The following is a 72,089-nucleotide window of genomic DNA, read 5'->3' on the forward strand; positions in this document are numbered from 1 at the left end:
CATGTAAGTTAACACAGGCAGCAGGGTGTTTAATGACCTTAAATTCATGGAGAGAGTAGAACTTGGGAGATCATAAATGTGTTGGAATATCAAAGGCATGAAAGTGGGGACGGCGGCAAATGCTGAGGATGATTTTGGATTATGTTTAAGGTGGGAATAGTGATTACACAAATAATGTCAGAAGCTCACCTAGGGTGTCAGCTATATCCCAGTGTTTTAGTACCATGCATTGCTAGTTTTCAATGTTTTCTGTAACACAAAAATAAAGTACAATAGACGCTGTGGGCAGTCTGAAACCAGTGTAGAAAAGGCTGGAAATACTGAGGTTGAGCAGTATCTATGGAATGAAACAAATTAGTGTTTCTGGGAAAGACTTTCTTTCTAAGAACAGAATTTTATTTATTATAACTTTGGTTTTACTCTTGCAGAATGCTAAATTTATCTGGCCATCTGGATGATCATGCAGGATATTGGTGGTGATGTTAGTTTCAATTTTTGTTTTCTATTCACTGCATTTGGTTGTTTGAGGGCTGACAATTTGATATCCTTTACTGACATCATGTTTTTCTTTTGAGACTAAAATGAATAACCTGCTTTGTCATAAAACAGGAATAATTATTTTTCCAAGTTAGATTCTGAAACATGGAGCTGTGGTTGTTTTAATTCAAGGTATGGTAGGGATCACACAACACCAGGTTATAGTCCAACAGGTTTATTTCGAAGCACTCACTTCTGGAGCACTGCTCCTTCAGGTGGTTGTGGAGTATAAGATCATAAAACACAGAATTGAGATTTTTAACTTTGCATACCCCAGTCCAACACCGGCACCTTCAAATCATAGTATTCTAGGAGTAGATATCAAGACCAGATTTGTCGTATGCTGGAGATCTAAAGAACTCTTCATGGAAGGATTCAGAGATTAACATGTATTGAGAGGGATGGAAGATTCATAGACTGAGCATTTAATGTCAAGAGAATTAATAAATTAGAGGGAAGTTGCCAGTAAAACAAGGTTGGATTGATAGAGGCAACTATTAAAATGAAGATTTATCAAAGGGAGACTGAGAGGAATGTGGGATGGATAATAGGTACTTCTCTTTAAATGTTCAGTCACTGAAGTGCAGTAAGCAAAACACCATGCTTGGATGTTTGAATCTGAGTCTACAGAGGTTATACTGCTTAAATATTAGTGTGAAGAAACATAGCTTTTTAGTCAGTCTGTAATTAAAACAGATGGTAACAAAATGTATTGCATTCTCTATAGGTAAGGTGAATGTAGAGTATCAAAGTAATCCAAAAGATTGTAATTTAATCACACAAATCATGAAATGAACAATAGCATTAAAGTTTAGTGTTTCAAGAAGAACTTCCTACCAAGTGTACTGAATTTTTAGGAAATCTGTTTGTCAAGGTAGAAAATGTATGTAGGGATTTTTGAGGAATTCTTTTAGATGCTAAATATGGAAAGCATCCAGGAACCTTAAGTAATGGCTGTAAGACCCTATAGCTTCAAAGATCAATGCCAAATGCTGTTACCTTTCCATACAAACTCTCATACATTTTTTTAAAAACTCAATTTTGCACCCAATGTAATTTCAATATAGTGAGATGTCGTACATTTTACAATGGTTTAAGATATGAATTGACATGGTGTTACCTTTCCTGTAGCATAGGAAATGTGTGAACCTTAATTTGGCTGGCGCTATTTATTCTGATGAGAACTGAAGTTGAGATATAACGTTTCCCATCAGTTATTTTGATTACTAAAGATGTGATATTTATCAGAAATGGGCTTTTATTGAGGTTATTAGTCTAATAGTCAGGGCTTTGTACCTTTTGTAGGACTTAAATGGAATATTTCGATTAGAGAGGGGGTGAAGAGCTTGAGAATACACATTATTTGCCTCTTATTTAAATTTGAGGGTTTTACTGAGTCAGCAATTTTCTCTCTAGAGACATAAAAGCTCAAATTACAGAGGAATCAGATACTTTTCCAAAAGTGTCAAGATTATTTGACGTTTGGGGAATGGTAATGTCATAGATATGGTCTGGACTAGTAATTGAAACAAACTCAGTTACGGACATTTGAGAATTGGATTGTTTTAAAAGCTGGTTTTTAATAAGAAGCAGATAATCTTAATAACCTGACTTGTTTGCTATTAATTTTTGGGGAAATAACTCCTATTTTTATGTGGTCTGGCCATTCCATGATTTTAGTCCTCAACCACATGGGTGACAAAAACAAAGTGCTGGAAAAACTCAGCAGCACCTGTGCAGAGAAAGCAGAATCAAGTTTTGAGTCCAGTGACCCTTCAGAATCACTCTGGTGAAATGGTCTAACAAATCACCTTTATTTACATGTTTCAGGTCTTTGAGGAAAGGCTCATGAAAATTATAGATAATGTCTACATTATTGGCACTTAACTATCTTTGTAATTTTAATTGTTTTAATTTTTTATTCAATACTTCTCTGATTTTTTTTGTCTGTTGTGTTGCTTCATGATTATTACATGTTCACAATTTTTAATCTTAATATTTAGTCATCACTGTTTCAATGCAGTTTGTACAGCAGCTTATACTTGGGTTTGTGAATGCAATACCATTAACGTATCTATGGGTGGAAACTAAAGGAATCTTGATCTACTATGCATTTATTGCTCTCGCTCTCTCCTCCCCCACCCCAAAACGAAGGGTCATCCCTCAACAAGGGGAGAAGGCATAAGTTACAGTTTAAGGCTAACTTGCTCAGTTGCCAGCAGGGTTTGTGGCATTGTAAATTTGCCCACAGTTTGTCCTTTTTAGTCACTGTGAACACAGGAAAATATATTAAAGAACCCGCCTGCTTAAATTGGCCACAAACAAAAAGATTAGAACACACATTCATTAAGGGGCTGTGTCATGCATGTGGATTGTAGACTTAAACCCAGAGGGTTATTGCAATGTTTGAGGTGCCACATTTTGTAGAGACATTAAATAAACACCTTGGTCTGCCTCTCATTGTGAAGTGTGCAAGTTGACGATTACTTTCATCTACTCTAAACTGGACTTGTTAAGTAATTTAACAGATGCAGTTTGCTTTGTGGTGTGCTGAGACACTTGATGAATTTTGGCTTGAATATTGTCTGTCCATTCTTTCCTAAAGAAGGACTAAATGGAGTTGAGTCTTTGAATGCATAAGATTAAGTTACCTCCAATTTTAAGTAATGTGTCAGAGCAAACCTTTAATTGGTTGCTTATCTGTCATGGGGCTGCAATAATAAACTACTTGATTAGATGCAAGTGTGATAGAAAGGGAACCAGAAGTGGTTGAGGAGCTGTGATATTTGTAATTTTTAAAAGTTTTTCATGATATTCAAAGATAATGTGTCTACTATATTAGAAATAATAATGATTGCAGTTGTAAAACTACCTCCATGAACCAAACATCTGTAGCCATGATACAACAAGATGACTCAAATGGGTTTAGTTGGAGAACATTAAAATGATTTAAAGCCATAAAGTGCAGCATAACAATTCACCTTTTATCCTCATATTAAAAATCCAGCTGCTCTTTTTTTGGCTTAATTATTTTAGACTTTTTCATATTAATGCAATCCAAGTGCAATTTGGATATTAGCAGGCTGCATACTGAATACCCTGCACAACTGGATGCTTACTTGGGTAGCAAGAGTAAATGTTTTTATTTTGGTTGGAGGAAAAGAGTAGGGATTGTATTTGATGTGGCTTGACTAGCGCAAAGAATTTTTTTTGTTGAAAGACAGGAAAGCAACCCAGCAGAGGGCAGTGAGGTAGTGCTAGTATTATAAGAGTCACTTGCAATGAGAAAGTTTAAGTTGACCCACTGGTACCACCTTCAGAACACTGGAACCACCCTGAAGAATGAATCTCGTAAACCGGTAGAAACCATCTGCATTAGCAGAATCTAGATACTACATACTTCAGTGTGACCTGTCTACTCAACAGCAGGATTCTGCTACTCATCCTGGTCTGGGAGCATTCACACAAATATGACAGATTTCCATCTCTGGGAAGCTTGGATTATTTTTGGAATATTGAGCCCACTCATTTTGACTTGCTCTGACAACTTTATGCTTTTTGCTGAGGTCTAGTGGCTGATGCTGCATTAGTATTAGTATTAGTAAAAACCCAACAGAGTCTAATCTGCATGTGACATCAGTTGATTGTGTGCTTTACCAGCGCCACACGTTTCGACTCAGAATTCCAGCATCTGCAGCCTTCACTTTCACCTGATTGTTAATGCTGTCCATGATGGTACTTGAAGAGTTGATAAATAATGTGACTTTATTTACCTATTGACCATTCTTTTTAATCAATATAATTGAGCTTTGAGCTGCATGGAATACTTAGGGTAGTAGCAATTTCGTTGTAACTACTTATAGCTGTTAGGTTCTTGACTTAATTAGGTTCTCAGTTGTCTAATTATTTTGATTTGGCATAACTGATTCTGATCAACTGCAGGAAACAGATGAATTACATGTTTTGTGGCTGGATAATGCTTTACCACATTCAGTCTTTTGACCACAATTCAGAATCTTAATAATGTGATTGCACTTGAATTTTAACTGATGGATATGGAGTTCTTCAAATCTAAGTGATATGACTCCAACTATTCCTTATGCCATGGCATGCTACGTAAACATTTAAAATCATGTATATGTTAATTTGTATATATATCAGCAAATGCAGCCCTTCTAATTTAAGCATTGATGTGGTAGCAGTTCTTTTCAAATCTCCATTGCATGTTTTAACAGGATAAATATAAATACAGCTAATGGAGAAAAAGGAAGGGAATATGTTCACCAATGTCATAACTAGATTAGAACACTCAAATCTTAACCAAAGCTACATTCTGCCCTTTAATGTGATTCCTTGGAAATTTAGTGATTAAATTTGTGGCGCTTCAGAATCTGTAAATGTTTTATATTAAGTAAATGGATCCTTTTATTAACATTTAGAGCAACTAATTGAAATGTATTTGAAGTTATAAATTCCATTAGTGGGAAAATTGTAAAATATTGAATAATTACACCACGAGTCTTTAAAGTTAGTCAATGCCAATTAGAAAGACAAATTTGACCATTTTATTCTGGGCAACTCGTGGAGTATTTTGCCTAGTAAGGTGGGGCTGATCTGGTTTATTTTTCTATTGAGTGATGTACTAATGTAATTTTGCCATTCATCTAAAAGCTGGTTAAACATGGCTGGTGATTGCATGTGAATAAGCATAGTTTAGCAATATTTTCCTACTTTTTGTTTGGAAATTTAGAGTTTCAACTATTACTAAGTATCAACTGATGTCTTTAATTTTAGTTATATCAATTATGCCATCGAAAAATGCATACAACTGTTAGTTTACAGGTGGTTGATTTTTATAGCCCCATGGACTGACTTATGGACTTATTCAAAGCATAGCAACTGGTATTACTTTCTTGCCAGAATGGAACACTGCCTTTATCTACTTTCTCAATTTCTAAACTGCTTCAGATTTGCTCAATAATTTGTATCTGTGGTATATAATTGACTTTTCTCAGGAATGGTATTGTTTTTGTGTTGATTCTGGAATTAATTTTTGGGAGTTGAGAGGTAATATAGTTGAGCTGTTTCAGATTTAGATTGGAAAGTTTATCAGGGTTTCTTCGCATGAAAACTATAGAAAGACACTAGTTTGGTGATTTTGTTCAAGCGATTATTTGGAAATGTCAATTCGTCTCGTATTTTAGGATGAATTGAAACCTTTTTGAGGTAGTTTATTCTGGCATCTTCTAATAGTAGATTTCCTGAGAATTAGTCAAGGATTTGTACCAAGACAGAAGAAAGCTGTTACTTCACAGTTCTTTAGATGTGCTGATTTCCATAGGCCCTTTTATAGTTAGTGATCGAGATGTAGAAGCTCCTTGGAAAACAGGCACGTGCATGTGGCTAGGTGACTTAAAAGACGACAAAGAAAATGACAAAGAAAAGAATGCTTTTTCAGAATCATTTAGTTTATGCTTTCCTTTATTGGTCAGAGCATGGAGTATAGGAGTTGGGAGGCCAAGTTGCGGCCTTCAAGACATTGGCTAGGCCACTTTCATGTGCAATTCTGATCTCCCTCCTAGAGGAAGGATGCTGTGAAACGTGAAAGGGTTCAGGAAAGATTTACAAGAATGTTACCAGCGTTGGAGGATTTGAGGCCGAATAGGCTGGGGCAGTTTTCCTTGGACCGTTGGAGGTTGAGGGGTGACCTTATTGGGGTTTATGAAATCATGAGGGGCCTGGATAGGATAAATAGATAAGGTCTCTTCCATATGGTGAGGGAGTCCAGAACTTGAGGGCATAGGTATAGGGTGAGGGGGGGGGTGAAAGACCTAAAAGGACCTAAGGGGCAACGTTTTCACCGCAGAAAGTGGTGTGTGAATGGAATGAACTGCCAGAGGAAGTGGTGGAAGCTGGTACAATTACAACATTTAAAAGGCATCTTGATGGGTATATGAATAGAATCTGTATAGAGGGATATGGACTAAGTGCTGGCCAATGGGACGAGATTAATTTAGGATATCTAGTCAGTGTGGACTAGTTGGACGGAACGGTCTGTTTCTGTGCTGTACATCTCTGACTCTGTGACTCTAGCTAAAGTGTGTAACAGACAACAACATCATCTTTAAAGTGTAGTTATTGCTGTAGCTTAAAAGTCCACTCCACTTCCACAACAGCAATGTCACAACCCAACCAGAAAGTAATTTCCTGTGGTTCAGAGATGAATATTGCCCTTGACACTATGCATAACTCCCCTTTTACTTTCTTTTTCTTATTGAAACGTAGCATCTCCAACAGTACAGTATTCCTCAAACTTTGATTTCTGTAGTTAAACTTTCGAATGGACATGAATCCTGAACTTTGTGATTCACATACAAATATGTTACCAACTGAGCCATGGCTGAAAATGAACTGATTCCTAAAGTATCAAATCAGTTATCCAACATGAATCTTCATATTGAATTACTTTAACTGACTTGAAAGACTAAAAATATTCGTGAGTTGGCAATCTTTGTGCTGTATCTCTGACTAATTTTAGAATTCTAAAAATATTCACACTGGTTAGCATCTCCTTGAACTATCAAATATTTGAAGGTCATGAGATGCACAATATCTTTAGAAGTGGTTGGGCTGAAGGGTCTGTTTCTGTGCTGTATGACTCGATGCAGGAATCCTCAAATTGGAGTAAAATCGATGAGGAAAGGGGAATCTGGCACTTACTACTTTCAAATGTACATAATATTGGCAATCAGCATCCATTTTTTACTTTAAAGAAACTAGTAATTGATTTGCTGGGTGGATTGAATTTATTTATATCATTCTGCAGTTGCTGGTAGGGTAACATTTTTACCTTCTATCTGTGTCTGTGGAAAAAATACATAGCTGAATATGGGAATTTATCATATGTATGATGTAGTGGAAGAGCACACCAATGTTGGGGCATAAGTTTTAAAATGAAATTGATGGTATTCACTAGTTGAGAATAAATGGTAATAGTAACCATCAGTTGACTATTCAAAATTAAAGATCAAAATGTAAATCCTCTGTATCTGCGATATTATGACTCATGAATTCACTTATCCATGCCAAAAAGTAAGTAACATCAAAAATCAGCGTTGACAGGCAAAAATCTTGTATCTGTGATTTTTATCCTATTTTTAATGTTTTAAACAAACTCCACGTTTGTGAATTTCCTCTTTCATGGGGGTTCTCTGATGGAACCCTTGCAGATACGGAGAAATGACTGATTTTGAAATTCAGAGTAAAAACTTGGAAATATAAAAAGTTGTATCTTTGATTCTTGTGCTTGAAATTAATATAGGTCATGTCTATTTTTGGAAATGCTGAGCATTGATGCTAAAGTCAGCAACTGCAATGCTTTATTTAATTGTGCAAATACCTTTTAAACTAATTTCTTCAATTTTTCTTTTTCTTTTAGGCTAAAGAAATTTTGACAAAGGAGTCAAATGTACAAGATGTGCGATGTCCTGTCACAGTCTGTGGAGATGTTCACGGGCAATTTCATGACCTTATGGAACTTTTTAGAATCGGAGGGAAATCACCAGACACAAATTATCTTTTTATGGGAGATTATGTTGACCGAGGTTATTATTCAGTTGAAACAGTTACACTCCTTGTAGCTCTTAAGGTATCTGTAACTTCTGTTTATGAAGTGTTAAAATTCTAACATGCTCTGATAGAGTCTATGAAGTTAGCTCTGCTATATGATGTTGCAGATTTGATACTGCTGATTAAGTTGCTGAATAACCTTTTTGAAGTATACAGGAGGTTCTCGATGTATGAATGCAAGCCCTTATAGAGGTGTAATTTTAAAAGACCTGATATACGAATGTTTCCAGGACTTGCGTTTTGGTTGCATTGCATTGTCCTGCATTGATGTTATAGAGTGGAATTTTACACTACAGGTTGTTCTGCCATAACACATTTCGTTAACGCAACTGATGAATTGGGGGCACTGTTTCTAACGTGCAAACTTTTAAAACGTTAATGTCATTACACTGCCAACACCTTAAGCACTGTTTCTAAAGTATGGTTTTTCTCTAACATGGGGTTGCACAAGAATGCAGCATCATGTTATAGAAGGATGCCACTTGGCTGGACTGGCTTCCATTTACAGATAAAAATCAAGGTACAGTAAGTAAAATCTCCAAAATAATGCTTTGAAGATCTGATGACTGGAAATCATAGCCTAGTGTTCTGATTTGTGGACAAATTGACTTATGCACGGACTCCAGAATGGAACTTGCTCACAGCCCGGGGACTCATTGTACAATATTTTTGATAATGGTTTGTGGTTTCTCTATTTAATTTTCTGTCATAATATTATGTTACGTTTAGAGCACTGTTTCCTTATATTGAGTTTCTGAAGTATAGTTCTTCGGTATGTGGTGATGAGAGCAAGTTTGTGTGTTCTCATTTCAATATAGCAGGGAGGAGTGGAATCTTAGATGCAGGTCATTTTACCCAAAGGTTCCACATTATTTTTATGTTCTACAGTGTATGCATTGGATGTTTTAAAGTGACTGTACATTGATAATGCACTTAATTGTTTCATGAGTGATTTCACCCTGAGAGCTATTTCTCCATTTGGTGGTTTGTCTCCTTTGGCAGGTTGCATACCTAACCCGCCAGTAGGGAAACACTGTAATGAAGCTTTTTTTTTCCCCTCAAAAAGGGGTTAGTTAGATTTCCATGTGATGTTTTAAAAGTTTTATAAATGGCTGTCACTAAGATGAAACTGTTTTCTAATCTGTGCTACCTTGTAAAAATATGGCCATTGTCTGTAGAAAGTGTTAAAACAACATCAAAGTAATTTTCTAGGTTGGAATCAAATGTCAAGCCTTGGGTGGAAATGTAGAAGTTTAGGGTGGCTGAATGCTGACAGCATGAGTTTCTTAGTGAAATTAATCTATCCTTTTGTAGGTTTGAAAAAAAATCTTCATTTTTAGTATACGAAGAGTGTTTCAAAAAGTACACAAACTCACTGTTTGCCTATCTTTATTAACTCAAGGAATTACAGCACTTGTTTCTACTGTCACATTAGATGTTAATGTCTGTGGTTTTACTGATATAAAGATGATTTTGTTTTAGGTACGTTATCGTGAACGTATCACAATACTTAGAGGGAATCATGAAAGCAGACAAATTACACAAGTATATGGTTTCTACGATGAATGTCTAAGGAAATATGGAAATGCCAATGTGTGGAAATATTTTACAGATCTCTTTGATTATCTTCCGCTCACTGCCTTGGTTGATGGCCAGGTGAATAGCTTTTCAATATGTGGATTTAAGGCCAGACACTGAAATCTATTTGTGTAATAGTAGTGTTTTATGTAGCCTGAAAATTTAAAATTGGTTTAATTAGTTGTGCAGTAAAGGAAAAATATATCAAATCAGCTTATTTAATATGATTCACATGTCAACATTGTACATTTATTTACACTAGTTGCTAAAAGATTGCTTGCAACAGTGCACTGGCCCCATCCTTACCTGCTATTAACAAAATGTAACAATCTTTTGCTTTGATTTTGAAAGCATGCAAAGTTATTTATATAAGTTCAGGCTGTTGCATGTCTTAAAAATAAATGCTGCTCCTTTTCATCCCCAATAGATTTTCTGTCTCCATGGAGGCCTTTCGCCTTCTATAGATACACTGGATCACATTCGAGCACTTGATCGCCTTCAGGAAGTTCCACATGAGGTATGCTTTCAAAATTGTTAGTATTTGCTGTCAGGGTGGCTAATGAAAATTCTGGTTCTAATTTTTTTTACCTCTTGTTTTCAGGGTCCAATGTGTGACTTGTTATGGTCCGATCCAGATGATCGTGGAGGTTGGGGTATTTCTCCCAGGGGTGCTGGCTACACCTTTGGTCAGGATATTTCTGAGACATTTAACCATGCTAATGGCCTTACATTGGTCTCACGAGCTCATCAGCTGGTAATGGAGGTACGAGGCACACGTTAATATTTTATATGTACGAAGAATAAATCTTGCATAAAGACATACAACATTATATTATACCCATCATCTAAGGAAGTGAAACCAGATTCTTCAGTGCTAACGAATGATCCATCAAGTCTTTATGATCCCTTTTTGGAGGATGGAGTCTTTTCTATTGTGGGCTTGCAGGACAAGGGCCTCAAATAGTAGGGTAAAGTGTATGTAGGAAAAGAAGGAACTGGATCTGTTTAGGCGACTGAATTACTGCTGGTCGAAACTAATAACCACAGATGAATGAAGACAGTCTAGATAGCTCAGAATTGCCCTGAGATTGAGGATCACTGATATGTTGAAGATGCCATGCATGGCTTGGACAGCAATGTGATTTATGGAAATGGCTCTACCCTTGTTATGACTCATGAGGGTAGTGCACTGGAAATCAAGTCCTGCCATTTCTGGAGTTATCACAGAAGTGAAAAGAAATTTACAAGTATCCAAGATTTTCAAAATTACCTGACTTTCAAACCCAGACTACTGGAAAGCACAGAGCAGGTTTCTGTGCTACACAGCAATCAGTACATATTACAAGTAAATGGATTAGCTGCAAGTAAGCTGTTGGTTTGTAATACTAGCAGTTAAACTGTAACAACCTTATTTCTGCCAGTTCCACATACATGTGTGCACAGGCAAACAAATGGGATAAATAGTTTGCAGGCAGGGGGGAAAAACTGGAAAGGTATTTCAGTGATCTTTGTTCCCACACACTGTTATTGAGTTGATCCTTAAGTCTTTTGTTTGCCAGTGGGTTGCCTCAGTTGTCTGTCTGGATGCTTCCACTGGTTGTTAAGAGATACAAGGTTAGGTGGTGCTGGAAAAGCACAGCAGGTCATGCAGCATCCGAGGAGCAGGAAAATCAACGTTTCGGACAAAAGCCCTTCATAAGGATTAGAGGCAGGGTGCCTGCAGAGTGGAGAGATAAATGAGAAGGGGTGGGGAGAAAGTAGCATAGAGAACAATAGGTGAATGGGGGTGAGATGGAGGTGATAAGTCAGAGAGGAGGGTGGAGTGGATAGGTAGAAAGGAAGACAGGCAGGTAGGATAGGTCATGAGGGTGGTGCTGAGCTGGAAGTTTGTAGCTGGGGTGAGTTGGGGGATGGGGAAACGAGGAAACTAGTGAAATCCACATTGATGCCATGGGGTTGAAGTGTTCCGAGGCGGAAGATGAGGCGTTCTTCCACCAGGTGTCGGGTGGTGAGGTAGCGGCGGTGGAGGAGGCCCAGGACATGCATGACCTCGGCCGAATTGCCACTGCAGAAATTGCAAGACCTGCGCCCATACCACCTCCTTCACCTCCATCCAAGGCCCCAAAGGAGCCTTCCACATCCATCAAAGTTTTGCCTGCGCATCCACCAATATCATTTATTGCATCCGTTGCTCCCGATGCAGTCTCCTGTATATAGGGGAGACTAGATGTCCCTAGCAGAGTGCTTCAGGGAACATCTCCGGGACACCTGCACCATCAACTCCACCGCCCTGTGGCCCAACATTTCAACTCCCCCTTCCCACTCTGCCGAGGACATGCATGTCCTGGGCCGCCTTCACCACCGCTCCCTCACCACCCAAAGCCTGGAGGAAGAACGCCTCATCTTCTGCCTCAGAACACTTCAACCCCATGGCATTGGCATCAATGTGAATTTCACCAGTTTCCTCGTTTCCCCATTCCCCACCTCACCCCAGCTCCAACCTTCCAGCTCAGCACTGCCCTCATGACCTGTCCTACCTACCTATCTTCCTTTTCTACCTATCCACTCCACCCTCCTCTCTGACCTATCACCTCCATCCCCACCCCTATTCACCCATTGTATTCTATGATACTTTCTCTCCACCTCCCCTCATATATATCTCTCCACTCTGCAGGCACCCTGCCTCTGTTTCTGATGAAGGGCTTTTGCCCGAAACATCGATTTTCCTGCTCCTCTGATGCTGCCTGACCTGTGCTTTTCCAGCACCACTCTGATCTAGACTCTAGTTTCCAACATCTGCAGTCCCTGTTTTTACCTAAGAGACACCAACGTGACTAGTTTACATGTAAAGTTTTTCTCTTATCGGTTAAAAGTCACAGCTTACAACAGCTGTTGCAGGAAAGATAAACTTGTTTTAACCAGATTTAGAGAGTTTTCTCTGCAGTGAGCAGAGACATCATTCCCAAGTTGGGGAAGAACTAAACACCTCTCTCTAAGTAACCTGTTTAAAGCTCCAAGCTGTTCAGTTACAGCTTGTTAAAAGTTATATTTGATGCTTGGCATTGGTATCAAGTAACTTTTCAAAATTGCAGACACCCTTTCAAACACTGGCTTCAAAATAACTTTCTCATTTGTTTTCAGATTTTAAACATGGAAAATAAAAGGGCATGGTCCTTACTCCACAAATGCATCCAATCTAACAACAAGAGTGCTATAATCACATTGGCTGTTGATGTTTATTTGGAGTGTCAAACAGTGGCCCTCCACTGAGGAGTTTGAATCATTGAATAGGAGTGTCTGTGTTCAATGTTTTTTCTTGCATTGCAGTAGGTTCTCTGAATCAATGTTAATAACAGAATTTTTGTTAATAGGGTTATAACTGGTGTCATGATCGTAATGTAGTAACCATCTTCAGTGCTCCAAACTACTGTTATCGTTGTGGCAATCAAGCTGCAATAATGGAACTTGATGATACCCTTAAATACTCTTTGTAAGTATATGAAAGATTAAATATTGTTCATTGTTCTTTGTCAGAGTTGTATAAAGACTAATTCATCATTAAATTTTTTAATCTTATCAATTTTTGGAATTTACTTGTAAACTAAGGCTTCATTTTAAGTTGTGTAAGAGAGTTGCTGATTCGTGGGTGAGAGCTGAGTGGATTTTGAATACTATTTTGAATTGAGAATCTTGCTGACTTGCCAACAGTTGTAATACTGTTAATTTAGTTCCATGATTTTTTTCGTGTTCCCCAAATCACTGCAAGGTATGTGTGATTCTTACATTGTGAAATACTTCAATGTATTTTTTCCCTGAGAGTTGTGACATGCCCTTGTTCCTAATTTGCTCACTGGCAGGGAAATAAAATCACCATTTGTTCACATTAAAGATAGAGATTTCAGTTTTCCCTCCTCCTTCACTGGCTGCTCCTTTTCTAGGCACTGCACCCACTACCCATTTGGTGTGCGCACCTCCATGTCCACCCAATTCTTTTCCCCCTCATTTCCTGCTCTTCCTTGGCCCAAGTCAACTGAATTAAGTGGTGCTTTTTTCAGGCTTTAGATCAGTGGAATTTTCGCCTAACCATCTATATGGCTTCACATTGTTTGTTAGTTTTAAGAGTACATCTGTTTCCATGTATATTTAGCTCTTGCTTTTAGGATGGAAGGAGTGAAGTTGCTTTTTTCCCCTGTTTGCTTGTTTCTCAATCTAATGTCATAATGCTACATGGTCAGATTTGTGGCTTGTACTGTGACCAGTCACAATATTTGCATTAGTCTCCTTGAGCAGTATTTGATGCAACTAGTTTTAAGTTTTTACTTATGGACTGTATATTTGAATGATAAAATGTTTGTTTTTCCCATTTCAATAGCCTGCAGTTTGATCCAGCGCCTCGCAGAGGTGAACCACATGTTACCCGTCGCACCCCAGATTACTTCCTGTAAAATCTTATGTACAGTATTGCCATGAATTAAAAGTATGCCTGACAAAATTGGAAGAGCAACAGTAACTTCAAATTACAAGAAAGAGTCTCAAACATTCAGAAACCTGTCTTCACGGACCAAAAGACGTGCCATAATAAGTACAAACTCTGCAAATATCACATTGTTCCTTTTGAGCACCAGTTCATCAATGCATGCTGATGTGTGAAAGTTATGGGTTAAGAGCCATGGTTTGAGCCTAGACCTGTTTGTAGACAAGTTACTTTTGCTTTTTTTTCCCCCAGAGATTGCAGAGATAAAGATGTAAACATTAAAAACTGCACCTCGTGATAATTTTTCTTTTAGCTATAGCGTTACTAAGCATGACTTGTAGATAAATAAAAATAGCAGTAAACAATCAATGGAGCTTAAAAGAACATTCAAAAGTATAAAGGCCTCTTTATTTGTGAGAGTACTGAAATCTTGTTTCAGGGAATACTGTTTAATTTAATTTCTGTCTCTACTATTTTTCCCTTATTTTGTCATAATATCCATATGTTTAATTGTACGAATCAAATCATTCATTCTTTCCTCTTTATGGAATCATGACTGAGGTCTGCTACTTGTTTTTCATAATAAACTTGTGACCTAAGAATTGAAATATTTCAAATTTTAATTGTATTTGAGATTGAAGAGCAAATGCCTTTATGTAAAATGCTACACCAACACATCTGAGTTTATACATTTATATGTATTAAAGGCTCCATGTTAAAATAATAAAGGCTGAAAATACAGGTTATGTTTGTGCATTTAAGAGCAGGCCTATCAGGCTTATTCACATCTATCCGATATCTTGATGGAACCTTATTGAAATCTGAGGAAAATACATAACATATCCATAAATAACCAAAGTTATGAGTAAAATCACTTTCCATTGACTGTTGTAATTGCTTTTGGCATGTGTTGCAATTAGTTTTGAATCACTAAGACCATAGTCAGTATTATAGTTTCTCATACTTTTCTTAAGTCAACTCTCCTTAAAGTTTTCTCTAGTAATTGATGCCCTGAGTTCCAAAGACAGCATATTTAGTTGTTACTTTTGATTAGCCCAGCGCAATCCAATCTGAACAAAAATAGCCAATTTGCCTTGAATAAAATATTTGCCTCTGGCTGTTTTGGTAGTTGCGGTAGTCATTTTAGGCTCTGTTCATGGCTATTTAAAGCAAGACTTTTTTATTTGCTTGCTTTAACACTTCATTCATTGATGGGACCGGCTGGCCCAATATTTGGTTTTATTTATCGTGTCTGCCTCTCATTCTCTGTGAGCACCCACTCTTGTATCGCAATGTGTGTTTCTTTTCCTATGGGAAATGGAGTAAAGATGTCAGGGAAAGCTAGAACACATCAGAAAGCTATAAAAGGGTATGCTAATAGAGGAGTAGCAGGAAGATTATGTGCAGCATGGGCCAATTTTTTATACATGCTGTGAAAATTGCTGTTTTTCTGAATTGCAGGATCGTAATCGATAGCAGCTTTGTGCTGTTAACATTCAACTAGAACAATAGGCACTGAAGATGACATCTGGCTTCTGTAGGCCAGCATACATCACTAGAATTGCATTTTTGTTGCCAGATGTTACTGCTACTTTCTAATTGAGTAACAATTCTACATTAATACATAAACAATGATTTATTTATTGACACTTGCTAATTAATTTTCTAAATATTATAAGAGAAGACAATTAATGTGCGAGGTGTTGATTGCATGATTGAATAGTGAAGCTAGTTAACAGCAAGTTGAAAGAAGCTTGTTTTGATACATTTGTCAGTTCATGTAACTGAATGGTGTGTCTTTGATCTACTCTAGACGTCTGACTATTTTGAGCAGTTGTTATTGGAAGCTTGACTTGTTATTTACTGAACTGTCATGGCTTTGTTTCATATAACAGCGACAGAAGTTTCCCATGTTTGATGGGATCTGGGGGCATGTAATTGGGATTTAATTATTAATGCCACTCTATTCCCCAGGGTAAACATGCAAGTAAACCCCCCCCCAAAAGAAAGTAATGGCACTGGATATTGTATGGTCGACCAGCTGAGGGAATACTATTTGACCATTCTGCCAGTACAAGGTTTTTGAATCCAGACCAGCTTTGACCTGAATGTAAGGGATGGAAGCGTGTTATGAGTTTTTATATGCTCAGTGGGAACAAGGTAGTTTGTACTAAATTATTAGGCACAAAGACCAGAACATCAAACTCAAATGAATGCTGAAAATAAAGTGATGTTCCCAGGTTAGACTAGGAGATTAAATTTTAATAGTCATGTGAGCTGTATTCTCTAATTATGTGAACTTTATTTACATTAGCTATCTTAGAATTCTGGACTTGGCTTATTTTTCTCTCAAGTTTGAACATAAGCTGAAACTGACCTGATCTGATCTGTGATCAGGCTATGTCATTTGTACAATCTTCTTGTAACCGAATAGTGTGCCTACAAAACTCTTTTCTGGAAGCTTAGCCAACTCCATAACATTCCAGTTATAATGTAGTTGTGTATTAAAACTAGGTGAACTCCTCTGTGTACTTTCATTAAACAAGTCAATTCACTTAACCAATCCTCTTAGTGGAGTTGTCATTACAGAAAATTTTCATTACAAAGTTTGACCAGATTTCAAGGTGTATGTGAGTTGCTTTTCAACATTCTGGCCATCCCTTTTACAGCGTTTCATCAGTGATCATTTGCGTTTTTCATTTTCGTGGAACCATATAACTGAAATTTGTTGAACAAATAAAAAAAGTAGACAAAGATCATGTGTGTGTATTGTAATCTGGTAGGTTAAATATCACGAGTGCTACTGAGCTGATGAAAAATTACCTCGAATGAATATCTTTGACCTTGCATATTACCCAAGCATGAATGCAACTTCAGGTGAATTGAAAGCTGGAGGAACATTACTAAATCCATTTTTATTTGTCAAGATGAATTGAGCAGAAAAAAATGCAACCTGAAAGGTTTCTCACCACTCACCATTTTCATTACAACAAAATCTGGTTTCACTGAGTGGAAACTAGAAACTTTGATCAATCTGTTCAGACATGCTATGTCATAACTCTGCTGTTGGTGGGACTTGAATCTGGATCTGCTGGGTCAGAGAACTACCATTGCGCCACAAGATCCCATCAAGTCATCTTCTATGTTGGTATTTAGAAGTGGTAATTAAGGACAAAAGCAAGTCACTTGGACAAGTGTGGAATATTAGAGGAAAGTCAGCAATGCTAAAGTCAAATTGAATTTAAGTAACTTGACTGAGTATATTTGGTGAGGTAACAAGGATTGATGATGTAGTTGATGTGATGTCAATGGATTTTAATAAAGTTCTACTTAATAGGTTTCCCAGTAAAGCTGAATGCCTCTTTCATTCCAAGGCTATGTGGATGTGAAGTTGGTTGAGTGACCGAGCAATGTTGATGAGCAGTTTTTCAGAGTAGAGCAAAGTATATAATAAGATGCCCAGGGTTAGTACTGGCCCATTGCTTTTTGTGATATGTTAATGACCTACACTTGGTGGTAATAGTCATTTTAATTTTAGAATTGCAGGAATACATCCTTTTGTGAACTGGGAAGGATAATGATGGACTTCAAGTGGGAATAATCTGGAATGATCAGATACATGACAGGTGAAATTTCTTGTAGCGAAGAGTGAACTGACCACATTTTGATAGAAAGAATGAGGGTTAATGTATAATTGTAAAAGCTGCAGGAGCAGCAAGATCTGAGAGTTTATACTGAAACAAGGTGGCACAGCAGTTGCGATCATTGTTAAAGCATATGGGATCCTGGAGTATATAAATAGTGACTTTTTAAGTACAGAGGCCAATAATTCATGATGGGCCTTTTACTTATAAAACATTGGTTAGGCCGTCTCTGAAGTATTGTCCAATTCTGGTCACTGCATTCTCAGGACCACGTAAAGGCTTTAGAGAAGATAACAAATGATATGAAATTTGGCTTCATGGATGATGGATTTCAGTTATGTGGATCAATTGAGAAACTGGGCTTTCTTAAGGAGATTTGATGCTCAACATCTTGGAGGGATCTCTCTGCAAATTAAGAAGAGAGTTGAGAACCTGAGGTCACCATTCCGTGCTAGCTGTCGTAAGGAAGAAATTATTTCATGTAGCAAGATATCAGGATCTGGTAGATGGAATATAAAGTGGGAAAATGTTAAGTTATCCACTTTAGGAAGAATCGGGAAAAAAGGAGAGATTGATTCTGTGGTTCAAAGGGTTCTGGTTGTCTTAACATGAATCTAAATGCAATATGCAGTACAGGAAGTAATTGACTAGTTAACTTGCATGTGCCTTTATTACAAGAAGGTTGGGTGTGAAAAGTTGGGGTTGGACTGTGAAGGTCTTAGTACAAATATTGAGGGTCAGATCACATCTTGAGGACTGAGACGTTTTGGACTGAAACAATGAAATCAGCTGGGGGATTTTAGTAGAAAATGCTTTTAATCATGACTCAAAAGGGGGCTGAACAAGCACGTGAAGGCAAAAGAAATGTTGCAGGACTAAGGGGAAAAGGGGAGGAGTGGAATTAGTTGAGTTGCTTTGCTGGAAGTCAGCAGAGGCAAATTCCTGTTCCATAATGATTATATGAATCTTGAATAAAAATCATAAATGTTATGTTTACATACTGTTGGGATGTGCATGTGCTAGTTGTATCGAGAAATGTAACCGCTCAACCAATGGGTAAAAAGTTTATCGATCAATCTATCAAGAACTCACTATATCCTTCAAGTAGGTAACCTAACTTTTGGTTAGGTTCTCTTTTTCTTTCTCCATATCTGATCTAAAGGTAAGACAAGAATAAGTCAACTGTTTGGCTCTATGTGAATACATACCCGACAAGATTATTTAACAGCAATACTAACAAAATAAAATCAGTTGAGCAAATGTTTCTTTAAAGATCTTTAGCATATTATTGGCATTACAACGAAGTATTTAAATAAGATTCAAGATTCTTACATTGATGCTTCCAGTTTACTGCAAGCTATTGTAGTCTCATTTCCAATTAGCTGCCAAGACTCTGGATTTCAGATGGTTATTATGTATAAATTGAAAGTATTTGATCTTTGTGGTTTTATTAAGGAGTGAGGACCTAATGTAGTTCTTGGATGAAGGGAATTAGAAGATGAATAATAGGATGTGTATATAACTTTATGTTCACATGTAAAGTAGAAACCCTGTGTAAATTCATGCTGTAATTATATGCTTCTGTCAGTTGTTTTTCATGGAACATAAGTGTCACTGGCAAGACCAGCATTTGTGTTCCATCCTTAAAAGTCCATGGTGTAATTAGACTCTTCTGTCAACTATTTTTATTTCATGGGATGTTGGCATCACTGGCGACATGAGCATTTGTGTTGCATGCCTAAATGTCCACAAAGTGAGGGTTGGCATTTCCGAATCATCAACATTTCTGTGGGTCTAAAGTCATGCGTGTGCCAGATGAGGGAAGGACAGCCGATTTCCTTCCTATAGGGCATTAATGAACCAGATGGGTTTGTACAACCATCAAATGAGTTGTCATTAAAGAGACTAGCTTTCAATTTCAGATTTATTGAATTAAATTCCACCAGTTGCCACGGTGGGATTTGAACCCACTTCCCAGAATGTTAGCCAGGAGTCTCTAGATTACTTGTCCAGTGTCATTACCCTGTGGCAGGTTGATTAGTTCAGTCTGCTGGATGGATATTTTGCAATGCAGAGTGATGCCAACAGTACAGATTGAATTTCTGTACCAGCTGAGGTTACTGTGAAGGTCCCACCTTAATTTCACCCATCGAATGAGACATGGTGACCTTCAGGTTAAGTCGCCACCAATGACGTTCAGGAACATTGTCAACTGATCCTGTGGCAGAATCTCAATTGCCAAGAGTATAAGTGAAGTAAACTGTTGCATTATAAACATGTATGGGAACCTGTACTGAATACCATTTTTCTGTGTGGATATAATTTTTTGTTTGAGCCTGTTAGCCTCAAATTGTAATCTATGGATGATGCCATGATATTGTTAACTGGTAAGATTATAACCTTCGAGAAATCAGAAGCAACTTGTATCAGTCAGATAATATATTCAGATCCTCATATCTCCAAAATATCCTTAGTTTCAGAATTGATTGGAGATGAAGTTAGGTATTTTGTCTAGTTTTGATTTAATGGCTGCCTTTTCGAGTCAGTACAAAAGGAGTTGAAATAACTGTGACTCAGCCTCTGAAAATGGGACTCTGAGTCAAAGCAATTGTAGCTTGTGAAAAGAAATACTCAAATAAACAACCTATCATGGATATAACTGAAAACCGGGGACTGGAATACGTGTTTCACCATTTAACAACATACCTTTTGGAAAAACAAATTCAAATTATGAAAAGGCAAGGTACGTTGGGCCAGAGTTCCAATACAGAATTGGAAATCTGATACTTGAATGATTTGACTTTTCTCCAAAGCTGCATTTGATGAAATTTCAAAGTGTAAGTAGTCTAACTTGCTAGGTGGTGAGCTTGATACTCCATTAAATGCACCCAAAGCAACAAGGCAGTGTGGACTGCTTGTGATTCATCAGTGGTTAAGATGGCAGCCAGGTTGGGGCTGCCTTGCCACTTTGAGCAAGCAATAACTTGGTCATAATATTCACTATTTAGTTAACTGAACAAGACCTTTTAAGCTTGCCTTCTGGCCTTATTTAAAGAAAAGTTGCAACAGAGAAGAAGACAACTATTTAATTGGTGTCAGTGTTGGCATTCTGCAAAATTCAACACAACTAGTCTCACTCCCTTTTTGACGTAGTGCAGTATTCTCTTCCTCTTCAGATAAATTCTTCAATTATTTTGATTACCATTGAACAAAGTAAGTTTGGTCCTGATTTATTTATAAATAAAAAGTACCAGCACACTTTACTCTTTACTCTTTTTTTCTCTGTAATATAACAATCTACCTAAGTTCATCTTTGACTTGTCAATAAACATTTTTAGATCCATGTAAACAGTTAACAACTATTTATTTTACATTAATACCATCCAAGTACAAAATCCTGGATTCCAAGTAAACAATTGAGGATACAATCATTCATCAGAAAACCATGCCTTCAGGCGCAGGAGGAACATTGGCTGCCAAAAATGTTTTAGTTCCTCTATTCTTAACTTGAAATGCAGATAAGTTTGGTTCTTCAAATTTTGTGACCTGTTTGTGTAATATTATTATCATAGAAAATAACATCAAACCTTTGATCAATTGATACTGTTCATTCTGTAGCAAGGTGGCATGCAGGGCTGCTTTTTTTATTCTGATGTGGAATCTGTAGTTTGTTGTCCAGCATTCTCATTGGGCAATTATTAATTGCTTAAATTTGAGGAAAGCTGCTGGAAAATAGTGTCCCAAAAGTCATGGCAATTGCATAGGTAGACTAACTGTTTGTAAACATTTCTATTCTCTTTGTGACAATAATATTGACTGCATTTCTTGTATCAAAGAATATATTTGTATTTGCAGCTACAAGTATGCAATCGGACATTGCTTAAGGACAAAATAAATATTTAAAATGAATTCAATGTTTAAATAAAATATCAATGTTCCTTATCCAATTCCATCATATAATTAAAGACATCAATGCCCTTCATCTGACTCTTGCATTAATCAATAAAGAAAGAAATCTGTACTGACTATGGCTCAATGTTACTTGTATCCTGTGTCAGATAGTGTTACAACTGAGTTTAGAGGAGTGCACTGATTCCCTTCTAGTCCCACTCTACTGATCAAAATTTTAAATTTAGCTACAGTGGTGACTCTATAAATTGTGTAAGTTTTGGACTGTTGTCTGATATTAGAAATAATTTAGCCTTTTTAATTCAAAGAATATGATCGACAAAATTCTGATGGGTAGGTAGGAAAGCATTTCCATTTAATAGAGGGAATTTATAACCAGGGCCACAGTTTTATTACAAGAATGGTAGGGGGTTTGAGGTGAATGGTACCTATAACTCATTGTTCTCACTAAACTCTTGTGAAACTTGAAAGGGTTCAGAAAAGATTTGCAAGGGTGTGGCCAGGTTTGGAGAATTTGAGCTACAGGGAGAAGTTGAATAGGCTGGGCTGTTTTCCCTTGAGTGTCAAAGGCTTGAGGAGTGACCTCAGAGGTTTCTAAAATCATGAGGGGCATGGATAGGATAAATAGACTAAGTCTTTTACCTGGAGTGGGGGTGTCCAGTACTAGATGGCCTCGGTTTGGGGTGAGGGGGGAAAGATATAAAAGAAACTTATGGGGCAACTTTTTCACACAAGGTGGTACGTGTATGGAATGAGCTGCCAGAGGAAGTGGTGGAGGCTGGTATATATGCAACATTTAAATGGGTATATGAATAGGAAGGGTTTGGAGGGATATGGCCCAGTGGTAGCAAGTGGGACTAGATTAGTTTGGGATATCTGGTCGGCTTAGATGAGTTGATCGAAGGGTCTGTTTCCATGCTGTGCATCTCTGACTCTAAATAAGGGTAATAGAAGCTGATATCCTCAAGATATTTAAGGTCTTGAAACACCGTAGCATTTCAGTGTTATAACCCACTGGGGTATTGTGCCATAAATAGTGCCCCATTATTTCTGGAGTCATACCGAATGTTACAGATTTTTTTGCAAAGGTATGCACAGTACCTCAATTTACCTCCTTTTCGGAACAAGGAGATAGATTGATAGCATGAATAAGGTTTCTGTGTTAAATAAGTTATTTTGAGAGAATTACTAAACTTGTTAAAACAAATGAGGAAATGGATTATTGGCAAAGATGGGAAAAATAAAGTAGAAAATCAGTTCAGTGGTGTTTGTTTTCTGATTCTAATGTTATGATCCCACTTCAGCTAGTCAGGCCCTTGGTATTCATTTGTCTTTTTCTGGAAACTTCCACTGGTTTGTAAGAAATAGACAGAGACTGATTTACTTGGAAAATGTATATGATTTATCAATTCGAAAATCACAGCAACTGTTATAGAAATGGTTTTCTTCAAGGTTAAAGTTTTTTTTAAACTACAGAGAACAGTCAGCTTCTGCTGGAGAAAACAATAGTACGTTCTCTAAATTGAGTTTCCACTACAACCAGTTCAGCAGCAGAAAACCAATCAGTTTCACTTGTAAGCAACTTCTCATATCCTGATCGTTTCACACAGCCTCCAAAACAGTTCACAATAGGTATCAAATTCATTACTGTGAAATTACGTAGCCGTCATGGTAAATCCATGTTTTTTTTAAAAAATTGTTTTGTCATTGTTCTCCACATTTTATAAGGATACAAAAATAAAAACATAAACTGCTAATATCCTGGAAAACATTTATTTAAAACCCTGATCTGACTTTATTCTCAATTGGTAGTTCAAACTATTTTACTTGCCTACTACTATCCGAACTGTACTTGTCCCGAAAGGAATAGATTATGGGTATCAAGTTGTCAGATCCATCATTGTGGGGATACACTGATGCCTTGCTTTTGTTTTTGTTAATGGTCCTACACAATCCACTAACATGGGACTAAAATGATTCTTAAAAACTTAGGATAGGTATCAAAGGTGCTGATCTGATTACATGTTGAGATTTTTCTACCAGCTGACATATGATATTTTACAGAGTTACACTACATCTTTATGAACCCACTGTCATGTAAAGTATCTACTTATTGATGCCTGTGTTTTCTATATTCCTGTGTACCCACTTGTAAACAATTCCTCAGCTCCAGACTATCTGCATATTGCAGCAACTCAGTTGCAAAGTTCACAGTAGCTATCAAATTCCTGGCTCTGAAATTATGTAGCCACATTTTTAAACCACTTTATAAAAATGACTCTTTCCCATTGCAGGCAATGGTTTAATGGTGCAAAAATAATAACTCTTTACTCAAGGCAATGGGTCAAGAGCTGGAAAATGGGATTAGAATGGATAGGTGTTTGATGATTATTGTGCACATGATGAGACCTCTTTGTTATGTAAAAGCTCTAATAACAAATTTGTTACAATAAAATTTAAAACTGCATAGATTATAGTGTAAAAAGGGTTGGACTGTGCAAAGACAAATAACAATTTCTAATGTGTCAAACTTAATATAAGGCAATCATAGATAAAAGAAACATGAATTCTTAACACAACACATCAAATAGCAAATGCAATGAAGTCAGATCCAGTGAGTTCTCAGAAATTCATACCCACAGAAAAACAATCTCATTGATACTCTGGATCTTTCAATATCATTAAAACTTCAAAAAGTATTACAATGCTTCATTTCTAGACAACTGTCCAAAAAAAAACCCTCTCAAAAGGCTTATTGGACTGTCTCAACGACTGATCATATTCTGGTGGAATATCTTCCTTTTCCTGGGACTATGCCAGTCTGTTCCTTGGAAACTGAGCTCCAGCACTTAAAAGACATGATGCCAGCTTTTTACAAACCACAAAGTTCACCAGGCCATACTCTCTGGGTTTGTTTCTTGAGCACTATCCTAGCTCAGTTGTTAAAAGAAAATATTACTTGTGATTTTCCTTAACTGTTCCTCAAATCTGCACTGAATTATTGGTGGGCATTTGACTTCTTTAGATCTCTTTTCCCTGCCCCCAAAATGAACAGCTCCCAGGACTTCTTCACAGCCCTCATTCTAACACTTTGCTACCTACTAAGTTGTACAACTTTTGTTCAAGTTCTAAATGTGCAGAGCGATCCAACTGTTCTTGATTTCTCTGAATCCCCAACTGCATAAACTCAATGTAGTTCAGCAGTCTGTTCACCAGAACAGCTTTTTTTTACCCTGCATGGAACATCTGTCTTCCATCTCTTCACCCACTAACTGTAACCTGGGAACTAATCTCAATGTGATGCTTCAACTTTTATTGACTAATCTAAGATTTTGCAAAAGGCCCTGTCCTTTATAGGAGGCTGTATTGAATGTAATTAATATTTTGGAACAGTCAAATGTAGCCACTGCTTTAAACTATCCCATGAATATTACTATTGCATTAAGGTGTTGGTTTCTGCAACACAGTGATGCAACAAAAGGGCATTGTTACCTTTGAGTCCAAAGCTGAGCTGCCTCTCTATTTTGGTTTTTGCAAATTATACTTATATTCATGATTGCAGTTATATTTGCATAAATGCATTTTTATGTATGTGTATCAATCTAAATACACACCCTGTATTTGAGGTTACATGTTGATTACATATACGATAGACTTTAATTCCTTTCAAGACCCAAATGGGACACTTTCGAAACAGGGTCCTCTTGTGATGCAGTGGAAGTGTCCCTACCCCTGGATGGAAGACCCAGGTTCAAGGCCTACCTGTTTCAGAGGTGTGTAATAATATTGAACAGGCTGGTTAGGAAAACTAAAACTGTTCTGTCAGGGCAGTGCTGCACTCAGTTAAATGTGGCCTTGATCATAAAAGCAGTCACTCCTCACCTCTGACAATTTGTCATACAACTTCATGGCATGATAAATATTCTATTTCGGTTTCAAGGACAAAAGTGTGCCTGCATTTCAGCATAATGGAAGAGAGATAATCATTACTCTGTGCATCATTCCCAATCACCATTATCCTTTATTAGGTGGAGAAACTTGTATGGCTTGGAATATTTTTTGCTATTGCTGCAGAATTCCAAGTTGATGCAATATGTTGTGAATTAGACTTCAATGAAGTAATTTCACCCCAGGACCATTGTAGATTTTTTTTTCAAGCCTTTACTCAAAAAGAGGATATTCCAGACCCTAATTTGTTCCCCAATTGTTGGTAGAGCATGATCATAAAAATGCTACGTGTTGATGATTTGAGGAAGAGATTTTGAGCTTGCCTTTAAAGACAATGTCTTTGCTGAGAGGGATTAGCATAGTTTCACAAAGATGACAAGTGTTTAATTTCATTATGCTGTAGACACATATGGTGTATAACAACAATTTGATGCAACTTTTCCACATAAAGTACGAAAACTGTTAAATGCTGGGCGATCTGAATTGACTGGTCTTTTGCAGAATTAAGGGATATGAGGTGTGGATGGGCATAGAATTGAAACTGAAGATCAGCTCATATTGAATGAGCTCAAAAGGCTGTATGGTCTATTCCTGCGATAACTATATTCTTCACCCTTTAGAGTCATACAGCAAAGAAACAGACCCTTTGGCCCAAATCATCCATGCCGCCCTGAGTTTGGCCGTATCCTTCTAAACCTTACATCCAAAGTGCAGTGAAATCGACGTTTCTGGATGCTGCCTGAACTGCTGTGCTCTTCCAGCATCTGCAGTCATTGTTTTTACCTCCTTCAAAACCTTTCCTGTCCATGTTCATTACTACAAATGATGTAGAGGTGCTGGCTTTGGACAGGGGTGGACAAAGTTAAAAATCACACAACACCAGGTTATAGTCCAACAGGTTTAAACGGGACGGCGATTCGGGCATAAGCCCTTCCTCAGGAATGGACTATACCTGCTGGTGTGTAATTTTTAACATTAATACAAAGGTTGACGGGGAGCTTCGTATCGGCTGATTATAGAATGTAAAATGCAAATGGCAGACGCCAGTGAATTTATTTCATTTCCTTTGTTAAAGGAGAGGACAATGATGTTCGGTCAAAACGACAAAAGTGGCGGATCATTGAACTTTGTTCATCCTGGATCATCCGTCTCCACCAGGACTCAGGGCGATAAGCTTCTTGAAGGCGTAGTGTCTGCAAAAAACAAAATAAAAAACGGAACCATTGGGTTATTTGTATCGGTATTAGACCCAACACAGCTGTTGTGCTGCAACGTTTCGGTGTGAGTTACATCTTCTATGTGCTGTAGCTGAGTAGACAAATGCATCTTTAACACACTCAGCGGGGGTGAAGAGCTGTCTAGAATTTTACAGGATAGCGGTGCCATTGATTACAGAATTTTTTGGTCGCAAAGAAATGTTAACCTTGAGGGCGTAGGGGACTGGGATTTAAAAATGAATGGGGTATCAATTTGGAAAGAAGTAGCTGGTTTTTTTTCCTTCCTTTTTGGCGGCGCTGAGTAGACAGCTATAGAGTGGGGTCCTGCCGTGTCCGTGTCGCTCGCGGTTCGTGCGGACATCAGCGACTGGAGCTGGAGGCGGCCTCTGACGGTGAGTGTGTGCGAGCCCCTGGAGCTGGAGGCGGCCTCTGACAGTGAGTGTGCGCGAGCCCCTGGAGCTGGAGGCGGCCCCTCACGGTGAGTGTGCGCGAGCCCCTGGAGCTGGAGGCGGCCTCTGACAGTGAGTGTGCGCGAGCCCCTGGAGCTGGAGGCGGCCTCTGACAGTGAGTGTGCGCGAGCCCCTGGAGCTGGAGGCGGCCTCTGACAGTGAGTGTGCGCGAGCCCCTGGAGCTGGAACTGGAGGCGGCCTCTGACAGTGAGTGTGCGCGAGCCCCTCCGCCTGGGGCAGAGCAGTGTCAGGGCGGTCGGAACGGCGCCAGGAAACTGTTGTGAATACCGGGAGTGACCTGTGTACACCGGTAAAGGGTGAGGTCGGCCTTCTCGTTGTTTTAAAGTGGTTGTGGTTTTCCATCTTCGGCGCTGCGTTCACAACAAGAACACCTTGTGGTCCCCTGTTTTTGTTTTGTTCACACTGCACCTTGTCCAGCTCTAGCCGTTAACGGTCTCTCTCTTCAACGATCTCTGGGCCATTTTCTGTTTTCTCTGGGGAAAAGAGCCACAGCTGTTTCAGTCTTTAGTGGAAATGACATTTCATGGAACCTTCCAGCTCAAAGGGCAAACCTACATCCAGAACCTCAGCCTGAGCTACAAATCTTCTCAAAACTCGCTAATGACATTTCATTTCTGGTATCACTCCACATATTTTAATCCATGGTCTCCATCGCCTCTTTATCCACTCTGTAATGGATTGATGAATTGTTTATAATATTCCGTGTGGTCTAACCAAAATTCTATGCAGATTTAACAACTGTACGTTTTCATTCTTTAAAATAAATGCTCTGATTTGTATATCTATAGCCCCAGATGCATTTGCTGCTCTGCCTTATTTAGGCACTTACTTTCAAGTTTTTTTCTGGTCTTTAATATTCTTACCAAAATGTGCCACCCTACATCAGGCAATATTGAAGTTCTTTTGAGTGCATAATTGTCATTCTGTTTCTTTATTGGTGGCTTTGTGTTTTTGTAAGCTTTCTATATTAATGGGCCATTGCAAATTTTGAAATTGCACATCAGATTTCTGAGTTGTGAATGTTGAACAACAATGATGATTCTTCAGGATCATCCGTTCACACTTTTCACCAGTCTAGCTACGTTCAATTCCTTTTGTATTTTACAGACAGCTTGCTATTGCTATCCATACCACTGCTTTGGTTATTGACTGCACGTGTTCTGACACTAGTCATGAATCTGCTCAGTGATACCCTTATGAAAGCCGTTTTAGAAAATTCATATCCTACTTTTTTACTATGTTAATCTTATCTATTTTTACTTTATCTCTGTGAATTCAACAATGGTAGTTTTATATAATATTCCCTTTTCAAGTCTATTTCTAGCTATGTTTCTATCACTTTTCATTAGGGCACTTCCACCTTTATCACTGATGTTAATATTCCCTAGGCTTGTTCTGTCTGCCTTTTTAATACAGTATAGGAATGCCATTAACTGTCTGCAAGTCATTAATAGCACTATTAATTAAGGACTGAAAATGTGTTGCTGGAAAAACGCAGCAGGCCAGGCAGCATCCAAGGAGCAGGAGATTTGACGTTTTGGGCATGAGCCCTTCTTCAGGACTGATCTCCAGCATCTGCAGTCCTCACTTTCTCCTGTTAATTAAGGAGTCAGTTAGTGCAGTAAAGAGAGGAGATATCTTGGTAGGGTCCTCAATGAGGCTTTGTGGGTAGAACTTAGGAATGTTAAGGGGGTAACTACTTTACTACAGAACAGATGTTCTCTTTGGCTGAAAGATCAGTCACAAGGAGGTATAGTTTAGGGTAAAGGGCAGGAGATTTGGGGGAAAAAATACTTTTTCACTCAGCTGATGTTGGGAATCTGGAATGCATCGTCTGGGAAGGTAGTGGAGACTGGAAACTCTACAACCTTTAAAAAACATTTGGATGAACATCTTAAAACTTAACACGGGTGGCACGGTGGTACTGTGGTTAGCACTGCTACCTCACAGCACCAGAGACCTGGATTCAATTCCTGACTCTGTGGAGTTTGCACATTCTCCCCGTGTCTGCGTGGGTTTCCTCCGGGTGCTCCGGTTTCCTCCCACAGTCCAAAGATGTGTGGGTCAGGTGAATTGGCCATGCTAAATTGCCCGTAGTGTTAGGTAAGGGGTAAATGTAGGGATCTGGGTGGGTTGCGCTTCGGCGGGTCGGTGTGGACTTGTTGGGCCAAAGGGCCTGTTTCCACGCTGTAAGTAATTAATTCAAGGAAATCGGATAAGTGTAGGAAATTGGGATTAGCACACTTTTAGTGGTAGTTATGTCAACGTAGACTGTGTTGAAGAACCATTTCTGCTCTGTATGTATCTGTAAGTCCTCTCTGACATGAATCCCTTTTCTAATGATTTTTGTTCAGATATACTTACTGGTGTTTCTACTATCCTTTCCTGAATGTGTCAACTTGTGACCATGCTGTCTCTCCAGGTGTTTTTATTCTCTAGGCTTGATCAATTTCTCATTTCTCATCTTTCTATCTTAGGAGAGATCAAAAAATGATATCTATTAGTATCATGTACACCATATTAAACTCCTTGGGTAATTACAGAGACAAATAAGCTATAATGAAATGTAATCTTTGAATTAACTCTAGGGCCATGCATTAGTGCAAAACAAAACAAAGAACTGTGGACTCAGCAGGTCTGACATTATTGGACAAAGGGTCACTGGACTCAGTGTTAAATCTGTCTTTCTCTTCACAGATGCTGCCAGACTTGCTGAGTTTCCCCAGCCCTTTGTTTTTGTTCTATGTATTTGGGAAGTAGTGTGTGGGGAAATGATGCAGGAGGGGAGATGTTCATCTTCCTGGTTAGAAGGGAGCTGTTGCCACATGTGATGATAATGTAATGGCTGTAACATAGATGTCTCAAAGGACAGAGTTAAGAACTTTATACTCCTGACATCAAGGATTGATTGGAAAAGGGAAATGGTTTAGTGACAGTATTGACCAAAAAGCTATTAAAAATATGCAGTTTTGAAGGTGTCTAATTAAGTTGAGAATGTTTCATTTAAAAAATACGCAATGTAGTTGGTGTATCCTAATATTTAAGGGAAAAGATTGAAATCAGTCCATGTGTTTTATTCCTAGTGAGTTTGTTCTTACTTTGGAGTGGGATATATTTTTCCAGATTCCATCAATCATTTCATTGAATTTCTATTTCTTTGTTGGAAATTTTCCATTTACTTGCCTGTGTTCCTACCCATTTAAGATCTACTTGTTCTACTATATTATTTTGCTTCATTCCTTTAATAATGATATGTTTATATGAGGATGATCACTAGAGTTAGAGTCCTCCAGCACAGAAACAAGCCTTTTGGCCCAACTGAACTAGTTCTATTGCCTGTGTTTAGCCCATATCCCCCTCTTCCTATCCTTCCTATTCATTTACTGTCCAAATGTCTTTTTAAATGAAGTAATTCTACCTGCTTCTATCACTTCCTCTGGCAGCTCAGACCATACAGGCACCACCCTCTGTATGAAAAAATTGCCCCACCGCTCCCTTTTCCCTCTCACCTCAAAGCTACGATCTCTAGTTTTGGACTTGACTACACCTGGAGAATGCACTTTGACTGTTCACTTTATCTGTGGCCCCCCATGATTTTCTAAACCTCTATAAAGTCACCCCTCAGCCTCTGATGCTCCAGGGAATAAATTCTGAGCCTATCCAGCCTCTTCTTGTAACTGAAACCACCCAGTACTTGCAATATCACCTGTACCCTCTCTAGCTTAACAATATCCTTCCTATAGCAGGGTGACCAAAATTGTATGTAGTGTTCTAAAAGTGGCTTCACCGATGTCTTCTACAGCTGCAACATGATGTTTCAACTCCTGTACTCAATGCTGTGACCAGTGGATGCAAGTATGCCAAATGCGTTATCACCTTGTCCACCTGTGATACCACTTTTAAGGAATTATGAACCTACACCCCAGTTCCCTCTGTTCAACAACATTTCCTAGGGCCCTACGATTAACTGGAAATGTCTTGTCCTGGTTTACCTTGCCAAAATGCAACCTCTCTCATTTATCTGAATTGAACTCCATCTGCCATTTCTTGACTCATTGGCCTCCATGATCAAGATCTCATTGATAACCACCTTCACAGTCCACTTGAGTCTGTTAGCTGCTGAAAGTATCTTTGCATTTCCTCTTTCATTCCCCTTCCTTGTCAAGGTGGTTATCAGTATGAAGACAGTCACACATCTCACTATACTAAATTATATCTGCCTATTCGAAGTTTGGAAGAAGATTTGTAGCTCGGGTGCTCGTTGTTGTGGTTCTGTTCGCCAAGCTGGAAATTTGTGTTGCAGACGTTTCGTCCCCTGTCTAGGTGACAGGAGCCTCCTGTGAAGTGCTCCTATGATGTTTTCTCCGGCATTTATAGTGATTTGTACCTGCCGCTTCTGGTTGTCAGTTCCAGCTGTGTTTGTCTATTTCAACATTCTCAGTCGTGTTAAAATCTGTTACTCTGGTCATTATTTATGACCTTATCAAGTTTTATATAATTGGTAGACTTTTAAACTATACTGCCTAAACAATTCAATCATTTATAAACAACAATCAGTGGTCCTAAAATCAAACCCTTGGGGGACCCCATTCAGGTTATTCAAAAATTATTTTCCTTTAACAAATTAATACTTGGCTCATGTGAAAGCTGTCAGGAAAAGTATTTCAAAAATCTGGAATAGCAAGAAAACAACAATGCTTCCTGTGCATAGGCATTGAAGAGGCAGTTTCAATTCAGATTTAAATCACAAATATTCATGGGAAACAAATGCAGAACATATCAAAATATGTTCTCCAAATGAAAACACTATAATTTCTCTGTTAAAGCAAACAATAATCCACTGCCACATATGTACATATTAAATTTAACTTCAGATATAGTTCAAATATCTCACATTAATGACAAAAATAGTCCTAATTTTTTTTTTTTAAGTTTCATAATCAGTGTTTTTAATTGGAATGTGTAGTTGCTGACAAACTGACATTTTAAATTTAACTTCCCAAATAAAGCAATCAGAATTACAGTGGTTACAGACCAATAACCGTACAACTTTGGTAGAGAAAAACATTCTTTGAATTTGCAATATGCCAATGAAGTCTTAATAATAATTGACAGAACTTAAATAGCTCAGCCTCAAATTCCAATATTCTTTAAATCATAACAAAACATCAACATTAAAATGCACTCTTCTTTTTGTGAGCACTCTGCATTTTAAAAAAAGAACAGCAGAGATATTTTAATACAATACTTTCCTCTGGCTAAAGCATGACCACTGACACAGTTGTTTATTGAAACAGGAATTGTAGAATTTCAAACAAATCAGGGGCTCAAGGTCTTCAATCAATTTGTTTTAGAACTTGGGATTGGTGCCTGGGAGTATGATGTTATTGCAATCACAGAGACTTGGTTGAAGGAAGGGCATATATGGCAACTAAATGGATATAAATACTTCGGACAAGGAGGGAGGTAAAAGCAGGAGAAGGATTGCATTGCTGGTCAGGGATGATATCACGGCTGTGCTAAAGGAGGACCCTATGGGGGGCTTGAGTAGAGAGGCATTATGGGTGGAGCTGAGAAATAAGAAGGATGTAGTTACATTGTTGGGGCTATATTACAGGCCTCCCAACAGTGAGAGTGAGATAGAAGAACAAATAGGTAAACAAATTATGGAAAGATGTAGAGGCAACAAGTTAGCAGTGATAGATTTCAATTGTCCCAACATTGACTGGGGTACATTTAGTGTCAGAGGTCTGGATGGGGCAGAATTTGTGAGAAGCTCCAGGAGAGCTTTCTAGAGCAGTATGCTAATAATCCGACAAGGGAAGGGGCCATATAGGACCTGCTGTTGGGGAAGGAGCCAGGCCAGGTGATAGAAGTTGCAGTGGGGGATTTCTTTGGGAACAGTGACCACAATTCTGTAAGTTTAAGAATACTCATAGACAAAGATGAGTGGTCCTAAGGGATGAGTACTAAACTGGGCCAAGGTCAAATATATCAAAATTAGGCAGGAGCTGGGAAATGTGGATTGGGCACATCTATTTGAAGGCAAGTCCACATTTGATATTTAGGAGGCTTTCAAAGATAGTGTAGGATAGGCATGTCCCATTGAAAGCAAAGGATAGGAAAAGCAAGATTCATGAACTGTGGATGACAGGATAAATTGTACGACTAGCCAAGAGGAGAAGGGAAGCATACATAAGGTCCAGGCAGCTAAGAACAGAATGGGCCCTGGAGGAATATCGGGACAGTATGACCAGTTTTAAACGAGGAATCAAGCGGGCTAAAAGAGGTCATGAAATAGCTTTAGCGAACAGAATTAAGGAGAATCCCAAGGCCTGTTATTCTTATAAGAAGCAAGCGGGTAACTATAGAAAGGATGGGTCCACTTAAGGATAAGAAAGAAAGGCTGTGTGTCAAACCTGAGAGAATGGGTGAGATTCTGAATGATTACTTTGCATCAGTGTTCACTGAGGAGAGGGACATGATGAATGTTGAGATTAGAGATAGAAGTTTGATTACTCTGGATCACGTTGACATACTTAGGAAAGATATGTTGGGTAGGCTAGAGTTTATTAAGGTGGGCAAATAACCAGGAGCGGATGGGATCTATCCCAAGTTGCTGAGGTAGGCGAGAGAGAAAATAGCTGGGGTCCTGACATATCTTTGTAGCATCCTTAAACACAGATGAGGTGTCGGAGGACTGGAGGGTTGCTCATGTTGTTCCCCTGTATCAGAAGGGTAGTAGGGATATTCCAGGTAACTACAAACCAGTGAGCCTGACGTCAGTGGTGGGAAAGTTGCTGGAGAAGGTACTGAGGGATAAAGTCTATTTATATTTGGAAAAGAATGGACATACCAGTGATAGACAACATGGTTTTGTGTGGGGAGATCGTGCCTTACCAACTTAATGGAGTTCTTTGAGGAAGTGACCAAGTCAATAGATGAAGGAAGGGCTGTAGATGTCATATACATAGACTTAAGTGAGGTATTTGATAAGGTTCCCCATGGAAAACTAATAGAGAAAGTGAGTCACATGGTGTGCAGGGTGTTCTAGCTAGGTGGATAAAGAACTGGTTGAGCAACAGGACACGAAGAGTAGTAGTTGAAGGGAGTTTCTCGAAATGGACAAAAGTGACCAGTGGTGTTCCACAGGGATCAGTGCTGGGGTCTCTGTGATATACATAAATGATCTGGAAGAGGGCACTGTAGGTATGATCAGCAAGTTTGCAGATGAAATGAAGATTGGTGGAGTAGCAAAAAGCATAGGGGACTGTCAAAGAATACAGGAGAATATAGGTAGACTAAAGAGTTGGGCGGAGAAGTGGTAGATGGAGTTCAATCCAGGCAAAAGTGAGGTGATGCATTTTGGAAAGTTAATTCTAGAGTGAATTATATAGTAAATGGAAGAGCCTTGCGAAAATTGATGAGCAGAGAGCTCTGGGAGTTCAGGTCCATTGTATCCTGAAGGTAACTGCACCAATGGATAGAGTGGTCAAGAAAGCAGATGGTATGCTTGCCTTCATCAGATGGGGTATTGAGTATAAGAGCTGGCAGGTCATGTTAAAATTGTACAAGACATTGGTTTGGCAGCATTTAGAATACTGTGTACAGTTCTGGTTGCTACATTACCAAAAGGATGTGGACGCTTTGGAGAGAGTGTCGAGAAGGTTTACGAGGATGTTGCCTGGTATGGAAGGTGCTAGCTGTGAAGAGAAATTGAGCAGGTTAGGATTGTTTTTATTAGAAAAAAGGAAATTGTGGTGGTGGGGACCTGATTGAGGTCCACAAAATCATGAGCGGTATAGACAGGGTTGATAGAGATAAGCTTTTTTTCCAGGGTGAAGGATTCAATAACGAGAGGTCTTGCTTTCAAGGTGAGGTGAAAAGTTTAAGGGGGATACACGCGGCAAGTAGTTTACACATAATGGTAGGTGCCTGGAACGCATTGCAGCAGAGGCAGGCACAGTAGGTTTGTTTAAGATGTGTCTGGACAGATGCATGACTAGGTGGGGAGCAGAGGAATACAGATGCTTAACAATTGGGCGACAGGCTTAGACAGTGGATTTGGATCAGCTCAGGCTTGGAGGGCCGAAGAGCCTGTCCCTGGGCTGTAAATTTTCTTTGTTTATTCTTCTTTGTTTTTAAGGTTACATGGAGACTGATTAGCAAGGTTAGATCTCATGGAATACAGGGACAATTAGTCATTTGGATACAGAACTGGCTGAAAGATAGAAGACAGAGGATGGTGGTGAAGGGTTGTTTTTCGGACTGGAGGCCTGTGACCAGTGGAGTGCCACAAGGATCGGTGCTGGGTCCTCTACTTTTTGTCATTTACATAAATGATTTGAATGCCAGCCTAAGAGGTACAGTTAGTAAGTTTGCAGATGGCACCAAAATTGGAGGTGTAGTGGACAGCGAAGAGGGTTACCTCCGATTACAACAGGATCTGGACCAGATGGGCCAATGGGCTGAGAAGTGGCAGATGGAGTTTAATTCGGGTAAATGTGAGTTGCTGCATTTTGGGAAAGCAAATCTTAGCAGGACTTATACACTTAATGGAATGGTCCCAGGGAGCGTTACAGAACAAAGAGACTTGGAGTGCAGGTTCATAGCTCATTGAAAGTGGAGTCGCAGGTGGATAGGATAGTGAAGAAGGTGTTTGGTATGCTTTCCTTTATTGGTCAGAGTATTGAGTACAGGAGTTGGGAGGTCATGTTGTGGTTGTACAGGATGTTGGTTAGGCTACTGTTGGAATATTGTGTGCAATTCTGGTCTCCTTCCTATTGGAAAGATGTTATGAAACTTGAAAAGGTTCTGAAAAGATTTCAAAGGATATTGCCAGGGTTGGAGGACTTGAGCTATAGGGAGAAGCTGAACAGGCTGGGGCTGTTTTCCCTGGAACATCAGAGGCTGAGGGGTGCCCTTATGGAGGGTTACAAAATTGAGTCATGGATAGGGTAAATAGGCAAAGTCTTTTCCCTGGGGTCAGGGAGCCCAGAACTAGAGGGCATAGGTTTAGGGTGAGACGGGAAAGTTCTCAGAGACTGAGGAGCAACTTTTTCACGCAGAGGGTGGTATGTGTAAGGAATGAGCTGCCAGAGGAAGTGGTGGAGGCTGGTATAATTGCAACATTTAAGAGGCAGTTGGATGGGTATATGAATAGGAGGGGTTTGGAGGGATTCTGGGCCGGGTGCTGGCAGTTGGGACTAGATTGGGTTGGGATATCTGGTCGGCATGGATGGGTTGGACTGAAGGGTCTGTTTCCATGCAGTATGCAAAAGGACTGAATGTTGTATAATGTTACTGTAAAAACAAATCTGCCCTATCTCACAGCCCATAAAACACATTGAATCGAGATCCTAATTCAAATAAGGCAAAACAGTTACTTCAATATTTTCTGAACCAGTATTTTAACAAACTAAAATATTTAAATATCACTTTCATAATTTATATTGAAACTTCCTTTTTCGACCCAATTATTAGAACAACCTTAATTTCAGCATTTCTCATTGCTTTTTTCACAACCTCTTAATGAAATTACACTGAAAGAGAAAACCCTCGCAGCGGACCACATTGTGCCGCGGTCTAAGCAACTCCCCATAATGTTTGATTGCAAGTCTTCTCCTTTCCTAATCGTTGAAGCAAGGCTTTACCAGCAGTATTCACATGTAGATTTTTCCTTGAAGTTTTTTTTTGCTGTATCTACTAATCAATCTTTAAACAGCCCTGGCAGCTGCCAATCTTTCAAATGGAACCGATAGCCCATTGCTCGACTGACTGCATTGTGTCCTGTCTGAAGTTACAGTAAGCACTATACAAGTTAAGTTCTTGTCATCTCTCAAACAACGATCTCTAATTCTAAAATGTTGGAAATCATTGATAGAAATAAATGTTTTATATTGAACATGACATCAAAACACAAATTTCATTTTTTTTAATCAAGTTCTAATAGCTAATAGTGTTGTGTATATTTAGAAAATGGGAATATTTTCTAAACAGCTGCAATTTAAATTGACGTTTATGAACTGAAGTTTAAAATGACAATAAAAACAGAATAAAATTAAATATTCCAGGTATTATTAGCATTGGTAACAAAGCATCAGGTGTACACACTTGGCCAACTGGAATGATCCAGAGGCCTTTTGATGGAGAGTGTGAACACCTATGCATCTTGCATATTTGTTTTTGAGTGAGGGCTGTCCTCCTGCAAACGCTGCAAAGTGACAATATCTGGTATGCTTGCTTTTAAAGCAGGTGATCGATTTAGTGTGCCTGTCAGTTCACAGATGGCAGCACATTTGATTATGGTCAATGGTTTAGGGAGGAGGATGGCTTTGAGAAGTTTTTGGACGTATAATGAATTCTGAATATAGAACATAGAACAATACAGCACAGAACAGGCCCTTCGGCCCATGATGTTGTGCCGAACATCTATCCTAGATTTAAGCACCTATCCATGTACCTATCCAATTGCCGCTTAAAGGTCGCCAATGATTCTGACTCTACCACTCCCACAGACAGCGCATTCCATGCCCCTACCACTCTCTGGGTAAAGAACCCACCCCTGACATCTCCCCTATACCTTCCACCCTTCACCTTAAATTTATGTCCCCTTGTAACACTCTGTTGTACCCTGGGAAAAAGTTTCTGACTGTCTACTCTATCTATTCCTCTGACCATCTTATAAACCTCTATCAAGTCACCCCTCATCCTTCGCCGTTCCAACGAGAAAAGGCCGAGAACTCTCAACCTATCCTCGTACGACCTATTCTCCATTCCAGGCAACATCCTGGTAAATCATCTCTGCACCCTCTCCAAAGCTTCCACATCTTTCCTAAAGTGAGGCGACCAGAACTGCACACAGTACTCCAAATGTGGCCCAACCAAAGTCCTGTACAGCTGCAACATCACTTCATGACTCTTGAATTCAATCCCTCTGCTAATGAACGCTAATACATCATAGGCCTTCTTACAAGCTCTATCCACCTGAGTGGCAACTTTCAAAGATCTATGTACATAGACCCCAAGATCCCTCTGTTCCTCCACCTGACTAAGAACCCTACCCTACCTCCGCATTCTTATTTGTTCTTCCAAAATGGACAACCTCACACTTGGCAGGGTTGAATAGGTGCCCCTGGGGTGGTCAGAAATCCGCATTGTGATGATAGCTGGTCACGTTGGTGTCATTATTTTGAAATGTTATTGGCAGACCATACATGTCAGGAGGTACCTCCATTTTATTCCCGCTTGGCATTTCAACCCTGATTCCTTATTTTACCTATCCTTTCTCGGTTTTTCCTGTTTTCCTCTACTTATATCATATTCCTCTCACTGACTCTTCAGCACTTCCCAAGACTTAGAGTTTCCCTCATTATCTCACACTGTAATCCCTCTTTGTGCATTGTTCTCCTAGCTAGTCAGTTTAGATTTGTTTGTAATTTCCTCAGCAGTCTTTCTCTATGCAAATATTAAAGTTTTCCATTTAGTCCCAGTATCTCGTTTCAGATTGCCTCCTCCACCTTTAACATTTATCAATGTCCCAAGTTCCTCCTAGCGGCCAAATGTAATTTTCCAACTTTTTATTTAAGCATCCTGATAAGCGCCTGAACTTTTCCTCATTTGGGGGTCATCCTGGCATAATCGATGCAATGGAGTCCTGAACAATATTTGTCCCTTTTTTTGTTTTAAGAATGAACTTCCCCTTTATTCCTATATACTAGTGTCTTTAGTCTCCACACCCATTTCAGGATTCATGTGGATATCTCCCTTCTTAACAAGAGGCCTAAGGCAGGGTAGTTGAGACAAACACAATAATTATATTTTTTTTGCACTATCCTTTGGAGACTCTGACCTCCTTTTCCCACGGGGACTTGAACCTCCTTTTCCCAGAGACTTTAACTTTCAAATTCCGGGGGACTTTAACCTCCTTTCCAGTAACATGATTCTGAAAGTGAACTCTTGGCATGCAAGTGCATAGATTAGATTACTTAGTGTGGAAACAGGCCCTTCGGCCCAACAAGTCCACACCGACCCGCCGAAGCGCAACCCACCCATACCCCTACCCCTACATATACCCCTTACCTAACACTATGGGCAATTTAGCATGGCCAATTCACCTGACCCGCACATCTTTGGACTGTGGGAGGAAACCGGAGCACCCGGAGGAAACCCACGCAGACACGGGGAGAACGTGCAAACTCCACGCAGTCAGTCGCCTGAGGTGGGAATTGAACCCAGGTCCCTGGCGCTGTGAGGCAGCAGTGCTAACCACTGTGCCACCGTGCCGCCCACCGTGCATAATAAGTTACCTCGGAAATTCCGTCACCACAGAGTCCCAGGGGACGAGGGGTCGACTGAGTGGTAAGTTAAGGAGAGAGATCAAGGTAAATCTTATCTCGTGGGCCCATCCATCTCACACAACTGGCACTCAGATGATCGCTTATTCAGTCCACCTAAAAGCTCCATGTATGTTGCAATCCCACCGCTGCCACCAAATGTTAAATTCTTTCTTCCTGAGATTCTTACACACTTGATGCAACTGCAATGTGCCAACTTCTGCAAACATCGAAAATTTTATTGAGCAAGCACAAGCTTTTGGAGGATCCCTCAACACTGTTTGCCGTGCTTGCAGAACCGTGTTGAGAGGTCTGTCTGAACAAAGGAACTAGTTCTTCCTTTGTGCAAAGTCTCATATCATAATCAGTAATGCCCACAAGACAATCCCCCAGCCATCACCCCCACAGTCACATGGCACTTAAGACGCAATGCAGTGACCTGCTCATCTCCAGAAACAATGTAACATCCCTTAATGACCAAATCTTTGTGAATCTTTTTTTAAACTACAGGGTGTGGTCAGAATTGCAACTGGGAGGAGAAAGTGAGGACTGCAGATGCTGGAGATCAGAGCTGAAAATGTTTTGCTGGAAAAGTGCAGCAGGTCAGGCAGCATCCAAGGAGCAGGAGAATCGACGTTTGGGGCATGAGCCCTTCTTCAGGAATGAGGAAAGTGTGTCCAGCAGCCTCATTCCTGAAGAAGGGCTCATGCCCGAAATGTTGATTCTCCTGCTCCTTGGATGCTGACTGACCTGCTGCGCTTTTCCAACAATACATTTTCAGCTCAGAATTGCAACTGCAATGTTGTTATTGATTTCTGAATACGGGATAGTAATGTAATTCTTTTATTCTGAATAACTAGGAAATGGCTGTGCAAATGGCTCTGAATGGCAAGGGTTGGGAATGTAAATTTCTTACATTCTACCTGTAAGACAGAGACATCCCACCCTAGCCTTGGGACATCCAATTTCCTACAGGTCAGCAGAGGAAATTAACTCTTTAATATCTCACTACCACCACCCTCTGTCTACAATCTAAATGCCCCCCAATGCTGCTTTCTGTCATTTGTTCTGGCCCATTTGCCATCATTGGGAATGTTGTGATCCATCTGTTTTACATTTGCATGCTAGGTAAAAAAGAAATCCTGCAAACATAGCTTAAAAACCTATTAAAAAATTGATATTGTTGTCTCGTGGAACTTTATTTGGGGACAGTTGCAACCATACATCAGGCAATGCTCTGTTACACTTATTTACCATATTTGGATATAAATGCCCTGCTCTATCACCATCTCACTATTTGGCAATTTGCTGTGTATTCCTATTCGCATGATGGATCTGTTAACATCTCTCTCATCGTAGATAAATTCTATTATTATCATTTCAGTCAAAGAGTCTGTTTTCTAATGCCATTGTTATCTAATTAGTGTGCCTGCAATCCCACCCCTTTCCTCCCAGTCTTATCTGAAAATGTGTTGCTGGAAAAGTGCAGCAGGTCAGGAAGCATCCAAGGAGCAGGAGAGTCAACATTTTGGGCATGAGCCCTTCTTCAGGAGCAGGATTCTCCTGCTTCTTGGATGCTGACTGACCTGCTGCGCTTTTCCAGCAACACATTTTCAGCTCTGATCTCCAGCATCTGCAGTCCTCACTTTCTCCTCCCAGTCTTCTCATGATATAATCTGCATTCTTCAGGCCTGTCCTTTTCTGTAGCTGTGATCTGTTACATCTGCCTTCTTATTACTGATTATTGCCTCCAGGTCCCTTTTTTTTAATTTTGTAATATGTATATGTTTCTACATGACTGGTTAAATTATCTTTAGAAATTTATTAATGTTTTTTAACATTGCTTTAATATTTCTGTTTTGTGTGTTGTTTCCCAAGTGGTTTTTGTTCCTAATCTCTTCCCCAATTTCATCTGAGATTTTGTTTTCCTTCGGTTTCTCTCTCCCTGAATCCCCTGCTGATTGTCCAACCTAGTGTGCTAGTTTAACATTTCACCCATAGCCTATTTTCAATAAGAATTAAATACACTGAACAAAATAGCTATGTTCTTGTAAATTTTATGGTAAATATCAACTCCATAATTAAGAAAAAATGTGGAGTAAAGTTCCACTTGGTAGTTTTGAACATAAAAATAATGGATTGACTGTTGGAACTTTGTATCCATGTCACTTCTGTCCATCTGGTTGGATTAGGGTTAACTTATTTTTAATTTATGGAATTACATAGAATATTTCAACGCTGGACAGGTTATTCAGCCAACATGTGTATTCTAGTATGTATGCTTCATGTGAGTTTGTGTTCTATTCCAGAAAGTCAGGTGGTGAAGGATGGAACTGGAAGCAATATTTTTATAAACTTTACTAACAGACATGTGTTGCAAACATGTATTTCTTGGCCCAACAACCACACTTTCAATTTGTTCCTGTTTATTGGAGGAAACTTAAATTCCTAGTTAATTCCTACCACTTATATACAATTAACATCAGGGGCTCTTATGGTGCAGTGGTGTTGTCCCACTGGGGGAGGAGACCCAGATTCATGTCCTTCCTGCTCATGGACAGGTTGGTTTTTAAAAATATCTAAACAACTAACACCGCATCCCACTTTACTTTCTCTCGTCTTTTAAAATATCGTTTCCCTCACATTTATTTATCAATGCATTGATAATGACCAGATCCATCAATATGTTGCTTAAAACCTGAATTGTGTGTTCAGTTCTCTGGAGTTCAAGTTGAAACTATTATATTGAGATTTAGAAGTGTTGCTTTAAACCAAATGCTGTTTAGATTAGATTAGATTAGATTACTTAGTGTGGAAACAGGCCCTTTGGCCCAACAAGTCCACACCGACCCGCCGAAGCGTAACCCACCCATACCCCTACATTTACCCCCTGCCTAACACTACGGACAATTTAGCATGGCCAATTCACCTGACCCGCACATCTTTGGAATGTGGGAGGAAACCGGAGCACCCGGAGGAAACCCACGCAGACACGGGGAGAACGTGCAAACTCCACACAGTCAGTCGCCTGAGGCGGGAATTGAACCCGGATCTCTGGCACTATGAGGCAGCAGTGCTAACCACTGTGCCACCCACTGTTAGCAAGCAAAATCGAGTGTGATGAAGGGTTTATGCCCGAAACGTTGATTTTTCCTGCTCCTCGGATGCTGCCTGACCACCTTTTCCAGCACCACACTCCCGACTCTGATCTCTAGCATCTGCAGTCCTCATTTTCTCCAACTCAGATTCAAAGTTGATAATTTAGCTTTTTAATATGGTGCTGGTAAAGCACCTTAGTTAAATTGTGTGCATTATGGTTTTGAATGGGTTTTGTGATGAGACAGAATTCAACAACTGGTACTGTGATTTTGAGCACTGTGATATTTCCTGTTTTTATTTTCAGATGCCATCAATTAAACTCCAGAGCTCTGATGGAGAAATATTTGAAGTTGATGTGGAGATAGCAAAGCAGTCTGTGACAATCAAGACCATGTTGGAGGGTCAGCATTTTTCTCTTTGGAAATAATCTTGTTTACTAATTAATTATCCTTCAAGGACCTCAAGCTTCTTTGTTTAATAAAGTGCAAAATTTGAATGAACTTTGATTTACTAATTACTAATTTATGCCTTTTAGGTTCAGTAAAGGTTATCTGCTGATAGAAGATAACCATTTAAAGTAGTTATTGATATTTTTCTTATTGAGTTTCTCATCACAAATAAAATGACCTAAAACAATACCAAAATTGTGAATATTTAATGAATGCGTGAAATAACCTTGTTCATTTGCTTTCTAATTTAGATTTCAGGTCTTTTTTTTTAAAGACATGTTGTTTTTCTTTCAGTTCTTGCCCTAAACTGGATAATAAGACAGGCAAATAAGACCCTTGTTTCAACCTCTCCTAATTGGCTCACCTTAAATCACTGTCATAAAATCTGTTTGTTCTAAGAATATACTTTTACCTCTGCTGTTTGTTACTTTACTAAGATAGAACACACTTTCTGGATTTTGGCTTTTTTTAAAACTTGTTGTCCTCCTCTTGCTTTGGTGACAGGTCTTAGATACATTGTTGTGCAGAAGACCTGAATAGAGTTAATGGGAATCCACATTTACCCATGTTTTAGTACACAGATGGGACGGGAGAAAGGAAGCATTTAATACTGAAAACATGCTTTCTGTGTGTGAGGTGAGGGAATCCTGGTGAATAATGACAGATGATTAGTTAACTATGTTTTATTCTGCACAGATTTGGGAATGGATGATGAAGGTGATGATGATCCTGTTCCGCTTCCAAATGTCAATGCTGCAATTCTCAAAAAGGTAAGAATATGTATTAAATTCTCCAATCAATATTACATGAGTGAGAAAAACCTGAGAATATGTAATTTGTATTGAGGCTGATTGAATGCTTGATCTCTGAGTAAAAGATACACTAGGGACCAGTAATCATGATATAGTTGAAGTTAGCATTCAGTGAGAAACTTGGGTTGGAAATGACTGTGCCAAACTTATATAAAGTAATTATATAAGGATGAGAGCAGACTTGGCTGGTGTGGACTGAGAACGGAGTTGAGTGGAAAAGATGGTTAAGGAACAATGCGTCAGATATTTGAGAAACTAGTTCATGACTGTCAGCACAGAAGTAACCCAATGAGAGGGAAGGATTCTAGAAAAGGTATTGGTCAACCACAGTTAACTGGGGAATTTGATGATGGTATCAAATTGAAAGAAAAAGCCTATAAAGTTGTAGCGATTAATGGTAAAGCAAAGGCTTAGGAAATTTTTAAATGCCTTTGAAAAATGACCAAGAAAAGGGGACAAAATAAGCTATGATGGCAAAATTGACTGTGAGAGCTCATTTAAATGAGAGAGGCCACAATGAACATTCTTATCTTTTAAAGAAAGAGATGTGGAAATAGGGAATAAGGAAGTAGCAGAGGAGTTAAATAAATACTTTGCATCTGTCATCACAATAAAGGACACTAATGGCATTTCAATGATGGTAGTGTGGAAAAATGAACTCAATAACATTCACTAGAGGGGAAAAAAAGTACTAGGCAATCTAATGTAGCTAAAGGCTACTAAGTCTCCTAGGCCTGATGGGTTTCACCCTGGGGTTTTAAAGGAAGAGCTCCAGAGAGAGTGCATGTGCTGGTCGTAATCTTCCAAGAATCCTTAGATTCTGGAAAAGTCCCAGAAGGTTGGAAAGGTACCAAATAACACCTTTTAAACAAAACAGGGAGGGAGACGAAAAGAAACTCTTAGATATCGGCAATTAAGCTTAACATCTGTCATTGGGAAAATAATTCTATCATAAAGGGTAATTGAAGAGTAGTTATAAATACATTATTTAATTGTGCAGAGTCTGTGTAGCTTCGTGAAGAAGAATTTATTGTGTTTTCTGAGGAGGTAGCAAACTCGGCAGGCAAGAGGAACCAGTAGATGTAATATGTTTGGGATTCCAAAAGGGTTTGAAAAGATACAGTACATAAGATAAGAGAAGAGTTCATGGTATTGGAGATGGTACATAAGCGTTGATAGAGGATTGGCTAATTAATAGAAGACAGAAATAGAATAAGGGGGCATTTTAAGGATGGCAGCCTTTAACTAGTGGAATCTCACAGGGATCAGTGCTGGGGAAACAATTATTTACAATATGTATCAATGACTTGCATGAGGAAAGTGAATGAACGGTCACAAAGTATGTAATAGTTTGTGCAGATGGCACAAAAATAGAGGAAGACGGACACGTTTGACAGAGGAATATAGACAGATTGAATGAGAAGTTGGAGACTTAACAAGAGGATATAATGTGGGAAAATATGAGGTTGTGTAATCTGGCAGAAAGATTAGAAGAGCTAAATATTAATTAAATGAGTAAATAATTTAAGCTCAGCAGTTCAATGGGGAGGCAAATGGACTGTTGGCCTTTATTTCAAAGGGAATGGAGTATAAAAATATGGAGTCCTGCTAAAACTATAGAAGATACTAGTCAGACCAGACCTTAAATACTGAGAACCGTTTTGGTCCCCTTCTCCAAAGGAGGATTTACTGGCATTAAAGACAGTGCAGAGAAGATTCATTAGGTTGATTCTAGATATAGAGGGATTTTCTTGTGAGAAAAGGCTGTGTAGTTTGGGCTTGAACTAAATGCATTCAAAAGAATGAGAGGAGACCTTCTTGAAACATGTAAGACTCTTAGGGTCTTGGTAGTATAGATGCAGTGATATTGTTTCTCTCTTGTGGGAGAATCTAGGACTGGTCGATGTGTTTGGAGTAAAGAGGACACCCATTTCACACAGGTGCGGATTTTTATTTCTTTGAGGATACTGAATTTCTGGAATTCTGTACCCCAGAGGACTATGAAGACTTGGCTATTTTAAATTGTTCAAGACTCAGACAAATCTTTAATCAGCAAGAGTTATGGAGATAAGGCAGTAAAGTGGAGTTGAGAATTATCAGAGCAGTCATGATGTCATTGAATGGCAGAGCAAATTTGATGGACTGAATGGCCGATTTCTGCTCCTACATCTTATCATGTCAAGAGTAGGTCAGAGACTATGGAGAGAATTCTTCATGAAGGTGTTTAGTAAAATTGATTCAGTTGTTAACATTTTTATTGTTAAGTTAGAGGGTTGAGAGTTGAAGTGTCACTCTAGCTATTTTCATCTAGTATAGAAGGAACACTACATTATCATTGTGATTACAATTTGGATAAGATTTTAAACCTATATAAGAGATGGCATGACTGTTCAGACCAGTAATTTTTCTGTTTTACTGGTTAGCATTCCTTAGCCTACCAACATCACTAAATCTGGATAAACTGCATATTTGCTGTTTGAGGAAGAATTTGCAATGTATGTGTTAGCTTGCAAATTTATTACCATATCAACTGTGACCATACTTAATTAATAATTGAATGTGAAGCACTTCACACCTCTTAAGGATGAGATACTTCTCAATGCAAGCTTTTCCCAGAGTTCACGAGATCACCAATTTTAATTCATCTGCTGTGCCAAATATCTTCAAGTGTTGCCTTGAGAATTTTGCATTTTTTTTGTTTTTACCTTTGGTCACTAGCCTATTATTACCTGCTGTATTTTCATAAATGTTCTCTCTATTTTCTGCACTGATTTCCTTTGCAGTGTTGATTCTTTCTTTGGAAAATGAACTCTCCTATGATTTGTTAATATTTGTGTGAAACCTTGGATTTGCATGGGATTACCTCCACATGAAAAAAATTGAGACCATTGTTTTAAACAAAATGTTATTTCTTAAAATTTGAAAAAATTCTAGTGACAGTCTTCCATCTCATTTTTTTTTCTCCTGAGTAAGGGTTCCCCTGCTATCATGGTTGATACAGTCTTCAGATATGCCCATTTCGTTTCTTCCTTCAGCTCTTCTTCCCAGAACTGTGATGGGGTTCCTCCTATCTTCTTCTTCCACTCCACATGCCTCCGTGTACAACAGATAATCTTCTGTCATTTCTGCCTCTTCTAGCCTGATTCTATGGCAAACACAGGTTTACCTCCCTTTTCAGCATTCTCAGTCGTACTGAGCATCCTGTCTCCCTTGAACAGCACTTTTCTGTGTACCAGCAGGAAATATAACATTTGCATTTTAACTTTCTCTTTATTCACTGCCTATGGTCCCAAATAAGTTTTCCAGATGAAACTGTGATGTACATGTGGTACTTTAAATCTAGTATACTGCTTACAATGTGGCCTCCTTTACGTTGGGAAGAACAAATCTGGATTGGCCCTCAGTAGAACACCAGTATGCAAGCATGACTGTGCTTCCGGTCTCCTGTAGTTTTAATTCTCCATCGTTCTCGCAACTTTACCTCTGGTGTTAATGTATTACTGTATTCAATGACGCTCAACACAAAGATATCCTGACTTTCGATTGCACAATTTAAACCCAAAGAACAATACCTAACAGGAATAGATCCTTTGGCCCTCCAAGTCTGTGCATCCACATCATGCCCTTCCAATACGAAATCTGCCTTCACTTAAAGAATCCGTATCCCTCTATTCCCTTCCTATTTATGTATTCGTCCAAGTCCTTCTTGAACGCTGCAATTGTGTCTGTTTCCACCTGGCAATCTGGCAATGCATTTCAGCCTTTGTGTGAAAAATTTGCCTTGTACATCTGTGTCCCCTAGTAACTGACCCCACCACCCTGGGAAAAAGCCTCATGCTTTCTACTCTATCCACGCCATTTGCAATTTTATAAACTTCTATTAGGTTGCCCCTCAACGTCCTGCATTCCAGTGAAAACAAACCCTGTTTATCCAACCTTCAGCTAAAATCCCCCATACCAGGCAACATCCTTGTTAATCTTTTCTGTACCCTCTCCAAACAGCCCACATCCTTTTGGTGGTGTGGTGACCAGAACTGTAAACAATATTGCCAATGTGGCCTAACTAAAGTTGTATGAAGCTGAATCATAACTTGTCCTACTTTCTACTCCGTGTCCCTTCTAATGAAGGCAGCCATGCCATAAGTCTTTATTACTACCTTATCTACCTGCTCTGCCACCTTCAGTGATCTGTGGACCTGTACGCCTGGATCCTTTGCATTATCAATATTCTTAAGGGCTCTGCCATTCACTGTATAACTCCCACCTGTACTTGACCTTCCAAAGTGCACCTCTTCACACTTGTCCAGATTAAATACACACTGCCATTTTTCTGCCCATGCCTTTAACTGATCTATATTCTGCTGTATCCTCTGACAGTCCTCTTCACTATCCACAGTTCCACCAATCTTTGTATTGCCCACAAATGTACTAAAGAGACAAGCTATGTTTTCCTCCAAATCGTTTAGGTAGACCATGAACAGCAGAGGACCCAGCATTGATCTCTGGAGTATCACTAGTCACAACTCTCCATTCCAAAAAGCATCCTTCCACTGCCACCCTCTGTCTCCTACCACTAAGCCAGTTCTGTATCCATCTTGCCGGCTCATCCTGATACCATGTGACCCCCAAACGGAATGTTGAGTTCAACAATTTCAGGCTATGACACCTTTGCTGATTTAGGACCAACCTCCTTTGTTTTTTCCTTTATCTTGCTTTTGGACAATAGCTGGTCATCATTCTGCCTTCTCTAGGCAGATCCTTTTGATTCTTAACTTGTCTCATTGCCATTTCCATTAGCGGTATAATTCATCAATTCTTTTGTTCCTTAATCTTGTCTTCTACCCTGTCACTAACCTTTCCACATTTTTTTGTTTTTTGTACCTTTCCTTTCATGTATTTAAATATATTACATCTCCTACTTTTCTCTGAAAGACCACGAACCCAACCTGTCAACTTTTGCACCAGCGATATTAATTAGCTTTCTCAGTGTTTTTGGAATTTTCTGCTTTTATTTATGTTTCCTGCATCTGCAGCGTTTTTTGTGCATTAGTACTTAGTATGGATTTTACAGGATCATTATTGATGTAGTGGGTCAAAAGTTGTCCTTTAGTTTCTACTATCAGAATTTTAACTCAGCCCTGGCCAGTGGAGTAAAAACTTAGTTCTGAGTTGAAAGGGCTGTGCGAAATGGGTTACGGGCGTGCAAACAATGAACAAGAATAGATCACTTTGTCCTTTGACCCTGCTCCACCCTTCAATAAGATCATAGCTGATCTGATTTTAACCTCAATTTGACAATCCTATCTGTTCCTGATAAACTTGACTTAGTAATCAAGAATTATGTAACTTTACCTTTTTAAAAATATTAAAAGATTTTGCATCTGCTGCCTTTTGAGGAAGAGCTTTTTGAAAACTCCTAACTCTCCAAGAAAAAAGGATTCTTCATCTCTATCTTAAATGGGTGACCCTTTTTTTTTTAAAACTGACCCTACTTTTTTGATTCTCCCACAAGAGGAGGTATCCTTTCGACATCCACCTGGTCAAGTCTGCTCAGGATGTGCATGTTTCTGTTAAGTCACCTCTGATTGTTCTAATGACCTAGCCTTTCTCTCTGTTCCTCACAAGACACGCTGTTCATTTTAGATATTAGTCTCGAAGCCCTTCTGCAACTGCTTCCAAAGTGTTACTATCTTTCTGTAAGTACGATAACCATAACTGTTCACAAGGCTGCAGATGTGGTCTTATTCTGAAAACCAAAGCAAAACCTTCCCAGCCTTATATTCAATCCACCTCTCAACAAAATACAGCACACTATTGGCTTTTTTGATTTGTTGTAACTGCACGCTAATGTTATGTGATTCATACACTAGAACATCTAGATCTCTCTTTTTCTTAGAGCTCTGCAACCTCTGACCATTAGGATAATATGCTTTTTTAAATTCCTTCTGCTAGAATAGACAATTTCATACTTTTCTTCTTAGTGCTCCATTTGCCAAATCTTTGCCTACTCACTAAACCTATCTATATCCCTTGTAGGCATTTGCATCCTCTTCGCAACACACTTTCCTGTCTACCTTTGTGTCACTGGCAAATTTGTCAATCAGACCATCAGCCCTTCATCCCAATCCTTCATGTAAATTGTAAGGGATTGAGTCTACCATTCCCTCAAAACTCTGCGTGCAGCCGATGTAATGTTGCTTGCACGGCAATCAGTGTACTGACAGAGATTGCAGCATTGACTTCTCGTTTTGAAAGCACATGAACCTCTGAAGTTCATGCAGAAGCAAAAACAAAAAAGGGGGTTGCTGATTGAGGCCCCAAACCAACCTGTGTGGCACATCAACTGTGACATCCTGCTAGCATGAAAAAGGCTCCTTTATTTCTACCCTCTGGCTGGCTAACAGGAAGCAATCTTCTATCCATGCCACTGTTTTATCCACTATTCCTACCCCTAGATTTTTTTTCCTCAATAACTTTGATGTGGCCTTATCCAATGAGGTTTGGAAATCTAAATGCAGTACAACTACTGGTTCCCCTTTATCTGCAGCATAAGTTACTTGGGTAGGGGAATATCAGCTAAGTTCTTACAATTCAAAACCTTGTGACAAAGTAGCAGTAAGTAGTAAAGTAAAATTCACATTCACATCTCAGGATTTTTTTTTGAGATTGAGATTTAGCAGATTAAAGGGAGTTTATCTGTGATTTTATGTGATTGAAACAATAAACAAAATGGAAAGTATTCAATTCCTGGAACTAATATCAAAATTCATCGGAAAGTAACTTTTTTTTTTATCTTGCCAAAACCTATGAGCTAAAGTGCATAGGCAAAGTGTATATGGCAAAGTGTAACTTTGGTATTGTAATCAAGCTATTATTCCTTTTTGTTCATCTATACTTTCACTCATTCATTTACACCTATCCATGTGTTGTGTCTAGGTGATTCAGTGGTGCACTCACCATAAGGATGATCCTCCTCCTCCTGAAGATGATGAGAACAAAGAAAAGAGAACAGATGATATTCCAGTATGGGATCAGGAGTTCCTCAAAGTAGATCAAGGAACACTATTTGAGCTAATTCTGGTGAGTATTTTTTTAAAGCATATTAATGAATACTGTAAATTTTTTTTCTCTTCCAGTCTGCTTGTGTGGCAGTTTGACTTGTATATTTAGCTGGTCCAGAAATTCTCCAGATGAACCTCTCATCTACTGCAGTCAACTGCCCGTTTGATTTCTCTTGGTCTCTATCTATGATAGAGAACATGATCAATAACTTGCTGTCGTGATCACCATTCATCATGATGCCAGGACCTTCCAGCCCATGATCATTATAAAATGTGAAATTCTAAATTTCCTGTGCTAAAATTGAGCTTAAAATTTATTCTTGACTTTTTTGAACCATTATTAAGCAATTCAGATTTCCAAAAGTGTTGTATGTTGGTGTACCGTAAGTGGGATATATATTTGAATGTGAATTTCTAATTTTACCTGGTTGTGGAGCAGAATATTTCCAGAGATTTTAAAGGAACTAAGCACCAACTTTTACAGTCTACTTTTATTTGGTCATGAGTAATTCATTCTATAGCTGCGTTGAACTTTGTTCTGACCATACAGGTTCCCTCACTGCTATTGGATTGAAATAGCCCATTCCAAGTAAAAACCAAGAAATGTGGGAGCTGGAGATCTGAAACAAAAAAAACAAAGTAGTGGAGAAACCCAACAGGTCTAGTAGTATCCGGAGAGAGAAAAACAGTTAGTGTTGAAAATGCTCATTCTGTGTCTCTATCGATGCTGCCAAACCTGCTGAGTTTCTCCAGCACTTTGGTTTTGTTTAAGAACAAACAGGCTTGTTTCCCTAATCGTTTGTTATCTTGTACTCTGACCTCGACAGATTTCAATACAATAAACCATTCCAAATACGGTATTTCTCTGTGGTCTCACTCTGTAAGGCTGCTCTTGTTTGGTATTTTTTAATCTGATAGTAGGTATGACAACCTAACAATAGTTTCTCTCCTCACCTCTGTGTTACTACGTGCAGAGTTCCACACCTCCCAAAATAGATCGTTCTTTGGCTCCTTTTTCTACATGCTACCTTTCAACAATATTATCCATTGACATGACATTAGATTCACACATTAACTTTGATAAACACACTGCTATGCCTTTCGACCTCTTCTTTTGCCCCCATTGCCTTTGTGTATTATTATGACTGCTCGTTTCTTTCTTGAATGAGTTCTAGCTTTCTCCAGCTAAGCATCAGCACAATAAGCCATTGTCTTCGTGCTGTAATGACAACATCACTCCTTTTGCATTGATTTCATTCCTCCTCATACTTGCTGAATTCTCAGTCTCCCAAGTCCCCAATTTCTTGTTCTTTACCTCCCTCTATTTTCCCACTCTTTTTCTGAAGCCTTCTTTAATTGCAGTTCTACATTAACCAAGATCCTTTCTTGTTGGGAATGGTTGAAACATCACCTCTAGATGGCGCAAAGGGCACACACGCAAAAAGAGAAACCTGACGTCATTGGAAGTGATGAAGCATTTTAGTGACTGTAACAAATCAAACTGTTTCAAATGAAGTGGAAAATTAAGTTTTTGTTTTTTGGCCTTTAGTATCTTCTTGTCAAGTTATTTGGGTATCATGCAGAAAATTAATTCCTGAAAATATTAGGAAGATTAAGAGTTTAGCAAGAAAAATGGTAGAGCAGATGGTGTTTACTGAGACTCTGCAGTTGGCCTCAGTCATGGAGATCCATAGCCCAATTTTTTTTAAAAGGACCAAATGTATAAAATTCTGTCCCATTATCAACTGTGTGGACATTAAGTTCCTTTAAAGGAACACTATCCTCACTGTTAATGTACAGAAATCACTACCTGCAATTCTGTTTTAAAATACTTTACTTTTTTGCTATAACTTTTTTGGAATCTTGATGGAGTGGAAATATGCAATTGAGATATCATTTTTTTTTGTTATTTAGGCTGCAAACTATTTGGATATTAAAGGTCTGCTTGATGTGACATGCAAAACAGTAGCAAATATGATCAAAGGTAAAACTCCAGAAGAAATTCGTAAGACTTTCAACATCAAAAATGACTTTACTGAGGAAGAAGAAGCCCAGGTAATAACAATAACTCTTACTTTTTATTTAAATTTCAATTGCAGAAAGCCAGGTTTAGATTTTCTGGTTTTGAAATGAACAAATTGTTTGTCCTAAAACAAAGAGCCAAACTCAAACAGGGAGTAGCTGTATTGCTTTTTATTCTGTCTGCATGTAAATTGTCTCATTTATTTAGGCTGGTTTAAATATAAGCAGAAGTCATACGAATATAGAGCAGGAGTAGCCCTAGAGTCTGCTATTGCCATTCTAAATCACTTCCAGCTCAACACCGTTTCTTGTGATTTCCTCATATTCCTTTGTCATTAGAAATTTGTTGATCTCTGCCTTGAACACAGCCAGTGACTGAACTTCCGCAGCCATTTGTGGTGCAGAACTCAGGATTTCATTTCTTTAGGTGCACCGTTTTTCACCATGTTACTCTTTTTTTTAAAAAACAGGTTCGTAAAGAGAATCAGTGGTGTGAAGAAAAATAAAGGTCCCTGTCCTCGATAATTCTCTAACCCGCTGAAAGAATTTTCCAGTTGCTGTTGCACTGCACTGTTTTGTACATGTTTAATATTTGGAAAATTCGACAAAAGGAAAAAAAAAGCATTTAATTGCATGATGTTTCCTTACTTGTTCAGAGCAGTATGTTTTAAGCTTTATATTGTTATTACACTAGGATTGGAAGTGACATCCAGCTTTACACCACACGATTTATTGTAGGAGTTTGACTTCAAGAGGATTAGAATGTCTCTGTGTCATTAAATCTAAATAGTGTGGGCTAGACAAAAATCCTTTAATACAGTTGGCATGTCTGATTTTCATGTAATCTAGTCTAGAAGACAGCAGGATATGCATTAAGGGGGTTTTGTTCAATGATTGACAGCAAATTCACTCCTGTTTTAAGCAATTGAACAATCATTTGCTTCTATACCAATAATTGCACAATAATTTGAAGAGATTTGCAGCATGAAGGGTATGGCCAGATTATCCACAGTAATTTTAAAAATTGATTGAGACAATTCTCTTTCTTTGTGGGTTCAAGTACAGAGCACATTCTTTACACTGTAACCAGAATTGTGACTTGCTTCTATATCCAAGAATTACTGTGGACCCATATTCCCATTTAGTATTTGTATTCTGATTTTTGAATATTTTAGAAGTACAGTGCTTTTCTGATTAAAGCAAGTTTCATTTCTTGCACTGGCTCCCCTCCTCTGCTGCATTATCTTCTTTTGCTGAAAAGTACATGATAATCAGAAAGTAGTGTAAGTTTCATTGAACAGCAGTGCTACTGAAAGACTCCCTAATAGAGTTTCTCTTCATCCAATAGAGATGTTGTATGGTAAAACTCATACAAAAAACTGGATGGGAGCTCCAACTTTTACAGGCCATTTACTTGTTTAGATTTGTTATTTACTTACTTTTTCTGTACAGTGTACTTGACTGCAATTACAAATTAAAATACTCCAGTTTCTCTGCTTGTGATTTGTTGTCTGTTGATCAATAAAATGTATCTATAAATTGCACTCAGTCCATGTTTTACGTTATTTTGTAATCTATTAGTATTTTCAAAACTTTTTTTGGGATGAGGATCTTGCCAGCAAGGTCAGCAATTGTTGCTGATTGTAATTGCCCTGTAGGTGCGAATGACCTGCTGTCTTGAGCTGCTGTAGTGCTCCCAGAGAGTTGTTAGGAAAGGAGTCAGAGTATTTTGACCCAGTGATAATGAAGGTTAAGCAATAGAGTTCCAACTCAATGAGTGTAATTTTGGAGGAGAACCTGTAAGTGCTGCTGTTTCATGCGTCTGCTGCTGTTGTCTTCTGTGTTGTAGGTTTGCAAGATGCTATCAAAAGAGCATTTGTGGTTTGCGACAGTGAATGCTGCATTTTGTATAACAGGTGTCATTATGTTGGTGATGCAGTAAATGAATGTTTAAGTTGGTGGATAAGATGTTGATTAAAGGGGCTGGTTTGACTGGATCATGTTAAGTACTGTTGGAGACCCATATATGCAGTTAAGTGGAGGGTATTCCAGCACACCCTTGACTTGTGCCTCCAGTTGATGGAGAGCTGGGAGATGAGCTACTTGCCACAAAACTCCCAGCCATTTACCTGTCCTTGTGATCACAGTATCTTTATATCCATGCCACGTGAATGAATTATCATAATTACAAAACTTTTCCTTTAAGGTGTTTTTCCCTGCCTGGTTGATGTTCTGTAACTGCAAATTGGGAAAAAATAACTTTTTTTTAACTAAGACCTTTAGGAGGCTTCAGGTCCATTGATCAGCAGCAATCTGTTCTGAGAGCTCTGCTCACAACTGATAACTGAGACATATTCCACCACAGCAGCTGAGAACAATCCATAGCATTCTAAAACATGTAACATTCCCTACCTCCCAATGTTAACAGATCCCTTCATCTTTAGTCAAAAATGCATCAGTTCTTTCTTTGGTCATAGGCAATGTGTACCATGTTTTATGGAAATCTGCCTATTAGTTTTTAACAGATTGTTTGTTGCCAACAGTTTACAGCTGAAAATATCTCAAGCCATGTTCAGAGATGGAATCTGAAATTATAATCATGAAATTGTTGCATTTTAATAAAAATTTATCTGATCAAGCTGACTTGTGACTCCAAATTCTGATGTGAGTTACTCTTAAGTGCCTTCTGAAATGGCTTTACAAGCCATTCAATTATGCTAAATTGATGGAGAAAAATCAAATTGATTAATGTAACTTGAAAAACTCTCAAACACAGGTATGTGCCTCCACTGAATGAATTGCAATGGTTCAAAAAGACAGCTCACACATAGTTTTCTCAATTTTTTTTCTCCCAACTGCCTTCACATCCAATGAGGGAATAAATTAAAGAACAAATGCATCCAACCTATTTGTGATACCAGTGAAGAGTACAGACTAGGGATGAATTAAAGTCCTTCCTGATTTAAATGTTTTTCACATGATACCTGCTGTGTTTGGGTGATCAGAAGGCTTGGACTTCAGTATTTCAGAATTGGCAGGGGTTTCTTATTCCACGATTCTTAATTTCAATCCATGGTAAGTTGACACTTAATAGTTCAATGAACATGGTCAGAATTGATGTGTATTGTAATATTTGCCATTATAGCTGAACTTGGGTTGCTGAAACTGGTAGATGTGAGGTACATGTTAAAAGTGTTTTAAAATACTGTATTCCCAATAGGTCTGTAAAGATGGCGTACATGAGTAGAGGCTAGAGGGAGCTGTGACACTGCAAAATATCATTGTTGAGCATTTAATTTTGGTTGGATGCTGCCATCTGATGGTGAACACTAACAAATCCAAGCAATTTGCAGCAGTCAGGAATGTAAAACAAGGGCCTTTAAATATCATTAAAGGGCAATGAGTGTCATTTTGAAAGTGCATACAGCAACAGTGATGAAGATAACATAACATTACCTGAGACTGCTGCAAGGTTGTATTTGAAATATAGAACATCTGAGTTAACAAATTTCTGCGCTTGAAATGTCTTTTCAATATAGAAAGAAAGAAATTACTTCTGCCATCAGTGCATAGAGAAAGCAGCTACAACATTTGATCACCCAAACAAAGCACTAAGTGTCATATGAAAAACATCGGATTAGGAAGAATTCCAGTTAATCCTTAGTCTGTACTCTTCATTAGTACAGGCAAGTCGGATGCAGATAGGCACTTAGCATCACGCTGATGGTTTATAAAGCCTGTGTTTTTAACACCTTGTTGTTTGGTTGTGAACATGGGCAACTTAGAACTATCAGGATAAGAACCTCGACAATTGCTGCATTGGCTGTCTGCAAAGCATGGTGGGAATTTTCTGGCAGAACAAAAAATGAGTATAGAAGTCTTGTTACAGTCAGTGTTCACTTTTGTTGGTATTCAAATAAAAGCTGCTTAATTGGCTTGGGCATTTTGGATGATGGAAATCTGTTACAAAGCCAGTGACCATAATGATCATATTTATGGTGAGGTAGTCTCTGGATAGATGAACAGTAGGACACCCAACACCGTGCTTCAAGGATGGTTGTCCTAAACATTAAATACCAAACCTGGAATCACTTACTGAAAATCATGACACCTCATCTGAGTTGGTGTGAACCACTGTGAGCTTACAGTAGTTTAGTAACAATAACAATGTAAAAGACAACCCATAATGACATTGGCCATTATGCCTCTCCAGGATTGACAATTTCACACCATTAACAAAGTTGAGGTACGAGCACACCCCTCTGAAATGGATTGCATGCCCATGATCTTCAGTAGATGGAAGGATGCTGGAAACGATGTGACCTAGAACATACTGCCTGAAAAGCTAGAAGAGGCAGAAATTGTCATTGCACTAAAGCAAAAGCACATTTTGATGTGCACTTGAGGTGATGTAATTTGTGACCAAGAACAGAAAGGTGTTTCGGACTGAATAATTCTTTTTCGACTCACACAGACACTATGGGCCTATTGGTTTCCTGTGCTGTAAATGTGTTTCTATGCAGCACTATTTTGTATTCTTAGAATGTTGTAAAGAACTTTGTAACTTTATTGAAAATTTAGAAGAGTATTGAACTTTGCCATACAAAACAACTAATTTGTATGCAGTAAATTCCTTCAAACAGCTCAATAAACCAATTTGCAAACGTAGAATGGTGAAGGTTAAGGGCTTTCCAGCAGCCATAGAGATATTTGGCACTTGGATTAAACTTAACCCAGTAAATGAACAGTACCTGTAGGGACACTTCAACGCAATAATAGTTCATGCATAATCTAAGTGTATGCCCATGAGGAAAAAAAGAAATGTATCCAAAGGTAAAGCTCCCTAGATGAGAAAAAGAAGTTAAAATAAATTATTAAGAAGAGGTATATGTCAAACATCAGGTATGGAATAAACAGACATAATCCTTGAGTAGGGAAATGGTAAGGTAGCAAGAGGTAAAACAAGATCATTTATAAACATTTAGCAGGTAAAAGGATAGAAAGAATTATAGGCCCAATTAGATACGCAAAGAAAGTCTTGCAGAAGTTCATGTAAAAAATGAGGTCTGCAGATGCTGGAGATCACCGCTGCAAATGTGTTGCTGGTCAAAGCACAGCAGGCCAGGCAGCATTTCAGGAATAGAGAATTCGACGTTTCGAGCATAAGCCCTTCATCAGGAATAAGAGAGAGAGAGCCAAGCAGGCTAAGATAAAAGGTAGGGAGGAGGGACTAGGGGGAGGGGCGATGGAGGTGGGATAGGTGGAAGGAGGTCAAGGTGAGGGTGATAGGCCGGAGTGGGGTGGGGGCGGAGAGGTCAGGAAGAGGATTGCAGGTTAGGAGGGCGGTGCTGAGTTGAGGGAACCGACTGAGACAAGGTGGGGGGAGGGGAAATGAGGAAACTGGAGAAATCTGAATTCATACCTTGTGGTTGGAGGGTTCCCAGGCGGAAGATGAGGCGCTCCTCCTCCAGCCGTCGTGTAGTTGTGTTCTGCCGGTGGAGGAGTCCAAGGACCTGCATGTCCTCAGTGGAGTGGGAGAGGGAGTTAAAGTGTTGAGCCATGGGGTGATTGGGTTGGTTGGTTCGGGCGGCCCAGAGGTGTTCTCTGAAGCGTTCCGCAAGTAAGCGGCCTGTCTCACCAATATAGAGGAGGCCACATCGGGTGCAGCGGATGCAATAGATGATGTGTGTGGAGGTACAGGTGAACTTGTGGCGGATATGGAAGGATCCCTTGGGGCCTTGGAGGGAAGTGAGTGTGGAGGTGTGGGCGCAAGTTTTACATTTCCTGCGGTTGCAGGGGAAGGTGCCGGGGGTGGAGGTTGGGTTGGTGGGGGGTGTGGATCTGACGAGGGAGTCACGAAGGGAGTGGTCCTTGCGGAATGCTGATAGGGGAGGGGAGGGAAATATATCCTTGGTGGTGGGGTCCGTTTGGAGGTGGCGGAAATGGCGGCGGATGATACGTTGTATGCGGAGGTTGGTGGGGTGGTAGGTGAGAACCAGTGGGGTTCTGTCTTGGTGGCGGTTGGAGGAGCGGGGCTCAAGGGCGGAGGAGCGGGAAGTGGAGGAGATGCGGTGGAGGGCATCGTCGATCACGTCTGGGGGGAATCTGCGGTCCTTGAAGAAGGAGGCCATCTGGGCTGTGCGGTGTAGGAATTGATCCTCCTGGGAGCAGATGCGGCGGAGACGAAGGAATTGGGAATATGGGATGGCGTTTTTACAGGGGGCAGGGTGGGAGGAGGTGTAGTCCAGGTAGCTGTGGGAGTCAGTCGGTTTATAATAGATGTCTGTGTTGAGTCGGTCGCCCGAGATAGAAATGGAAAGGTCTAGGAAGGGGAGGGAGGAGTCTGAGACAGTCCAGGTGAATTTCAGGTCGGGATGGAAGGTGTTAGTAAAGTTGATGAACTGTTCAACCTCCTCGTGGGAGCACGAGGCAGCGCCGATACAGTCATCGATGTAGCGGAGGAAAAGGTGGGGGGTGGTGCCAGTGTAGTTGCGGAAGATGGACTGTTCCACATATCCTACGAAGAGGCAGGCATAGCTGGGGCCCATGCGGGTGCCCATGGCAACTCCTTTAGTTTGGAGGAAGTGGGAGGATTGAAAAGAGAAGTTATTCAGGGTGAGGACCAGTTCAGTCAGTCGAAGGAGGGTGTCAGTGGAAGGGTACTGGTTGGTGCGGCGGGAAAGGAAGAAGCGGAGGGCTTTGAGTCCTTCGTGATGGGGGATGGAGGTGTACAGGGACTGGTTGTCCATAGTGAAAATAAGGCGTTGGGGACCGGGGAAGCGAAAATCCTGGAGGAGGTGGAGGGCGTGGGTGGTGTCCCGAACGTAGGTGGGGAGTTCTTGGACTAAAGGGGACAGGACCGTGTCGAGGTATTGGGAGATGAGTTCGGTGGGGCAGGAGCAGGCTAAGACAATGGGTCGACCGGGGCAGGCAGGTTTGTGGATTTTGGGCAGGAGGTAGAAACGGGCGGTGCGGGGTTGTGGGACTATGAGGTTGGAGGCGGTGGATGGGAGATCCCCTGAGGTGATGAGGTCCTGGATGGTCTGGGAGATGATGGTTTGGTGGTGGGAGGTGGGGTCGTGGTCAAGGGGGCGATAAGAGGAGGCGTCCGCGAGCTGGCGTTTGGCTTCAGCGGTGTACAGGTCAGTGCGCCAAACTACCACCGCGCCTCCCTTGTCTGCGGGTTTAATGGTGAGGTTGGGATTGGAGCGGAGGGAGTGGAGGGCTGCACGTTCTGAGGGTGAGAGGTTGGAGTGGGTGAGAGGGGTGGACAGGTTGAGTCGGTTGATGTCACGGCGGCAGTTGGCTATAAAGAGGTCGAGGGCGGGTAGGAGGCCAGCACGGGGTGTCCAGGTGGATGGGGTGTGTTGGAGGCGGGAGAAGGGGTCGTCAGAGGGTGGGCGGGAGTCTTGGTTGTGAAAGTAGGCACGGAGGCGAAGGCGGCGGAAGAATTGTTCAATATCTCGCCGCGTGTTGAACTCATTAATCCGAGGGCGTAGGGGAATGAAGGTGAGGCCCCTGCTGAGGACTGATCTTTCATCCTCAGAGAGGGGGAGATCTGGAGGGATGGTGAAAATCCGGCAAGGCTGGGAGCTAGGACCTGGTGTGGGACTGGAGCTGGAGCTGGAGCTGGGGGCGGGGTTAGGGGCGGGGACAGAGATCGAAGTAGGGGCGGAGTTAGACGTGGTGACGTTGCTCGATGTGGGGGCGGGGTCATGCGTTGTGACGGAAATAAGCGTGGGGGCGGGGTTACGTGAAGCGACGGAAGACGGCGTGGGGGTGGGGTTATGGGCGGGGTTATGCGTAGTGACGAAAGACGGCGTGGGGGCGGGGAAACCTGAGGATTTGTGCTCCTGCAGGTTAGTGATGTCAGTGGGGGCGGAAGTGGCTGCGCCGACGGCAACCGGAGGGGCGGAAATGGTTGCGGCGACGGAGGAGTGGTGGTCATTCCCGGTGGCCGCGTGGGTCGCGGGTCCGTCGGCGATCGTGGAAGCGGTTGTGTGTGTGGTGGTCACCGGGGCAGTTGTTGGGGCGGCGATCGCGGGGGCTCCGAGGTCGGTGGGGGCGGAAGTGACGTCACGGTCGGTGGCGGCCTTTGGTGCCGCGGGCGCTGTGGAGGCCACATGTGTAATGGCGTCCGACAGGCCTGTGGAAGATTCTGGAATAGTTGAATCTTAGCCTGCTTGGCTCTCTCTCTCTTATTCCTGATGAAGGGCTTATGCTCGAAACGTCGAATTCTCTATTCCTGAGATGCTGCCTGGCCTGCTGTGCTTTGACCAGCAACACATTTGCAGCTTGCAGAAGTTCATGGCATGATTGAGGTAGTGAATATATTGCACTGTCTTCACAAAATTAGGGGATGATATTAATACTACAGTAAAGGAGGTAGGATTAGAGACATTGAAGAGTACAAAACTAATTGGAAAGGGGTTCTAATGGAATCACTCAAACTTTACAAGTCACCTGTTTCAGACTAGATACAATCGAGGCTGCTGAAAGGGACAAGACTGGAAATAATGCTCTGACCACAATCTTTCAATCCATTTTTTACTTGGGAGTGATGCCAGAGATTGGAGGATTTGTAAATGTTGCACTCTGTTCAAAATAGGAGAGAGGGACAAGCCTGCTAACTACAGATCAGTGAGCTTAATATTGAAGATGGAAAAACTACTTAAGACTATTGTGGGAACAAAATTAATTCTTAATAAATGTATTAAAACGGTTCAGCCAACACAGAGCTCTTAAAGGGAAATCATCACCTGATTGATTTATTTGATGAAGTAACAGAGATTTGACAATGATGGTACAGTAAATGTTATATACATGGAATTTTAAAAGGTTTTTGCCAAAGTAATTCATAGCAGAGCAGAAGTGATGATGGCATCAAAGGGTTAAATTAAGCTTGGATATGCAACTTCCTAAGCAATAGGAGTAGCGATGAATAAATGTATTTCTAAATGGAGAGACATGCTCAGTGGAGTTCTCCAGGTATAAGTGTTGGGATTTTCTTTTTAACCATTCACTTTGTAAAGGATGATCTGCTGTTACTCTGGTTTTGAAATGGCTGAAAAGTGTAATGTATAATCAGCCCACAGTTACAAGCAATGGAGCAAATAACGCTTGAAGGATCGGGAAGATGTGTTGTCCTTTGATGTGTTTGGTGCCTTCCCAGTTAAGCCCACTCCATTTTAGCTGATCATAAACCGAGGGCTCTCATGAATCCTTTTGATGCTTTTGAAGGTGCTTTGAAAACATCACTAAAGTTTGTCTGCTTCCTTCCTGGGAATTTCCTGTCACAACTGAGTTTAAATTAAAGTAGTGCTTCTGGAGTCTGCAATCAGGTTTACATAGCCCACCATCAGAACTGGTTTTGAGTGATTAGCACTGCGATAACTAGGCAAGGCGGCTTGGGAGGGGATGCTCTGTTGGACTGCCTTTCTTGCCAGTAGATTTGGAGGAACTTGTGAAGGCACTGCTGATGGCACCTCTCCAGTGCTCTGACGTGTCTATTGTGGGTTATCCCAGTCCCTAAGCCTTTGGAGTTCAGGGATCACAACCATGAACTGAGATCCTGGCTCTCAAATACATCTTCCTCAGGCAGCTGAAGGCTGAGCTAGCAAATTGGAAGCAATGATGAATTTATTGAAAGAAGGCTCCCAAGATATAGCAGATGCTCCACATTTTCCAGGATTTCACAATTGACCGCAATTGCCAGGAAATGTTAAGTTGCAGGAATTGATTGGATTTTTAAAGAAACAGGTAGATGACAGATTCCTGTTAAAATCAAAGGTTTTGGGGGTAGATGGAAATATGGAATTAGAAACACCAAGTTATCAGCCATGATCTTATTGAATGGCAGAGAGGACTGCAGGGGCCATGTGGCTTACTTCTCCCACTTTACATATGCATATGACCTTAGCTTTCTGGGTGAAAGGCTAATTTACTCGTGTCTTTGGAGAAAGAGTTAATAATGACCTGCAACTCACTTTGAGTGAGCACCACATAGACAAGTGCCATTCTCAAACTGAAGCTCTGTCAGTGAGTTTGGAGTCAAATTGGTTTTAAATAAAGATGGAGTAGCATGAACAGCTGCCCATTTAATGTATAGATTATCTCCCCATCCATGAATAATTGACTGGAGGTGAGGTGAAATATTGCAAGGAAAATGAAGAAGTTGGCATTAGAATCATTGCTTTCCTTGTTATGTATGAATGGCCAGGATTTCTTACCAGGGAGTACAATTTTAAAGTTGTGGATGTAGCAAATTGTGAAGAGGATTGTAGTGGCTCAAGATTCAGAAGGAAATTGACAAATTGACAAAACAAAAATGCAACACGATATCAGATACAAATGAATGCAGAGAACTCTTATTTCGTTATTGTTACAGTTAACTGCCTTGGCCTTATTGTCAGAAATTCTATTAGGCTTTAGCTTCTGCTCCCTCCCATCTCTTTAAGTTCTTCCTTAAAGCCTAACTCTGAGCTTTTGGACACTTATAATTTTCCTTCAGCCCATCATGCATTATTTTCCTCTCCTGGCTATTCCAGTAATCTTTTGCTTGATCTCCCACCTTGCAACCACAACTTGAGTTTCTCCAAAACTCTTCTGCCTGTAACCTAATTCATTGCACTCATAACTCCTGAAATTCTCATTCTTGATTTCAAATTTGTCCTTGGCCTAAGTCCTCTCTATCTCTGTGACCTTCAGCAGCCCTACAACCATCTAAGATTTCTCTTGCGTTTCACCAATTTCCAAGTTTCACCACTGGTGATTGTTGAAATACTTAGCTCATGAGCTCTGGAATTGCTTCCATAAATCTCTCTGCTTCACTTTTTCCTCAAGGCATTAATTGAAAGCTATATATTTTTTTTCTGTTTTATTCTTGTAAGGAGTGTGGGTATTACTGGTAAAGCTAGCATTTGTTGTCCATCCCATGTTATCCTTGAACTGAGTGGCACACCAGGCCATTTCAGAATTCAGTTGAGAGTCAACCACATTTCTTTGGACCTGGAGTCGCACAAAGACCAGATAAGGTGTGGGTAACAAATTTCGTCATTTAAAGGACATCAGTGAACCAGATGGGTTTTTACAATAATTGATAATGGTTACATAGTTGCCATTAGGTTAGTTTTTAATTCCATGGAGGGATTCACACCCATGTTCCTCAAAACATTAGCCTTGGGCACAGCGTTACTAATCCAGTAACAATGCCACTGTGCCACTGCCTTCCTGTAATATTGCCTTGTGTGGCTCAGAGTAAAATTTTATTCAGTAATGCTCCTGTGACATGTTTTTACTACATGAAAGTTGTTATTGTGAAGTGCTTGTTGTTTTAGTGAAATGAAAACAGCTGACACAAGAGCAATTTCTTTATAAAGTAAGCAACTTTTGGAAACGTACTGGGGCTGTGAAAGCAAAACGTCTTGGAGTAATTTAAAAAGCTGTTGGATGTAATGATTATGGAGGACTATAGGATATTTTAGATTTATTAGATAGAGAATGGTCTTCCTCATCTGTATCTATTTTGTGAGGGTCTGCTACAGTGTGGAGGTAGTCTGATATGCAGTTCTTTAGTTAAACACAAAAACAGAGACACTGCTCTAGCTTAATGAGAGAGAATTGCTGTGATTCTCCACAAATCAATCTTATATAAGTGCCACTTCGTTTTAAATTACTATGTACACAAAATAAAAATGTTAGATTGGCCATTGACACTATTCATATTTGAGAAAACAAATTATATTAAAAGTTTAATTGATTTTTTTTAAAAAGACGATGAATGATTTTCGTGGTCTTTGCTGAATAGGAATGTGAAAGCAGTGCTCTGAACATTTGCAATATTTAACTTTTACTGCTATTTCTACCCTTTATGGAAATATATGACCAGGGTTTGTTTTATCCACTTATAATATGAAATTTGGGATCCCTACACACTGTGTATTAGGACTAGAGAAGTCAAATAAACTCTGACTCAATGCTTTGCAAACTATTTTCCAAAGTGATTCTATTTTAAGACTTGAAAATTACTGTAGCTCTAATTGCCAGCAAAAATAACACAGCAATAAAGCAGCACAGTGATATTCAACATACAATTATCAAAATTCACATATAAATCAACATAAAATAATATCAAATCATGATAAAGATATATACGGTATGTTATTATTTAGTAATTTTGGATTTTTTGGTTTCAGTTCTGTAAACATAACTTGTTTTTTAAAGAGGACAGGAGGTTGTTAGGAATAATGAATGAAATACATCATTACCAAGAAAGCATGTGATTCAATTTATGTCTCGCAGAATATCTTTGCTGTTAATTGATGAAATGTTTATTATGCTGAGTTTACAACAGTGTAAATAGATAAGGCCTCACTAATGTGATTGCAGTTCAGAAGAATCAAGTTTTCAGTTCAATAGAACAGTTTTCACCGCAGCAGAAGGGTTTTAGTCTGTGAAGTCTTCAAATTGAGAGAAGTTGGATAGAATTTTACAAGTATCCAGAACTGAAAAACAAAGATTTAGGGAATCAGAACTGAAAGGAGTTTCAGATCGGCAGAACTGGAAATAATTCAAAAGTTCTCTCAGAAATCCAAGAAGGGAAATTGGAAAGAGTCAGTTAAGTAAAACATTAAAGATTGAGATAGGAATGATGCATCTCCAGAATTGTGTTTCTCTAAAGGATATTGTAGGTAAACAGCGTGAAACCATGTTCTGAGAAAGGGTTCCTAGAAAAGTTAACTTTGTTTCTCTCTCCACAGATGCTGCCAGACAGGCTGAGCTTCTCCGGCAAATTCTGTTTTCCTTGTTGAAACTTTGATTTGCTGTTTATGTTAAGATCTTTACAAGCTATCATTTCTATAGCTTTTCATTTTTGTGTAATAAACTTTTGTAGTTATGTTAAAGTTCATTGGCAGTCTCATGTCTGTTCAGTGATTAGCCATCATGGTAACCAACTACAAAATTTTAACATACAATCTATCAAGTGGAGTTTCACTCTGGAATCTGATTTGACCAGTACTACCATCAGTTTAAATCATAATAAAGTATAGGAGTTCATCTAAGAGTGATGTGTCTCTTTTAAAGAAATGAGGAAGTTCCAGGCATAAAACAGGAGCAATGTGGTGAAACATATTACATAATTTTGGGTTTTTAAGTGGCTTAATGCTGATAAGAACTTTCTGGGAGTAGAAGATATTACAGTGGATTATTTGACATCGTTGACCAAGATGAAACTGTGAGGGTTAATGGATAATTTGGAGGTAGAAATCAAAAGTAGAATTTTGTCAGGATCAGGTACTTAAAGTGATCACACAGAATTTTAGAATTGAGGTAATTAGCTAGAATTAGCTGACATTCCATTGGAAATGAAAAACAAACCGAGTTAGAGCAAAAAGTGAATAAAAAGAAAAGAACAATTGAAAAAGAAGTCTAATTTTAAAAGTTTGATCTTCAAAGCAAGAGGGAACTCAACCAACCTGAGTTAGATAAAGAAAAGCTTGGAATAGGGAAGAAAGAATGGATGATAACTCTGAAAACAATGCTGATTTTAATGAGAGATTCGATTTAAGTAGAAATCTGTGCTTAGTGTCTAAATTTACAAAGGATGGAGTGGATAGATGTTTCATTGTATTTGAAACAGTAACTCAGAAGATGAAGTGGCCAAAAAGATATTTAAAATGTTACAATCTGTTTTGATAGTTACAGCTAACTATAAATGTGTATACCAATTGTTCAGAAAGACAGGAATACTTGATGCTTATGAACTTCTCCCCAAAGCTTATTAATTTAAATTTAGGACTATAAGAACAAAACCAATCAGACATTTGTAGAATTAGTAAGAGTGCAAGAAATGGTTTGGGATCACTGATGTTAGAGAAAAAAATTGAGGATCTCAAGGAAGAATATGTAAAGAATTCCAAAATAATTTTACTGTGAACCTTAAAATTTATTTGGATGAAGATCAAGTATAAATAAAACTATGAAACAGCAATCCTAGCAGATTCTTACAAAAATTCACCAATGCAATTAAAATATAGGGAGATACCCATATGGGAATTCAAAGCAATTGGAGGAATAGAAAATCTAGGGATAGAAAACTAATTAGTTTCAGGGAACAAACAAAGTAATAGAACAGAGAGGCAAGAATTTAATAGTGACTTAAAGAAAATAATATTCTTTCATTGTAATATAACTGGACATAATAAAGCGAACTACTGGAAATTAAATAGGAGACCAATTACAATGATAGGATCACCTAAAGTGTTTGTAAAGTCCTCATTAGGGCTTAGAGGGCAAATTAAAGCACATGGAATTGGGTTAATACCTTGACATAGATCAAGAATTGATTGAGAGACAATAAACAGAGAGTGGGAATAAATGGATCTTTTTTTTCCCAAATGGTAGGCAGTGACTAATGGGAAACCACAAGGTGAGCTCCAGTTATGCACATTATATATAAGTGGCCTGGATGAGGTCCAAACGCAACATTTCTGAGTTTGCTGATGATACAAAACTGGGTGGGGTGGTGAGGTTTAGATGAATTGTGTCAGCAGGCAAATACATGGCAGATGTTGCATAACATGGATAAATATGAAGTCATACACTTCAGTGTGAAAAACTCAGAAAGGAAGAGTATTATTTAAATGGTGATACATTGGGAAATGTAGATTCACATAGGGATCTGTGCTTTTTGTACACCAGCCAATGAAAGTAGACAGGCAGGTACAATAAGCAATTAGGAAGCCAAATTGTATATTGGCCTTTATTGCAAGAGGATTGGAGTTCAGAATTAGAAATATATTACTGCAGTTATTCAGGGATGAGACCACACCTGGGGTATGCAGTTTTGGGCTTCCTATCTTATAATGGATATACTTGGCATAGAGGGATGCAGTAGAGTTCACTAGCTTGAAGCTGATGTTATGACTATGTTATGAGGAGAAATTAGCTTGACTGGGTCTGTACTCCCAAGTGTTCAGAAGGATGAGAGGGGAGGGGATCCAATTGAAACATAAAATTCTAACTTTGCTGAACAGAATAGATGGAGACGGGATGTTTTCCCTGCTTATGGAATCTAGATCTCGAGACACAATCTCAGGGTACAGGGTAGACCATTTGCAACAGAAATGAGGAAATTATCTTAACTCGAAGGCTGGTATACCAATGAATTCTCTATTACAGAAGGCAATGGAGGCCAAGAAGCTGAATATATTCAAGAAAGAGAGAGATTTGTTTACTTTAGATTTTAGAGGCACCAAGAGTAATGGGGAGAAAGTGGGAAAATGACATTGAGATAGAGAATCAGCTATGATCATATTGAATGATGGAATAGGATTCAAGAATTGAATGGCCTACTCCTGTTTCCAGTTTGTATGTTTCTATTAAAGAATCATCAGAAAAGGTCCATCGGCAAAGAACTAGCCATTGGAGGTGTAGCAGTAGTATAATAGGAACATGTTCTCTTGAAAATTAGTAAGGAGGAGATGGCTCAGCACAATGAAGAAAATTCTTCCTCAACTATATATAAGGAGAACCAGACTTGAGGTTCTGAATATTTTATTTCAAAGGGAAACTTTCGGAGTTATATTCCTGGATGCTTCTAATCAAAGAGGGAAACCAATGAGGATATTAAGTGACATGTCTCTGAACTCCAAACATCAAAAACTGCACCATTAATTGTAATTGCAGCTTTTGAAGAACTGTTTAGCAGGGTCATAACAGGTTTGTCTAGGACTGCTATCTAAAACCGAGAGTGGAATCAGGACTTTTTAGCAATTCTGGATGTTTCAACAAGATTTCCTAAGCCAATGCATTGGGGAAATTACATCTAAAATGATAATGGAAAAGTTAGATTGGTTTCCTTTACAAGATTCAGAGTACTCAAAGAAATATACTCAGATCAAGGTTCAAATTTTATCTCATAAATATTCAAAAAAATGAATAGGCCGGTAATAAAACAATTTACATCTTCAATTTATCATCGAAAATCACAATGAACACTCAAAAGGTGTTATTGAACTTTAAAAAAACAAGCTTAGAACTTATGGTCAAAAATATTTGAATAATTGCAATAAAGGGTTCATTTAGTACACCATTAGTAATGCCCTCAATGAGTCCGCAGTGAAAACTATAGCAGATAAAAGGCCAAATCTCCAAATTTTGTTGCTGGAGGCATGCCATTAGTACTATTATCTATCTTTGGGAGGTATTAAAGGTGATTTACTGGATCTTATCAAATCAAAATGAAATGCAAAGATGTGAATTATGCAGTGAGTACTCCAGAAAGGAGGCAAAACAGGACATGCATCACTAAGTCGCAGAGTCATACAGCATGGAAACAGACCATTTGGTCCAACCAGTCCATGCCGAACATATCTCAAACTAAACTAGTCCCGTATGTCTGCTCCTAGCCCATGTTCCTTCAAAACTTTCCTATTTATGTACTTGTCCAAATGTCTTTTGAATGTTCTACTTGGCTTCCATCAATTCCTCAGAAAGTTCATTCCACATGCCTATCATCCTCTGTGTAATTATTATTTAAAAAGATAGTATGACATATAAGTTCATTGGGAGAAAAGCACACTTGCAGTGGTGAAAGAAATAGGGAGTGAAATAAAAATTGATTCGAGCATGAATTGGAAATTCAAAAGTTGAACCTTGCAATCAGATTGGATAATACAATGCTCAATGGTAAATTACGCAATGCTATCAACATGACCAACAAAGCATGTTATAAATTCAGGAATCATTTTGTGTCAGTAGAGTAGGAAAAACATACTTGGCTATACATAATGTTCTTGCAGAGGCTACACTATCCTTAAAACAGCACCCTTATAGTCTGAACCCAGAGAAATTAACTCAAGTGAGGGACAAGACTATATGCATATTATTAATCAAATTATAGTAAGTGGAGCTCACCTATCATGATGTTATAAAATTCAAATAAGTCACAAAGCATGGCGATCATGACAAAGTCAATACAGGAATTATGATGAATTTGTATTTGATTCCATGATTATAAAATTGTAATGATTTTGCAAGCATGATTTATGATAAAAAATTGAATTGTTAAAAGCATTTTGGCAAGTTGCATTGACTGATAGGGGCAAAGAAACATTAGCTTTTGTAATCCTGGATGGACTTTATCGAACTTTTAGAATGAAAAATGCTCCAGTAACTTTTCAGTGGTTAACAGAAAAAAGCTGTTGAAGGATTCAATGATTTGGTTGTGTTCAGCCAAACCTGGGAGGAACATTCATAACATTTGAATGAGTTGTTCCGTCTGTCACAAACAGTCAATGTGGTCATAAATCTGGCTAAAACTAAATTTGTTAATGTGAAGGTGACTTTATTTAGCCAATACTGTGGGACCAGGTTAAGAAGCACCTAGGAAAGTAAGTATAAAGGCTATCTTAGATTTTCTTATGCCTAAAGCAAAATGTGAAATTTTGCAATACATTTGTCAAGAATAGATTTTATTGGAAGTTCATTCAAAATTTCAGTAACGTACTGGCTTCTTAAATAAGTTGGATGAAAGGTAAGAAATTTAGTGGACAAAATAATGTCAGAGTTGTCAAAGTGAAAGCTACGCAAACAACCTCATTATTTTTAGCAACAGTAAATTATGAGAACCCATTCACATTGGCTGCTAATCCCAATACCATCAGTGTTAGTGCAGTGCTATTGCAGAAAGACAAGTTGTGGATTGATTGCCAGTCAGTTATTTTTCCAGCAAATTGATTGCTTGCCATGTGAAACATTTGACCATGGAGAAGCATTGATCCTGGTCCTACCTATAAAGAATTTCAATGCAACATGTCCAATAACTCTAAAGACACTACTATTTATATGTCCTGTGACAAGAATATAATGTTCTTATGTAGTTTACTGCTATAAACGTACAATTTAAAAATCATTCACATTACCAGTAAGGACAATTTAACACATGCTCTTTCAAGAGCAAACACGAATGAAAACAAATGATATGATCAAAATGGATATACACCGAATATGATTCATATGAAAATAATTTTATGTTTAATAGTGGTGGTTGATGGAAAATATTCAGCCTGGAGTCTGGTTACTAGTGGTATGCCACAAGGATTTGTTTTGGGACCACTGCTGTTTGTCATTTTTATAAATGACTTGGATGCAGGCATAGGTGGATGGGTTGGTAAGTTTGCAGATGATACTAAAGTCAGTGGGGTGGTGGAGGAAGAATGTTGCAGAAAATCCGGGTGATTTAGATAAACTGCAGAATTGGGCTGAGAGGTGGCAAATGGAGTTCATTGCAGATAAATGTGAGGTGATTCACTTTGGGAAGAATAACAGGAAAGCAGAATACTGGGTCAGTGAAAAGATTCTTGGTAGCGTGAATGTACAGAGGGATCATGGTGTCCATGTACATGGATCTCTGAAAGTTGCCACCCAGGTTGTTACTGCTCTTAAGAAGGCATATGGTGTGTTAGGTTTTATTGGTAGAGGGATTGAGTTCCAGAGCTGTTATGTCATGCTGCAACATTACAAATCGCTAGTGCGGCTGCACTTGGAATATTGTGTACAGTTCTGGTCCAATACAGGAAGGATGCTGAAACATTGGAAAAGATGCAGCGGAGATTTACCAGAACGATGCCTGGTCCGGAGAGAAGGTCTTATGAGGAAAGACTGAGGGAGTTGGGTCTGTTCTCATTGGAGAGAAGAAGGCTAAGAGGGGATTTAACAGAGACATAGATTAGATAGGGTGAACAGTGAGAGTCTTTTTCCTAGGATGATGACGTTGACTTGCACGAGGGGGCATAGCTGCAAATTGAGGGGTGATAGATTTAAGACAGATGTCAGAAGCAAGTTCTTTACTCAGAGAGTGGTAAGGGTATGGAATGCCCTGCCTGCCAATGTAGTTAACTTGG

The 72,089-nt window shown here is 39.3% G+C and overlaps 2 protein-coding genes across 6 annotated transcripts in view; both read left to right on the top strand.

The window, feature by feature from the left end:
* Positions 1-16,777, top strand: part of LOC132823435 (serine/threonine-protein phosphatase 2A catalytic subunit alpha isoform) — a 22,522-nt gene extending 5,745 nt beyond the window's left edge. Inside the window, exons 2-7 of the mRNA XM_060837273.1 lie at positions 7,976-8,185; positions 9,649-9,822; positions 10,172-10,261; positions 10,346-10,507; positions 13,116-13,234; positions 14,117-16,777. Coding sequence (XP_060693256.1) covers positions 7,976-8,185; positions 9,649-9,822; positions 10,172-10,261; positions 10,346-10,507; positions 13,116-13,234; positions 14,117-14,189 — 828 coding nt within the window. The 3' untranslated portion in view covers positions 14,190-16,777. The remainder of the gene's footprint in view (positions 1-7,975; positions 8,186-9,648; positions 9,823-10,171; positions 10,262-10,345; positions 10,508-13,115; positions 13,235-14,116) is intronic.
* Positions 16,778-27,229: 10,452 nt separating this feature from the next.
* On the top strand, positions 27,230-54,728 carry skp1 (S-phase kinase-associated protein 1). 5 transcript variants are annotated; one of them, XM_060836838.1, is made up of 6 exons: positions 27,230-27,328; positions 43,145-43,241; positions 43,986-44,059; positions 51,038-51,181; positions 53,077-53,217; positions 53,655-54,728. In XM_060836838.1, exons 2-6 carry the CDS (start codon positions 43,145-43,147, stop codon positions 53,688-53,690), a joined length of 492 nt encoding a protein of 163 aa, XP_060692821.1. In that variant the 5' UTR covers positions 27,230-27,328; the 3' UTR covers positions 53,691-54,728. The 5 variants fall into 5 exon arrangements, with proteins under 5 accessions (XP_060692821.1, XP_060692819.1, XP_060692820.1 ...); XM_060836836.1 differs by having other exon boundaries at positions 27,326-27,414; XM_060836837.1 differs by lacking the exon at positions 27,230-27,328 and adding an exon at positions 27,436-27,543.
* Positions 54,729-72,089: the final 17,361 nt, after the last annotated feature.

Source organism: Hemiscyllium ocellatum, chromosome 16 (genome assembly GCF_020745735.1).
Source record: "Hemiscyllium ocellatum isolate sHemOce1 chromosome 16, sHemOce1.pat.X.cur, whole genome shotgun sequence".
Classification (NCBI taxonomy): Eukaryota; Metazoa; Chordata; class Chondrichthyes; order Orectolobiformes; family Hemiscylliidae; genus Hemiscyllium; species Hemiscyllium ocellatum.

Bases quoted from the DNA above. Each gene is read 5' to 3' on its own strand.
- skp1 (XM_060836838.1), top strand. From the start codon at position 43,145: ATGCCATCAATTAAACTCCAGAGCTCTGATGGAGAAATATTTGAAGTT. The intron at 43,242-43,985 runs GTCAGCATTTTT...TATTCTGCACAG, and splicing joins AATCAAGACCATGTTGGAGG to ATTTGGGAATGGATGATGAA. The intron at 44,060-51,037 runs GTAAGAATATGT...TGTTGTGTCTAG, and splicing joins ATGCTGCAATTCTCAAAAAG to GTGATTCAGTGGTGCACTCA.